Raw genomic sequence first — 72,089 nt, forward strand, 5'->3', positions numbered from 1 at the left:
CCAGTTCAGCAGTTTGTCAGCAAACTCATACTTGTGGTCACTGCCCAGAGCTCACGGCTGTGGGGGAGGGGCCGAATGTCGACTGAATGATAGACGTGAACGCCTTCGATCGTGTTAACGTGCAGGTTCACAGCAGTGAATCGAGTAATTTAACAACAATTCGTGATTGTTTCGAAGAGTGGATGAAAACAAACTGAAACAAAGAACAAGCAGAATCCACCCTCGATCTCCATCCTCCGTGTACAGTCTTTGCTGCTGCTGCACGCCAAACACCACCTTATCTCCGAGACGCAACAACGGACACGATGGCGGTATTTGACGCCCCTGCAGTGGAGATGGTTTGGCTGCAGGCAGTTAGTTACGGTTTTTCTTCAACGACACTTTGTTCTCAGTAAGATCACTGTCACATCACATGATCACGCGCTCTCATGACACCGTCATATGTTGAGCACTATTGTATTTCACTGGAGTCCTCTGAGTGTATGTATGAGTGTATCGTGTTAATGTTACGATCATATAAGGACAATAAAAGTAACTCTGCTGGTCATTTTTTGATGAAATGCCTTAAAATAACCATAAATTAGATTACATATCTGTCTTTTGCCTGTAACAGGAAGTCGGTTCATCTCCTTCACGTCCCAGCAGATGGTATTTATGTCTGCAGTCAGTTTTAAAGGCTCAGTGAGAAGCAGCTTCTGTAGTGCAACATATTCTTGGATAAATAAAAACATCAATCAAAAAGAACTCAAATATTTTCATCTCAAAGGATCTGATCGTTCATTGAAGCTCTTCTTAACTTGTTTCACATTTTAAGTTAAAAATCACAAAGCTGTGGAAACTTCACGACATCACGATGTTAGTGCGTTTGTGTGTGATGGTGAACGTTTGTCTTTGACTCTCCCACAGACACAAACACAGATGGTTTCTGAACTCCGTGCATCAGTGTTGGCATTGTGGCTGCAGGAGCCACCGTGATTGGACAGGGTGGTGCTAACCAGCGAGCTCTGCTAGCAAGCTTCATCCACATAGGTGTGTATGGCTCACGGGTGATGGACTGTTGGTGTAGTTATTCACACAGGATGCCATATTATTTATCAGAAATGTAAAACACGGTCTTTCTCAGGGACTCCATTTAGCTGAGGTGAAGCCTGTCAGACAGCTTGCAGCTACAACTGCCCGTGTTCCCATCCACCTGTCAGTCAAAGAAGCCACGCCCCTAATAATCCAAACTTTAAAACTGCAAATGAGTGCGTAACAAAAAGCAGAGCTGCAGTTAGGAGGCTCGACCGGGCATTAGAGGAGCTGTGGTGTTCGCTTTCATTTTCCAGCCCCGGAGGCTGCTGCTCGTTCGCTCGTGATCAGCTGCAGTGGAGACCGCCTCGGGGTTGGTGCACGCTCAGTCACTGAATCAGAGGCAACAGGGAAGCTGGTCACTCTCGTTGGAGGATTTGTCCTTTTGTATCTTAAGAGTCACTTGACCTTCGAAACACCCGGTTCTTTGGTGATTCTGCCTCGTTTCAGCATCACGGCCTCTCCGCCCTCACACCATCACACAGACAAACCGACACTCGGCCGGTGTCGATGCCAGAACCCTGATCTGCATCGCTGCGGCTCGGTCTAAGCCTCGTAGCACCTGGATGGTCTCCTAAATCCCATTCTTCAGACGGATTACAGCTTCCAATCCGAGCAAACCTCCTCCAGCCCAACAAATCCTCAAAGGAGACGTTCACTGAACGCCCATGTAACGGCGCCTCATACTGCTACACCCCTGCTGGAGCTGCACAACACCGCCAGGGGAACAAAAAGCAGCCAGATTTTGCTGAATACTGTGATTCTGACAAACCGAGACGCCTGCGGCTGCGTCTGCAGTATTTGTCTCTAAGCTCTGATAAAAGGCCTCAAAGATGAGCTGCAGTTTTGTTATGTAGAGAAGAATAAGAGATTATAGCTGACGGCCAATTTAATTTGCACACAACTGCTTTATGAAGAAGGATGCTTTCCACCCAGGAAACAAAGTGCGATCCTTTGTTATTCTGAAGATAGCAGACATTAATTTGGGCTTGTTTATATCTATATACAGCTGTGCCAAGCTAAGGCATGAATGTGTTTATGAGTCGTCGACCTGTGAGCTTTGGTCTGATGGTGGGAAACAATAAAAAGCATTCACAGGTCGCCAATCTGACGTTCTCACATCGTGGATCCTGTTAAATGACAACGAATCACTGAATAAATGACAGTGGGGTTAATATTTTCAATGCTCCACGTGGATTTAAGATTAGTGCGGTTCACTAAACGGCTGCGGTTCCTGGTTTTCATGGCTCCGACATTTCAAACAGACCAGGCTCAGGGAGGGGCGGGGCCATCTGCTGAGACCGGTTGGGGTTAGGGGAGGAAGCGAGTGAAGGAGAAACACCGAGTGCATTCTGTGTGTCCGTAGAGGAGTGGGCGTCTCCTTGAGGTGATCAGGCAGCTTCCATCACAGCCGTCTGCTTAAATCGCCTCATCGTCAGCATCATCATCCTCACCTCTCACCCCCATGCACAAGCGTGACTCATAATCCTCCGTCAGCCCTCATCTTCCACCATAGGCTGGAGAACTGAAACAAATCTGCCTCTAATGTGTTTCAGCTCTTAACATGTCTCCCTGCTCTCATTAGCGCTCCATGAAACAATCTGTAGCTGTGAGTTTGAGTTAAATGGTTTTGTTTTGGACAAGTTTAGCTGCTTGTTTAGATGACAGGGCTTGTAGCTGCACCGTGGCACTTAATGTTTCAGGCTGATGGGTAATTACAGAGTATTGACTGTATGGTTGCAGAGGGATTACCGGTATCATGTTATTCTTGTCTTATGTCTTTTTGAAGCCATAATAATGGTGAAAACACATCATCAGCTGCACAAGCACATCACTATCAGAACAATCCTTTCTACAACACCGAAGCAGCACACCATTAGCCCTGGCAAAGAAGACAGAAGACGTGACCATATTTAGAGAAGAGCTTTATAATAACCTCATAGGAGCCATATTATTGGTCACACCAGCACAAACGTGGTCCACAGGTCCAGTTCAGGGACTCCAGTCGGCTGAGGCTAGACCTGTTGGCCAAATTCAGTTTCATTCATATAGCACCAAATCACAACAGCAGTCACCTCCAGGTGCTTTATATTGTAAGGTAGAGGCCCTACAATAATGCAGAGAAACCCCAAATTAGACAACCCCCTACAGGCAAGCACTTGGTGACAGTGGGAAGGAAAAACTCCCTTTTAGCAGGAAGCAACCTCCTGCAGGATCAGGCTCAGGGAGGGGCGGGGCCATCTGCTGCGACCGGTTGGGGTTAGGGGAGGAAGTGAGTGAAGAAGAAACACCCGGTGCATCATGGGAATCGCCCAGCAGCCTACACCTATTGCTGCATAACTAAGGGAGGATTCAGGGTCACCTGACTGTATGTTTCATAAAAAAGTTTTAAGCCTAATCTGTAAAAGTCTTACTTGTAAATAACCAGGAAGCAGAAGTAAACCATCAGTCTGAGAGCTCATTAAGATCTTGTATATGATGAAAAAGATTTTCAGAGAAGCCACTGTGGGAGAAAAACGGCCGCAGCCGTCACATCCGTCACTCTGAGCCTCACAAGTCTGCAGATGTAAAAGCTCGAGCAGGATCTACATTAGAGAAAAAGAGGCTGTTGCTTCTAACACTCACACACATTTCAGAGAGCTCAGTCTGTGTGTTTCTGCTCATGTTCCTATCATGCAGCGGCCACAATAACAGACACACGTCTGTTTTTCTTCTCTTCTCGACCGCCTTTGCAATTTTCAGAGTATTCACTCGTGATCACCACGTAGCTTTTGACCACACGCAAAGACGGCGAGGGAGTCGTCTCCGTCTCATTCTGCAGCTTTGTCTCGCTTCTTTCAGCATCGTCTGTTCCACGTGAAGAGCCCCAAACTGTGGGAGTCATCCTGCTCTTTACTCTGCCTTTGTTTTATTCCCGTCTGCCTATCGCGAGCATGAATGCAGCTTGTCCTCTCTTAAACGAGAGGCTGCAGCTGCATCCATCCTCGTCTTACTCCTGAAAACACATCGACAGACTCGACCTGTGCCTCTGTGCAGTGCCTCCCTTCATTAATCTCTATATCTATTTATTACTGACGCTCCTTCTGTACATACTGTACATGCATCAGCACGCCCCCTCCCACCGCTCCTGCTGACCGAGCTCTCATATAAAGACTCCAGCAGGTAGTTGCGTAGTAACAGGGCGAAGCACCGTGGTTAGTCTGAGTGAGTGGGCTGAGCGGCTCACGGCCTCATCTCTGCCTCTTAGAGGAGAGCAGAGCTCGGCGACAGCACGTGCAGCCTCCTCTACGGCGGTCGATGAGATTCAGCTAAAAACAGACAGAACAGACGTGCGTGTTCATCAAATGGACACAATTAACCACAAATATAAAGATTTGTGTCAAAGGAACACCGATTCATGGCTTCTGTGTGTGCGGACTGATTTGGGTGTAGTTACCCATGAAAGCCTCCATCAGTGCTGTCATCATTTAAAAAACACACGGACTGACAGGAGCAGATGCTTCAGCTACGTGTTAGCATCCTGGCAGGTGTGCATCAGCTGTTCACATATAAGCAAAGAACAAACACCACCCAAGGAAAGTTGTTAATGAACTGCAGTTCCTTTAATGGCCACTAGAGGCTCCACTCCCACAGACTCCTGTGTAAAAATGCTCAGCTGCACAGCTGAAATAAGCTCGTATATCTGAAATAAGCTTGTATATATAAAAATTGCGAAGGCAGTCGCACTTTTTCTCCTCTCCTCTCCCTTATCTTCCCTGCTTATCTCCTCATGTCCTTGTCTTGTCTTGTGTTTTGTATTACTTTTCCCTGGAACACTCAGTCTGTTCCCTAAAACCTAAAAGACGAATTATGGATTGGATCAACTGGTCCCTGAATGCAATTGACACCACTTTCTCAACGAGAAGTCTGGGCTCGGGTGAGCCTGAGTGCTGAAGATATCTACCTATTCGGAACCATGGTAACAGGGTTCTGGCTTATCGGAGAATTAAGGAAGCGGAACCGGCTGTTCAAACCCCCTCAAGGCTGCCCGCTGGGATTGGAACGATGGGAGAGGCGTGAGTTTCTCAAAATGGGCTCATTGAGTCAGCACAGATAAGATCTTGGAGAGGCTACGGCTGCTGTGAATACTCAGAATAAGATCTCTGACTGCAGACTGGATACATCTCGGAAGGGCTAGCTCGGAATAACATCTCTGGGCGCAAATTGGATGACATCTCGGGGAGGCACACTGTCGTGAGTTCTCAGAAATCAGCTCCTTGAGCACAAGAAATGACAACATCACAGAACGCAAGTATGGCGAAGCTCGCGGCTCTCCAACGGGAGACTGAGAGACCAGTGTTGGACTGTAGAACTGCTTTGAAATTCATATGAGCTGTTCGCACTAAAGTAAAAAGCACCATCACTTCATGCGGAGACCCCCTTTGGCGCCAGCGGCGGTCTCGAGGCTGGAGCCGAAAAACAACACCCTGATAACGACTGTGTTGAGTCTGTTCCCCCATTCCATGCAAGGCCACCTGGGTTGGCTGGAAGACTGTTTACTTAGCCTGGCAGGGCGAAGGACACTGTCTCAGGTGAACTCTGGACACACACACACACACACATACACTGATATGCACACACTCATCCCCCCTCCCCTTCCAAACGCCTTCGATGCTTGTGCCCTCCCGGGGAAGATGGCAGTCGACTGGACCAGCGCAGACATGCTGCAGGACCGGATGCGCTGTCTACACCGGCTCTCTCTCACCTTTACCCGCCCTGTTGCTTGTCTTGTGTTTCTATGGTGTATTGATAGTCATGTGCTTTTTGTGCTGAGGTGTTTTTTCTGTTATCAAACTGTTCTCCCACTAGGAGCTCAGTCTGAGTGGAGTTTTTTTCTCCTCCTCTTACCTCATGTTATGTATTTTCGTTGTTTTTGTCCTATCAGCCTACCTCTCTGACATGTCTCCCCAATGTGATGTTTGTGTGAAGTTGGTCAGAAGGTTCCTTTGTAAGTGCGCATGCGCCATTAGCGTGCTGCCTGCTGTAACCCTGATTTCCTTCGGGATTAATAAAGGATTCTGATTCTGATATCTGCTATGAAATAAAAGCTGTGGGTCCTTTGAGCTGTACCACAGTAAAGCTGGCAGAGGTTGGAGTAATTTACATATTGGAAAACCGCACTGGGAACCCGAAAGCATCTGCCAATCTTTAGCTCCTCCCACGGCTGCTGATGTCAGTAGATCCAGCTTACGATGAGAACTGTGTGCCACAAAGGTTGGTGTGATATGGGAGTGACTCGTGGGGTCTGCTTTGTGGGTCAGCTCATGAGTTTGTTTTCTTTACAGGCTTTGAGGAACAGACTGCTCACCTGCTGTGCAGTATGTCCCACCCCCACAGGTCTACTGAGACACGACGTGGATCTCCTCACCTGTCAGCAACCATCACCTGTTTCACTTTAAGACCACAGGGAAACCTTTTGCGCGTCGGTTTCTAGTAATCAGACTGATTCAGCGTTCAGGGAACTTTGGGTTTCCGACTGCCTTCAGCAGTTTATCAGCCTGTGACGGTCGGAGCAGCACCAAGGTGTGGCCGACAGCTCACAGCACACCTGTTCTTCTCATTTCTGGCTCCATATGTAAAGTCAGACTCCACTCAGACAGCTGTGCACGTGTCACAGTTGAAAACAGTTTCCACAGGGCTCTCAGCTGTGGTCAAAGCAGTTGGTAAAATTAGCCACATGTAGCACAAATTGCTAAAACACATTTTACTATTGTTTGATGAAAGAATGAGCCTGTCGGGGAAATAATGACGACAAACTGCACGACTCTGAAGTAAGAGACTCGACTAAACTGGCTGCCTGCTGGTTACATTCTGTATAAAACACAGGTATGTGTAGTTTAGCAGTTACACGTCACTATTTGTATCTGTTTCACGACTCTGAATGTAAGTGATTAATATGAATTTCGGATTTCTGTGTGCATAGATGGAAAACAGATCTCTGTTTTTCACGGATTTATTACAGTTATTTGCCGTATAACCACAAACACATACACGTTAAGGTCGGGTGATTGGATGAATATATCGATGATCTGCTATAGGCTGAGCCTTTCGCTTTTACAAGAGTGATTATTTATTTATTGATTTGTCCATGAGTAAGTTAGCTAATAATGTTGGTTGAAGCTAAGAAAGGAGTCGACGTGAAAAATAACAGCACTGTTTTAATGGCAGGATGTTCCAGCTGTGAGCAAAAGCAGAGATTCGTTTACTCAAACTCATAACAGAAAGAAAGGCAGCAGCTTCTGTTCAGGAAAATAAAGAAATATTTTATTTAAATTAAAAACACAATGGTGGGAAACAGGGAAACTGGCTTTTTCCCCACTATATTTAGTATCATATATAGTATTAAGGTCGATTGATGTAGAGCAGCTGGATAGCGTAGTGGTAACACTACATGTCTTTGGAGCGGGAGTCGCAGGTTTGATTCCCGGCTGGGCCGTCTGTATCCAGTAAGGGAAGCTGCTCTCAAGAATGGGTGGAAAAACACAATGGTGGGAAACTGGCTTTTTTCCACTATATTTAGTATCATATATATAGTATTAAGGTCGATTGATGTAGAGCAGCTGGATAGCGTAGTGGTAAGACTACACGGCTGTCGAGCGGGAGTCGCAGGTTTGATTCCCCGCTGGGCCGTCTGTATCCAGTAAGGGAAGCTGCTATATGTTGAGGTACAACACACATGCTACGGCAAGGGGGAGCCAGGACGCCAGGTCAGGGGGGAGGCATCATCACCCCTCCCCCCTCTAAGATGTATGTAGTTGTTTAGGAGACAGTTAATCGTGGTAATGTCATGCTAATGTTAATCAATCAGCATAATCATGATGACAGGGTTACACTGTACTTCACACATGGACAGCATGATTTCAAAGAGACTAGTTGTGTACTCTGGTATTAGTGTATCACTTTGACAGCGACTTGTTGGGGTTAAACAAGAACAACAACTTGTTCTTCATCAGCAAAGTTGTTTAACCCCAACAAGTTGTTGTTAAAGTGATACACTAATAATGTTGTCATACACTAATAAAAGAGTACACACATCTCATCTTTGAAATGTGTGTGTCCAACAGTACCAACACACTGAGCCACAGTCAAACCCTGTCATCATGATTATACTGCTTTGCATCAACAAGTTGACTTGACGAACAACTTGTTCTTCAAGTCAACTACTTTGATGTCGAACTACTTTCATTCACAGTACACAAGGCCCTAGTCTCATCTTTGATGATCATGCTGTCTATGTGTGAAGTACCAACACACTGAACCACAGTGTAACCCTGTCATCATAATTATGCTGATTGATTAACTGTCTCCTAAACAACTACATACATCTATCTTAGAGGGGGGAGGGGTGATGATGCCTCCCCCCTGACCTGGCGTCCTGGCTCCCCCTTGCTGTAGCATGTGTGTTGTACCTCAACATATAGCAGCTTCCCTTACTGGGTACAGACGCCCCAGCGGGGAATCAAACCTGCGACTCCCGCTCCAAAGACATGTAGTGTTACCACTACGCTATCCAGCTGCTCTACATCACTCGACCTTAATACTATATATATGATACTAAATATAGTGGAAAAAAGGCAGTTTCTGTTTCCCACCAAGTTGTTGTTCGTCAAGTGCTGCTTTGTTTTGTCGCTTTGCGTCCTTGAAGTAAACATACACTACACACTACACGACACAAAATCTAGATCTGTATGATAAATCTGTATGATAAATTATACCACCATGTTTTAGGCCCAAAAGAACAACAACGAAAAGTAATAATAATTTAAAAAAAATTATCAGAGCTTCTCTAGAAAGCGGTTACAACTAATCCTGTCAGCAGGCTGGTGTCTTCAAACAAGATTGGTAGCACCTAGCTCCACCTATAGGTAACAGGAAGATCTGCCAGCACACAATGACACCACACTGACTTAACATTAGGGCTGCCACAAACTATTATTTTGATAGTCGACTAGTCACCGATTATTTTTGTGATTAGTCGACTAATCAGATCATCATCCATTGGACGTAAAACGTACAGCATATTGCACCAGCAGCATCTGCTCTTATATAACTATCATTAGCTTAAAGCTTTAAGTGTTTAAGGTCTGTGCTAACTAAAAATAAAGACAAGATGATAGTTTGTTAAATTTTAATGAAATTTGCAGATTGTTTCGGTGAAGTTTAATAAACTCCTTGCTATCTAAAATATAACAGGACACCGGAGTATATTCTCGAGCATCTCACACTTCTGATAATCAGCTGTCTGCTTGATGTTTATTCAGCTGTGTAAAAACTATAACTTTAATCTCAGCCAAACCGATTTACTCAGGAACAAATAAAATACTGAAAAAAGCCAAACAACAACATTTTTAAGTTATCTAAGTGACTCATATATCACGTTTAACCTGAGGAGCGAAAGACGGCGGTGGGTTTGAAAACGATTTGTCGGGAGTCCGGTGTTCTCACGGCTCTAGTTAGCCTAGCCCCCGGCTAGCTATCGAGCTAGTGGGTAACAGACATCTCCGAAAACGTCGGAGCGCTTTTGAAAGTATGTGGTGTCTTGATAAACTGAGCAGATATTTGAGGTTTACACAGCTACATTCTCGCCTGAAAATATGTTAAACGTTTATTTTGTGACCCAGAAAGAATAATAAGAATAATATTAAAACTAACCAGCTGCCACCATTGTTGGAAACTGAGCTGGGCTGCGCTATGAATTCTGGGACACAGCTTCTTCTTCTTCTTCGGGGTTTAACGGCAGCTGGCATCCTTGTACATGCAGTGCTGCCATCTTCTGTTTCAGTCCGTTATTACACTCTTAAATCCTGCTACTTATTCCTGCGTCTTTCAGGATCTTACAAAGCTTCAAACGACGCGTCGACTATTAAATCAGTCGTCGACGATTTTGATAGTCGACGTAATCGTGACTAGTCGACTAATTGTGGCAGCCCTACTTAACATTACACAAACATTTATTAAAACACAATTATATGACAATAAACCTTTTCTTTTAGTGTCCCAGCCCCCAAAACTTTTTGACGTCCTTTGGCCAAACGAACACGTGAGCTCAGTACTTTGTTGGGGCCTTCAATTTGTTGTTGGGGCCTTCAATTTGTTCCTTGGAACTGTGTAGTATCCAGTAACAGCATCTACACCTGCAGCAACAACCATCTCAGGATGGTTCAGCGGAGTCATCGGATGAGGATGGTTCATCCAGCAGGAACAGGATACTAAAGGAAAAACCAGCCCACACATGAGTGTGCAGAGGAATTAACCAAAACATATTCACAAAGGTGGAAAGTAACGAATTACATTTACTTGCGTTACTGTAATTGAGTAGTTTTGTGTTTTTCAAGTCGGTAATTTTACTTTTACTTAAGTATATTTTTTAAAAAGTATTGCACTTCGCTACATTTTCAATCACACCTGTTACTGAGTAAATTAAAAGAACAAACAAAAAAAAACCCCAACATTGCGCTTTGGAAATACTGCAGGGAATGATGGGTAGTAAATGGTAAATGGCCTGTATTTATATAGCGCTTTACTAGTCCCTAAGGACCCCAAAGCGCTTTACATATCCAGTCATCCACCCATTCACACACTGGTGATGGCAGCTACATTGTAGCCACAGCCACCCTGGGGCGCACTGACAGAGGCGAGGCTGCCGGACACTGGCGCCACCGGGCCCTCTGACCACCACCAGTAGGCAACGGGTGAAGTGTCTTGCCCAAGGACACAACAACCGAGACTGCCCAAGCCAGGGCTCGAACCGGCAACCTTCCAATTACAAGGCGAACTCCCAACTCTTGAGCCACGATCGCCCCGTAGTAGAACAAATTGGCGTTGGGTCACGATAAAGATGTAGTCTGACATCGGTGGTACGGATCCAGCGAAAAAAGAAACCCTGTCGAATTCTGCTGACCCTGAACTCGAAGAAACCGATGTGAACCCCTGGCCGTATTTAAGGGACCATTTCAGCTTCAAGTGCAAGAAAGGCAACAGCTTTATTATGCAGTGTAAGCTGTGTTTGCCCAGAGAGACCGAGTTAGCAGCTTTTAAAAATTCCACATCAAACCTGCGCAAGCATGTAGAGGTAAGTTAAATGAAACCTGTACATTTATTTTAGCAAAAAGGCTGTGCTCAAGTTAATCACATTAAGTTAAGACATAAGCTGTTATTGGGCACGTTGTTGTCCACGCAATTTACATTTTTTTTCCTGGATCGGTAAATTGCCAAAAGAAAATGTGTTTACTTACATTTTTCCTGTTTGTTAATAATAATAATTTATTTAAAAAAATAGTTAAATTAGACAGAAGACAGAAGCGGCTACTTTCTTACTTAACCCACATATGTTCACACGTGCTTTGTGCAGAGGTGTTTTTTTCTGTTCTCAAACTGATCTCCCTGTTGGAGCTCAGTCTGGGGGGAGTTGTTTTTTTTCTCCTTATCTTTCCTCGTGTTGTGCATTTTCCATTGTTATACCTCTCTGACCTGTCTTCCCCATGTGATGTTTGTGTAATGTATGTATGGTCAGAAGGGTAAGTCGGCGCTGGCAAAGGTCAGCAGCCTTAACCTCAACCTTCAGGATCAATAAAGTTTTATTGAATTGCTCCTCAAAATTAACAGAGCAGGGCCAAGTTTAAAGAATTAAAACACATTATTATAGCAGCTACCGTACAGCTCAATTCAGTACTTGTTCTCTTATTTGACAGTTTAGAACACATTCTCATGTAAAAGAATTATATGGTTTTGACAGTTTGGTTGGTTTGGTGACCATTATAAATTTTGATGTATAGACTTGCAGTTTAACTGCCACTGCACTTTACTTTGTAAAGTTTTTCTTTTAATTAAAAAACAACTACTTTGAGATTTATCCCATCGTCTTTTTTGCACTACTCAGAAGAGGCTGTCCTCCTGCTGACAAAAAAGTAACTATGTAACTTTTACTCTGAGTACATTTTAAATGAGCTACTTTTTACTTTTACTTGAGTAATTTTTTAGACAGGTAATTTTACTTGTACTTGAGTAAAATTTCAACAAAGTAATAGTACTTTTACTTGAGTAAAATATTTTAGTACTCTTTCCACCTCTGCATATTCATGACTCCCAGTATCACACTAACAGTTTTACCATCATAAAAACATAAACAGATAAACATAAATACTGTTAAACAAAATCTCTTAGACATCAACACATCAGTACTGACCTTGCATCAGCCGCCACATTAGGACGTAGCCGCTAGCTTGCTTAGCCGCTAGCTTGCTTAGCCGCTAGCTTGCTTAGCCGCTAGCTTGCTTAGCCGCTAGCTTGCTAACAATCAGCTGTCCAGCCTAATAACCTCATTCACACATTATATAACATTTAGCTTCTTTTTGTAACAAACACCATCGCAGCAGCTGAGCTGACACCTCGCTGCAGCGTAACAAGACGCAGAACATTCAATATGAACATGTGCTGCGAGCCAACTCACCAGGAGATCATTCGTAGTGCTACATGACCTCTCTCTCTAACAACACATTAAACATCAGCTTCAACTGCAAATGTTTCGTAAACTTATCGACAGCGACTCGTGTTAAATGTATCCAAGTTTCCAGCTCGCAGAGGGCACGAGAACAGCACGTGCCTCCTCAGATCCACGGAAATCCTGGAGCTGGACTAGCCGCACTGTGGTGCGTTCAATGACTGCCAAATGATCAGAAATCTCAAACTTTGGAAAATAACCTGGTTACATGTACACACGAGAACATAGACGTGTTGGCACATTTACAGAAAACTACTCAGTTCCCAGCCGTCCTGCTGTCTTCTGTAGTATAAACCATAAATCGTGTAATTCCACCATAAAAGCTGTAACTTCTCTCAGACTTGGCAGTGCAGCCACTGCCTGTTAAAAGTTCACAGAAATTGGCCCTCTGCAGCAGTGATGGTCATTATGGAGATAAAAAGCCGTCTATTGTCCTTGACCACACTGAGACTTATTATGGTCTCTATTCTTGGAGGAGAAAGTGCCACTTGCAGAGTGTGAGTGCCCGGATTCAATGGTGTCAGTCATTTGCAAGTGAAAAGGTGATATATCAAGGAGGATAATGGCCGGGCTTAAAGGAGAGGAGGGAGAGCAGCGAGACTGAGCATGATGAACCGTATAATTAGCCTCTCGCCCGTATGTGTGTGTGTCTGTGTGGGTCTGTGCAATTCCTTTACTTTTGCACTGTGTGAACAAGACCAACGTGGAATGACACATTCTGCTGCCAACACAACGCTGAGAAATAACTGCAAACACAAAGTATCCAAAGAGCCTGTACACAGGAAACATGCAGCTCAGTATCACACACACAGACTTTGTGCATACAATAGGAAACAACGTGCTCCGCTCAGGAGAGAGGACACCGCCAGACTGAATGGTCTGTTGTGGTGAAGACAGCGCCACCATCAGCAGTCTGAACAATACATGCAAGCAGGGACTGAGCACCACGTGTTGACTCTACTGTCTGAACGTCACAGCAGAAATCATGTTTCCATCCTGTTGTTCAGTTTCAGTGAGCCTGTGTGAATTTTAGCTCTTAGCTGACAGGAGAGGCGCCCGGTGCAGTCTTCAGCTGCTGGAGCCCTTCTGTTCAAAACCTCATGCATCCCTCGTTTGTAAGAAGTTACTGTTGGCAGTCTGGCTATTCTCCTCTGACCTTTGGCATCACCGACAAGGCATTTTCTCCCCGCTGGATATTTTCTCTTTTCCGACCATTCTCAATAAATCTACACGGCAACAAACCAACAAACACGGGACATTCAGAGCTGCTTAAATGTCAGCAGATCTCAACTATGTCTGCCTAAAGGGACGAGGTCCACCTGTCCACAGAAAAGTCTGATCAAAACCAAGTGAAGCTGGCTGACTTATAATGTTGAAGCGTACGTAACAGCAGTGTGTGCAGGTCAGAGAGCCGTACCTGATCTGGGAAGTTCTTTGTTTGCACATTTCCAGGTTGTCTGCAAACTAAAACAGACACAAGAAGTGAATCATGTTGACATAAACTGAAGATTAAAATACATTTTGGGGGCGATTCCAATCATCAGCTCAAGTTCAGAGGCAGTAAAGTAAATCGGTTGCAGAACTAGTTCAAGACGTGACTCTGATCCTGGGACTGGTTCTGTATCAGTTAACGTCTCGTCTAAATCCACGCTGAATTTTATTTAAAGTGTCGTGTTTATAATTTAATGCAGCAAAAAACTAAGTATAACAAATTACAGTTTACATACACGGTAAATACGAGTTCTTTTATCAGTTAGCAAAAGAATAATAAAAGTCCCACACTCATCCATCACGAGTTGTTGCCCCCTGCTGGCCACTGAAAAGAATGCAGTTTAAAGCGCTTCTTCAGAGCCAGTTATATCTATTTTTGTGGCATCTACACTCCAGACACAGACTTTCAAAGTGACCACACTTCTGATTGGGTCCTTGAGCTCCAACATGGGAGTGAACAGAAGATACCATCATTTCACTGGAGCATGTTTTGCTTGCACAGATGCGAGCGATTCTAAATCTGCCCTGGCTTCAATCCCTCCCTTTCACTTCGTATTTATCCTAATTATGGTTCTGATTTTGCACGAGAGGCTTTAACATCAAGCCGCTTGATGGTTTTTGATGACCCAACAATTAATCAAGGAGATAATGTGCAATCAGTCAGAATTAAAATAATCAGCAAGTTCCAGGCCTTTGTTTAGACACTAAAACACAAATATTCCCACCCCCAGATCATCCTCATTGCTATATATTTTATGTGCTTATGTATTTATGCCCTGCGTGTCCTCTGTTGTATTTTTAATGGGTGCCTGAGGCAGATACCGAACAATAAAGCGCAGTGAAATCCAGCGGGACACCTGGGTGTTTGTGGCCGTGTTTAACAGCTCTATAAAATGTCGATGAAAACACGAGCGACGCCTCGGAGCTCGTTTAATAGACGTGTGCGGGCCGGAGACTTTTTCCTGGTGTGAGACAACACGCGAGTCACGCCAGACTTAAGTACAGACCCAGGATCTGCCCCTCGATAGATGCCCTCCCACCACCTGTGGCGCTACCCTTTCCTTTTGACACTTGACATTTGTATCGACGGCGAAGACTTTGGCATTCACCCCGGGAGCCGTCAGCCTGCGACGCCAGCCGACAGCCGCGGGCTTATCGTGACGCTGTGCCACTCACCACTGAGCCACTGACGACCTTGAGAAGTAATTTAGTGGATCAATATTTACCTGGAGGAGAAGAATGAGGCCCGGGGACGTGAGAGGGAGGAGACGGCCTGAGGAGAGGGTGCAGGAATGTGGCTCGACACACATTTACAGGGACGAGAGTGAAAAAGAGAGAGAGAGAGAGAGAGAGAGAGAGAGAGAGAGAGAGAGAGGGTGAGTGTGTGAGTGTGTGTGTGTGTGTGTGCGTGCGTGCGCAGGTGGACGGATAGCACAGGACATGGAGGTGGAGGAGGCTCAGAGTGCGGCGACAGGAGGGAAGAAAACTAAAGACTGAGATTAAGAGTCTCTTCGTCATGATGTTCCATTCTTGGTTAATTTAAGGTGAATAAAAATCAAAGTCAAGATTAATTTTATCAACTGAAATCAGATATTTTGTGACATCAATGCTTCTGTTTTTACACAAACCGAGCTTTCGTGACTTTTCCTCATAATTGAAAAACCTGCAAATCAGCTTTTTCGTATTTTCCCATCAAGCGTGCACATTACAGAAATCCCCGTCCTTTCACAACGTTTTACCAAAACAAGGCCAGATTAGCGCCGACCTCTTAATTAAAGTGGTCGTTTAATTAACGAGCTTGGCGTATCCTGCAGGGCAGCACGCAGAGACGGGGCTTTTTGGCGGCGACCCGGGGTCGACCGACTTACAAGAGATCCTTTGAATTAATCAGCGTGTTTTCCCCCAGCTGCACGTATGGGACTGACTGGGTCCACGTCAGGAGGCCGCCCACAGGGACGCAGCATGAGGAGGGAGTGCTGCTGCTTCATGTTTCATCTCTTTTCTCTTAATAATAACATCCCAGTCCTTACAGTTTCTTCTTCTTCCATCTCCAGTATTTTCTCCATCCATTACCAATGATGCCATTACCTTCACTGGACCCATTAGAGAGCTCCTCCTCTTCCTCCTGTCAGGACTTTATGAAGGATGTTCTGCATCCTTTAACGGCGCTAACCTGATGAGATCTTCTTCCAGGGCGGTCAACTGTTTCTCTCAGTGTTGCATTTTCATAAGAGGGTTTCATCGGCGTCTGTTTGACCAGTTTAACAAAAGCAAAACTGCTGAGGTCAGGAGTGCACGACACAGTAAGATCTGCAGAAACCCAGCAGAACGTGGGCATCGTGCCGCCACCACTTCAGGGTAAACGGTCTCTGTCGTCCGTGTGGTGTAACGAGAGCGCGCTGTAACACGCCACCTGCGTTCACTGCTCCATGGTCCAGTGCTAATGCTAATCTGCCCTCTGTAGAGTTGCTATTAGATTTAATGCATCCATCTTTCCTGCTTCCATCATAACAGCTGTAATAACACACACACACACACTAACACGTCCCACTCACCGATGAGCGTTTGAAACGTCACCTGTCAGCAGTTTTTAAAGGTGACTTATTGGGGAAGCTTACAGGTGGATAATGGACTCCTGTGACTACGTGTGGTTTCCAGGCTGGGCTGTGCGGACTGTGTTAAGATTACAGTCGCACACTGCAGGGCTGAAGCCTGATATGCTCACTGGAACTAGCAGAGCTGTTTAAAGTGCCGGCAGGACTGTGGACGTGGTGTGCTCGCCACTTTTCTTAATCCCCACCCATTCGAGAGAACACAGCGTGCACCTGGAAATGCACACGAACCAGAATGCAGCCGTCTAAGAAACTATAATTACATGAATATGTTTGCATATATATCTGATGGAGTTGCACTCATGGGTCATGTTGCTGACTCACAGATTTGGGTTTGCATTTCTGCTTTGAGCATAAAAACCTCAGCAGCTCAGACAGACATGTCAGAGAGGCCGGCCGGCTGAAAGAAATGATTCAGCGTTGGGAATGTGTGCCATGTAATTTCTGTTTATGTCTAAAGCCTTAAGACTCACCAGCGTGCTGCTCGTTCTGGATCTGCACCTGAAGCAAAGCACGTTCAACCTGAACGCCCAGAAAGGACGAGGAGACATGATCCAAACTGAGGAGACAGGAACCGTTTAGTCAGACTCCTCAGGAGGTGATCTGTATATCAGAGGAGGACGAGAGGAAGAGGTTCTATCTGATTAATCTGCTGCTCGGGGGCAACTGGATGAGAGCAGCAGCTGGATGAGTGAGGAGAGGAGGAAGCAAACCAGAGGAGGATATATAAAGTTACCTGAGTGAAAGCATCTCACATTCTCAGAGGGCACATTTTCTCCTCTTTGATGTGATTTACTGGATTGACTTCGAGTATGGAAGCGTTTGAAAGAGACAGACAGAGCAAATGAGAGCAGACACGTCGTGCTTTCTGTGGTTTCCTCTCATTTACACACAGTAATGATGTCAGGAGCCAGTGTTACGCATCCTGCACCTGTACAAATGTTGTGTTGCTCACAGGTTTGATGTGCTGGTCTCCCGTCAGCTCCCTCCAGAGATCAATTATTGGGCCACTTTTCCACAACCAAATGTTGTAGCTTTAAATATGTGTTGAATCAGGACAACTGTAGCGACTCCAACCAGAGGCCACAGTCATCTGAAATCCAGGGATCAATAAAACCATCTGAGCCACACCAACATGTAACCTGATGCCTGTTTTTTCCTTGTTTGGTGCTTTGATTTAGTTATTTGAGATTTTATTCTATTTATGTTTCCATGTAACCTGCGAAGAGACTCAAAGAAATAATAAGGACTTCTTCAGTTTCCCTTCAGAGTTTCTGATCAGATACGACTGATAAAGAAGCTTCGAACAGCAAATGTTTTCCTTTCAGTTGCAGGACAAACCCAGGCAGCAGTCAGAGGCTTCACTTTGATATCCTGGACGGTGTTTTCACCGCAGCTTCATCTGCCAGCTTTCAGTGTCGCGTCTTCCATTTTCCTCCTGACGCCGCTTCTCCTCCTCTTTCTGTCACATCGGCTCACCTCACAGCCAACCTGATAACTTCTCCCCTCCCTCAAAATCTCACTTCCTTTTCCTCTTTTTACTTTGAGCAGCACATCGACCCGACAGCGTTGCCTCCTCCTCCTCTCTCCTGCTCGTCGCGCCTCGTCCAGCTCCATCCATCATCCTCTTCCTCCTCTCGCTCGTCTGAGAGCGATGACCTTCTTGCAGTGAGTCATCTCCACCCTGACAGCTCCTCCATGTACCTCCTGCTTTCTGCTGCCTCTCTGTTGCCCCTGTTTACCTCAATTCCCTGTCACTCCTCATCCCACCTCAGCAGGCTAACCTAATACTGTCACCTCCTCGTCCTGCTCCATTTGTCTCTCATCGTTTCACTTTTTCTCTCCTCCTGCACACTCCTGCTACCTTCACTGTTTTTACTGCCACTATTTAGATGTTGGGACATTTCACCATTTCCTCTTTGCTCTCAAAATGCCCCATGAGGTGCATAATGCCTCATGGGAACACAATATAAACCTAACATGTGTCTGTGGGTGATGTTTCCCTTTGGTGTAAATTTTGTGACATATTTGTACAAATTAATATTTTTCATCCTTCTTTAAAAGACCTTTAATCCTGGTGTTTATTAGTACAACTAATTCAGAGACACAGCTTTAAATGCACGAGTTTGTGGCGTTGCTGTATTCACTCCAGGATTTATTTGCAAACACGAGGTCTAAACTCGACCCACAGCTGTGCCCGAACTGCTGCAGAGCCAGTTTGTGTTTCAGCACGTTCACCACCCAATCCTCATGCAGGGTTAACGCAGGAGTCCGAACAGAATCATGGTGGGAAGAATCTGAGGGCCAACCCGGTCTTTAAGGGCGATCGTGGCTCAAGAGTTGGGAGTTCGCCTTGTAATCGGAAGGTTGCCGGTTCGAGCCCCGGCTTGGACAGTCTCGGTTGTTGTGTCCTTGGGCAAGACGCTTCACCCGTTGCCTACTGGTGGTGGTCAGAGGGCCCGGTGGCGCCAGTGTCCGGCAGCCTCGCCTCTGTCAGTGCGCCCCAGGGTGGCTGTGGCTACAATGTAGCTGCCATCACCAGTGTGACACACTCAAACCAACAGGGTGCAGTTAAGCCAGGATGAAAAAGCAGAGAAACACTGCAGCTTGTGTGACAATCAGAGAAGCACAACCTCCTTCCTACCGAGCACTGACTTTCACCTTCTTGCTGCAGGCTAACGGGATAGTGGCACCTCCTCCCCCATCCTCACCCCTGCTCCCTCACAGTCACCCCTCTACTCTGACCTCCATGCTGCAAGCTAATTAGAGTTCATCCTGTTCCCATCTTCCATCTTCTTTCTGTTCCACTTTCTGCCCCTTCACCGCCGCCTCCTTTCTCCTCCAAGTGGCCCGACAAGAACTCCTCGCCACAGGCTAAAGTGGGTGCTGTCACCTCGTGTCCTTTTCCTTTGTGGCAGGCTGAGGAGTCACGGGGGCGCAACGTTTTAAAGGAAAAACACAGGAGTTTTATTTTCTCCATGGAAGTCAAACAGATATGACTTCTGCTGGACTAAGAAGTTTTTAAAGGTCCTCTATCTCAGCCGACACCACGAGATGACCCAGGGTTAGCTTGTCAATGCCAAAGCCGAGCGTACTCCTGTGGTAAAGGCTGAACACAGCTGGCAGCTTGTGCTGCTTGTTGTTCCTAAAGTCCAAGGAACTACGTGCAGACCTGATGAATCAACACCATGAAACTCGACTAAGGTTTGTCGCCGACCACGCAGACAGAGAAAAATCCTTAAAAGTCAGGCCTCTGCAAAGAAGATGACCATCTAATAAATTCTGGATAGAAGAAGGTTCAAAGATCCAGCGATGACAGAAGGCGTCTGATTAAAGTCCGGGTTGCTGAGGGTCAGTCAGAGAATATTACATCTGCAGTATGTATAACTTTGACCCTGTATGAAGGCTTTTTACTCTGATGGATGGACGTTGTCCACAGTTCATGTCCATAACAAGTGTAACATCCACATAATATACTCAAATATTTTAAACTTTGAAAGTTTCTCTGCTGAAAAACTTTTAGAGCATGGAGCTCTTTGTTGAACCTGCTCACCTTTCAGCTGTGTTTGCCCCAAGAGGTGAAAACAAGCAGAGCTGCTGCAGAGAGGAAAAGAGGAGCTGAACCTCCCGTGTCTCCCGTTCACCTCTGTAATCTTTCCTTTCTCCTGAAACGACCTGCTGTGACCTCTCCCAGCTGTTCGCATCTCTCTGTGACCTCTCCTCGTGCCTCCACTCCTGAATCGACCGCTGCGATCAAAATAAACCTTCGACGCCCTCAGAACAAAGCGTGAAGCGCTATTTTGTGCCTCATGAACTCCTGAAATATGAGCTAAACACCAATCGCCTGCTCCTCTTTGCTACTTTTTTCTTCTGAGTTGTCTCTAACGACAACGCCACTTAAAGAAAATCTGCCTCCCTGCTTCTTTACAGTCAACATTAAAGTATGTGCATCATAATTACCCAAAATATCCAAAGACTACTAAATGTTTGAGGTGTGAAATAAACCGCAATGGAGCAAAATATGGGCGTGTGCGGTTGGAGGATGTGTGCGTGCGCGCGTGGGGGGGGAGCAACATTTTTCTTGTAAAACAAAGGGGGGCCCAGCAAAAAAAGTTTGGGAACCACTGGACTAAACAAAGAAACAGACTTAGTGAGGGAGGCCTGAGGGCCCGATGTCATCTATGCTCACTGCCCGGGACCGTGGAGCCTGACTGGCATTCGCCATAGAATACCAAAGTTAGCAGGTCCACGGCTGCTGCGCTGTTCAGCCTGATTGGTTTGGCGTTGGGTCAGTGATGGCGAGGCACAGAGCCGACAGCACCTGACTGCCATTAGGTGTTGGGTTGAAATCCTTGGACCTATTTCCAGGCCCTGAGGCAAAGGTATGCAGGTTCCCGGAGGATGAAGGATTTGATAACAGTGACCGGCCCCCACACTCGCCTGACCTCTGAAACATTTTGTTTCAGTCCATCCGACGCCACCCGGTTGGCTCTTAGACTGTCCAGGAGCTCAGCGACGGCCTGGTGCAGATCTGGAAGGAGATCCTGCAGGACGCCATCGGTCGTCTCATTAGGAGCGTGCCCCTAATGAGATCTCCAGGCATGGATACAAGCACATGGGCCCCACATATACTACTGAGTACCCTTTTGAGTTGGCAAAATGGACTAACCTGAATCTGTGATCAGTTGTTGACTCATTTAAGCCAATCAGGAGCTCAGATTCTGAAGTGTTTTATTCAGCTGAGCCATGTTGTGGTTTGTTTTTGAAATCCTGGTACACTGCCGACTACAAACAATCTATTATTTTACCATCACAGCTGCATTTATTGCCCGTCGACCCTTCGTCATTTCCCTCACGCTCCCGTCTCCTCGACCTCGTCAGCAGCGACTCACCGCTCTGATCCTCCAATGGTGCTAACCAGATAAATGCCGATGTCAGCAGTGATGAATGGGGAGCCTCGCCGCCTACCCAGCATGCAGTGCTGCAGCACTGGAACGCAGCTCCATTAATTATCATTCACAGCAGAGGCCTAAAGGCAGAGATCCGTCTCCACCCGTCGCGCTCCGATGCAGTTTTGGGAGAAGACGTCTCTCTCGCTCTTTCTCTTTGTGTGGATAATTTCTACATCTCTGGAAATGTGAACGAGCTGCTGAAGAGCCGAGTGGTAAACGGAGGACATTCATGAACGCCTTTTCAAGTCCTCTCAATGGCCACATTCAGCCGTCCACATACACAGCCGCACAGCACTTTATCTGTCACACACAAACACACAGATGGATAAATTAGTGGCAGTTTTTGGTTCAGTCTTTTGCCCAAGGACACGTGGACTCAACCGTCCATGCCCTCTGCCACAGAGGCCCTCAGCGAAGTCCACGAAGACACGAATGAGCAGAGAAATAATCATAAGCAAAGCAGGACAGAAAAGACAACCTTGAAGAACAACAAAATGACCCAAAGCAAGCACAAAACAGACAAAAGCACCACAAATATAAAATTAAACACACTAAAGGATCACAAGATAACTCCAAATGTGCAAAGGACGACGAAGTATTAAAGCGCCACACAACCCTCTATTTATGTAATAATACTCAGAATGATGATCCAGAGATGTGAAATCATCAAAATCACCATGAAAACACCACAAATGAAAATAAGAAAACATATTAAAGAAGCACAAAATTATCACAGAATCGTTTCAAATGTCCAAAAACATCCATAAAGACACAGAGCTCAACATTAACTATGCAAAAAGTACCACAACAACCCACAAAGTGATCTTTGGGAGATGGAAAATAATCACAAAGAGATATTAAATGAGGAAGGACACGGTGAATAAAAACAACCTCCGAGAACAAACAGTGATCAAGGAGACATAAAAAAAGCACAAAATCACAAAAACCTGGTGTAAGACGACAAAACGAAACAAAATCAGACACAAACGATCATCAGGACACGATGCTCAGCATCACGTCGCTCCTTCGTTCTCCTTCCACTGATGAGGAGGCTCGAAATGTCACACCAGCGGTGAAGATGGCGTCTAACACACATCCATCACGACGAGCTCCAAACGAGCTCGCAGGCACAGATGTTGTTTGGTCGACTCTGATACAAACTGCAATGAATGATCATTAGGCCACTCGTGTCGCCGTGTGCTCAGAGACGCCGAATCTCAGCGGGGAAGCCTCTCAGTGTCAAAACGCCCAGGAGGAGAATCTCCCTGCACATTTGCCCGCACCATTACCCGCACAATCACCTCCAAATTAAACACAGCACGGGCGGCGCCCTGTTCCCCTTCCTGCTATCCAGACTTCTCGTGACCTCCCCGCCGCTCTGACGCTGATTAAACTCCCATTCGCTCTCGTTAATTAGTTCACACCCTCTTTGAATCCAAACTCTGCAGCGTCGGGGTCGATCAGCGGGACTCCTCTAAGATCCACGGAAGCCAATAAACACCACGGGACGCTGGAGAGGAAGGACCGCGGTGGAGGAGCTGCCATAAATCAGAGCTACGGTCTCAAGTATGTGCAGGTATCCACGCACAACGGCAGCTGCTCCCACAAATCAGCAAACCAATCAGAGCGGGTTAGCAGCAGGCCCAAAGCAAACACGCCTCACAAAATGTTTGGCTTCATTAAGGACGCGCTATCAGAGCTCATCCTTTCCCCCGATTACGCTACTGTAATCACATTACAATTTTCAGTAATGCAGTCATGTAACGAGTCACCGGACCAAATTCACATCGCTGTCAAAATGACGTCCTCACTTCTGCTACAGAAGGTTTCCATGTCAAATGGACAGAAAGCTGCACTCAGCTGATTTCCCTTCATGCACCGCACAGCACAGAGCAAACTGCATCCAGCACAAACAGCTGCAGCACAACTGCTAACACAACTGCTGCTCTTTACAAGCATCAGCACAGACAGCGAGCTAACACAATGCTAACAAGGTCACAAAAGCAGCGATGGCAGCGTTCATGCTTCACACTAAAAGATGATCACATCGTTAGGATAAGAATCTGTGCTGGTGTGTGGGACTGTAGCTTCAGGATTATATTGTACTAACTGGTAACATGTCATGTTACAGATTAATGCAAAGTAATGTAATGTTTTCAGGCAGTAACATCCCCTATTACTTTTAAGAAAAGTAATGCAAGTGTAATATATTACTTTTTTAGTAACAATCCCAGCACAAACGGACCTGAGACTGTGGTCAAATATAATTAGAATATCAAAACACATGACTGTAAAGAGACGACCATCAAAAATGATGTAAAATGACCAAAGTACCAAAATCAACAACCTCAAGATAGAGACAAGAGAAGTCCACCTTAAAAAGTGATCCCAGACTGACTGCAGTAACCTCACAGTGGTGGGAGACCACAGCATGAGTAACATCATCGCCACCGTTACGTTAAAAATAGAGACTGGGCCACCGCTCGCCTTCAGTTAGCGTTCTCAAAGTGGCTCTGGTGCTTCAGGGCTGCCACAAACAATTATTTTTGCGATTAGTCGACTAATCAGATCATCATCCATTGGACGTAAAACGTACAGCTTATTGCTCCAGCAGCATCTGCTCTTATATAACTATAGCTGAAGTGTTTCAGGTATGTGCTAATTAAAAATAAAGACAAGATGATAGTTTATGAAATTTTAATGAAATTTGCAGATTGTTTCGGTGGAGTTGCTACCCTCCTTGCTATCTAAAATATAACAGGACACCGGAGTAAATTCTCGACCATCTCACATTTGTTTAATCAGCTGTCTGCTTGACGTTTATTCAGCTGTGTAAAAACTATAACTTTAATCTCAGCCAAACCGATTTACTCAGGAACAAATAAAACACTGAAAAAAGCCAAACAATAACATGTTTAAGTTATCTAAATGACTCATATATCATGTTTAACCTGAGTAGGGAAAGACGGCGGTGGGTTTGAAAACGATCTGCCGGGAGTCCGGTGTTCTCACGGCGCTAGTGACCTTGCCCCCGGCTAGCTATCGAGCTAGTGGGTAACAGACGTCTCTGAAAACGTCGGAGCGCTTTTGAAAATATGCGGTGTGTTCACACCCTGGAGGACGGGGCTGTGGCCCCCGCACTCCCTATCAGATCGTTACATGGAGAAACCTTTGGAATACAAGCGCGCTAATCCACACAGGTATACACACAGGTGTTCACTGCTCGTAGACCCAAATTACACCTTTCTTGGCTGCTACTTCGAAGCACATCTGTCCTGCGTGCTGCACAACAACATTGAATATTTAGTATTTACTGCTGTTTACACTTAGCTAGATTAATGCGATGGTGTTGTGTTTAGTATGTTGCTTTGTTTTGTTTTGTTTTTGTCTTTTTTTGCTTGTTTTTTATTCTTCTCTCAACAGGTGATCCAGGAGATTTTTATTTTTTTTCTCCCCCGCTTTCTCACTGTCCCTCTCCCCTTCTGTTTTTCCTTTCCTTCCTCTTTCTTTCTCCCTTTCCTATCTCTCACTCATGTCTGTCCCGTCTGTAACATCTGAAAATAAAATATAATAAATAATAAAAACAAAGATCGACCAAATGGACCAATACGGCAATGCCACGATGATCCATTTGGCAAAGTAAATCCATTGGGTATCCTTGTTGGTCTTCAGACAACAATTCTGATGGCTAAAGAACCAAATGGGACAGGCAAAAAAAAAAAGAACAAAAAAAAAAAAAAGAAAAAAAAGAAAATATGCGGTGTGTTGATAAACTGAGCAGATATTTGAAGTTTACACAGCTACATAATAATAAGAGTAATATTAAAACTAACTAGCTGCCGCCATTGTTGGAAACTGAGCTGGGCTGCGCTATGAATTCTGGGACACAGCTTCTTCTTCTTCGGGGTTTTACTTGTACATGCAGTGCTGCCATCTTCTGTTTCAGTCCGTTATTACACTCTCAAATCCTGCTACTTATTCCTGCGTCTTTTGGGATCTTACAGAGCTTCTAATTACGCGTCGACTATTAAATTAGTCGTCGACGATTTTGATAGTCGACTAATCGTGGCAGCCCTATACAACAGCAATTACATGCAGCCTGTTGGAGACAATAGCTGATTAACTGTGATAACAGGTGAACAGGTGAGCACACTTGTTAGGCATAAGATAAAAAGCATGTGTTTGTATGAATGGGTGAATGAGGCAAGTTGTATGAAGCACCTTGAGTGCTCAGGGAGAGCAGAAAAACAAATAAGAACTGGCCCATTAATGGTTTTTTGCCCGTCTGATTGCAGTCGAGACAGCAACTGTTTGGAGGCTGGTTGCCTCCCATCAGGCAAACCGTGCAATCAACCTGCATTCGAAAGTGGTCGCCCAAAGATGGAGGGTGTTGACCGACTGGAAGACTAGTTGGCTAGAAGCATCAAATGACCACAAGATTTAAAAGATTACTTTGAAAAACTGCCATAAAGCTCCATAAACAGACGCAAGGAGACAAAACAAGCCTGAAGAGGCAAAAACAACACAAAGAGACACAAAATAACTCAAAAAGAACCCGAGAGTCACAAAACACCAAAAACACAGGCTACAGAAGACAAAGGCAGCAGTGCTGTAGAAACACGGTGAGCGGTGCTCAGTGCATCATGGGAAATCCTCCAGCGCACAGCAGCATAGCTCAGGGATGTTCAGGGTCACCTGATCCAGCCTGAACTGTGAGACCAATCATATTTGTGTGCACGCCACTGATGCATGCAATCACATCTTTACTCTAAAGTGATGAAAAGAGTCCTCCACAGTCACTGCAGGCTTTATGTATTTCCTGCCAGCTGTGGACTCGAGACTTTCTGCGTTTCTATTGATTTCTCCATTTTCCAGCAGCAGCGATGTGGCTGAAATGAAAACCTGCTGACACACAGGTCTCACAAGTCAGACGCTGTTGGAGAAAACCATAAATATTAGGACCCCTCGATGGTTCCTTCAAGTTTAGGAGTGCCTCTGTCACGCCCGATGCTCTCCGCCACCTCGTGAACTTAATGGCATTTTCTTAATGAAGTGGTGCTGTGATGCTGAGGGAGGTTTCTGTGTACCCACGAGTGCCCCTCTGCCAGCAGCGTCTTTATCGCTAATCTGCTGGAAACTGTGAGAGGTGGGTGAAAGCCGAGGAGGGCAATGAACAGATTTATGGCAACAGTTAAACACTTTGGCTCCAGTCGAGTTTGTCATTAGGTCACACATTAGCACACGCACTTTACAACGTGAACATCCATGCTGGGAAGATGGCTGGCATGAATCATCGCCACACAATTAATTACTGATGAATTCATTCCTTATTGCCAGTTTCAGGGTTGGTTATTGCAGAGACATTTGAGGAGTTGGTAGAAAACTGATGCTGGATGCTAGATCCAAATCCATGGATCGAAGTGCAGGAACCTTTGTGTTGACACATGGCTGCGTAACACAACACATGGCTGCGTAACACAACAGTTAACTGCTGCTATACATTTATGATTGTACAATTTAACAAACTTGCCAGGGTTTAGTTAATCACACCCACACCTTCCACAGACAAATCTCGATTCCCCACATTCCTGCATGACGTCTAGTTTCCTAAACCGAACTCGAACAAAGCTGAAGTCTTTGTTATTGATCCTGATCGTATTATATTCTTATCACTTCAGCTCAGCTTGGACAACTTAAACCTGACCCAAAGCAATCTGCTACAAACACAAACTCAATCCACAACTCAAAATTAGCGCCTCAAAGGCCGAGTCCAGTTGGGTCAATTGTCCCGTCAATGTTTTGCACAGATTGGAAATACTGCAAAGGTTAGGCCAACACTGAATAATTTACAGCAGCGTGTCTTGAGCCAGCACTCAAAGAAGTCTGGAGACGTATTCCTGAAGAAATTAAGGAACGCTGCATCAGTGAGCTCATGCTGCGTGGTAGAATTGGACCTTTGTGCCTTATATCATGTATTTGTATCTATGTTTCACATATTGCAATAAATGACTGCATTGGTTTCTTGTTTGGTGATCCAAGACTTTTGCACATTGCTGTAACTGAGCAGCTTACCTGTGCCCTCATTTCCTCTTGATTAGATTATTGGGATTCACTTCATACTGAATGATGGAGAGGTGTGTCGTCTGCAGCTGTAGCAGCTGAAATGATCCCTAAAAAGTTGCTTTTGAACTAAAGGGATGTGACATCATAAACGTGATGTATCCCACGGTTACGGTGTGATGCACACTAACGCTGAGGCGTACTTCGACCTGCTCAAATTCCTGATTTTAAGTCCAATGAATCAGAAGAAAGACAAAGACAGGACGACTCCTCCCTCCGGGTTTCCTCAGATCAGACAGCATTTCCGATCTCACCGGAGACTTTTTACGGATGAACCTGGACATAAAGGCGACCCCCCAGCGGGCAACGCTTTCCTCTGATCTCCAGATTAGGATGCAGGGCGTTGGCCCGTCTGTGCTCGTGTGTGATGAAAGGTCTTGTTCCAACACTCGGGCTGTCGCAGGAGAGCAGAGAAGGGCGAGCAACAAACAAGGAAACGGTGATCAATAACCTACAGGGAGAGGAAGCTCGGACAACACGCTCAGACGGAAAACATTAAACTTTCATGTTTGAGTCTCTCGGGCTTCAGTCTGGAGGTGAAATATCAACATCCGCACAAACGCCTCAGCGTCCCAAACTCCTCCAGACGTCTTCGCTTCTCAGACTCATTTTTTAAACTCGCGCCGCCGACACACTTGAGGCCTGTTCACTGCACAGGTGTGTCTGAGACAAAGCTGTAACGATGTGAGGACACTTGAAGATGCGAGCATGGAAAACTTCACTGCTAATTTTCACAGATCACTTCATTAATCAGGGATAAAAATAACGGCGAGCGGAGCCTCGTCTACAAATAAAATATGAATTTCCTTTCTACAGTATAGAAGCACTTTACAGCCCGAACGTTCAGCTCACCACCGCTTAAATTATCAACCGCCTCCCTCGACAGTCGGGGACAGCGGCCTGATATTTTTAGCTGGTCAGGCCCGGTGAACAAACCAACAGGTTTTCATTCTTAATGACGAACCAGGACTCGCACAGTTTTAATGACACAATCTCTCAACGTGGATTTGAAAATGAAAATACAAATGAAAAGTAGGAAAAAACCTAAAAGCATTTGGACATGATGATTTTTGTAGCTCTGCGTCTGTCACACCACCACAGCGGATTTTAAATCAAACTATCAGGATGTCAGTGAAGTGCTGACTTCAGCAACTGTTGAGGATTTAAAGCCATTTTTAGAAGAGCCTGATTTTCAGACACCTAAACATAATCAGACAAACATGATTATAAATATTAAACTGCTTGGATGAAAATGCTTTGACAGCTCAAGGCTTGGACCCACTGTCACAGGACCGGCTGCTCAGCGCTGTCTGTCTTAAATTAAAGAAAGAACGTAAAGTGAGCACGCTGTGTGCAGGCAGTATGATCAGTGGTGTGAGTGCATGAGTGAAGAAATGGTGCATGTTGTGTTGTTTAGTGCAAGAAACCAAACTGAAGGTGTGTCTCACACAGCAGCTACTCTAATAGCTTTTGCAGAGCAGCAGCACGCTGGGCTCAGGCGTTCCCAGTGTTGCTGACTGGAAATGTGTCCATTCCCAACGTCTGCAGAAAGAACTACCACAGCAATGGGCTCCAGTGTGGGTGGAGTGGGTTGTCACACCGTGGACATCACCAAATGAGGTGTTTCTTCTGAGATGCACTGCTGGGTGTGTAGACACCTTCAGCTGCTTGTTGTGGGTCTCTCTCTGTTTACGTTTCATCTTCAATAACTGAAAATCTGCTTCGCTGGGTCGAGATCAGGTGACTGACCACTGAATTCAATTCAATTTGATTTATATAGCCCCAAATCACAACAACAGTCAATGTGTTTTTATTATAAGTTAAAACCCCAAAATAATACAAGGAAAAGCACAATAATACATATGACCCCCTATGAGCAGCACTTTGGTGACAGTGGGAAGGAAAAACTCCCTTCTAACAGGAAGAAACGACTGTTGGACGTGAGGAAGAGAGGACAAAGACACGCTGTGGAAGAGCCAGAGATTAATAACAACTAATAATTAAACGCCATGTGTACAAAAACATTGAAGAATATCCCATTTCTCTGGCTCTGAGCAGTTTTGCAGTACTGGTCTGAATGTGAGCAGACTGCAGTTCTGAACACAGTTTGTCCTGATGCGGTTATCAGCAGTCACATCATCAATAATCATCACTGAGAACTTACTGGGCATGTATGGCAGATACCATACCGCTGCCTCCACTTCAACCTGCTCAGATTCCTGATTTTAAATCCAATGAATTAGTGCAGAAAGACGGGACGGCTCCTCCCGCCGGGTGTCCACAGGTCAGACAGGATTTCTGGAGATTTTTTATGGATGAACCTGGACATAAAGGACATAAAGGACATAAAGGAGATAAGAGGAGATGTGATGAGAGGAAAGATACATTGGCAAGTATGGCAGCCATACATGCCCACACCATAACACTGCGTCCACCATGTCAGACAGATGATGGGACATGTGTCTGTCCACATTTTGTGTCCACCAGAGATGGGCCGTTACTGTAATCCGATTACTTTTTTCAAGTAACGAGTAAAGTAAGGGATTACTATTGCAAAAACGGTAATTAGATTACCGTTACTTTCCCGTAGGAACGCTGCGTTACTGCGTTACTAAAACTGTGATTTTTTTTGCCAGAATGTCTCATGACAGTGACGTAATGTTCGTGACAACAGCTGTGTGCAGATCAACAATGGATCACATATCGAGTGCAGAGAGAGTATGAGCGTGCAGCGTCTAAAGCGTGGAAGTACTGACCTTACTTTGAGTTTGATTCCATAAAAAGTGACAAAAACATTAGTGTCCGCTGTGCGTGGGAAGAAAACTTTTTACAGCGAAAAAACCCCTAAACTTCCAAACAAGCACCGAGTAGCTACGACGTAATGGGAAACTCACAGAGAAACTCACGGATTCTTCAACTGACCGCTGCACACCTGCACCAGGGTAACCCTCCGCCTACCCCACTCCTGCTTTACAGGTGAAAATAGAGCAACAGGACCGCTGAGTCTTTGACTTTATTTATTTTCTGCTGTGTTTTACTTGCATCTATTTGAAAGACTGAGTGTAAACACAAATAATATATATATATATATATATATATATATATATATATATATATATATATTAGGGGTGCAACGATACACAAAATTCCCGGTTCGGTTCGATACTTTGGTGTCACGGTTCGATATTTTTTCGATACAAAAAAAATGTTCATGCCTTTTTAATTTGTCATTTATTAAAATTATAAATAGATATTTTAACTCAAAAGTACAGTTTTTAAATTTAACCCTAACCCTTGTGCGCGTTTTTTATTTTGACAGCGAATGCGCACCTGCGGACCACTTATGTGCAGCCCTGGTTATTTAGCTCGTCATATTGCAGCCACAGAAATTCTTTTGTCCATGAAACCATAAAGCTGCACTTTCTTTTTGCCTTATAGTCTGATTTGTCATAACTTCTCCGTTTTGTGGTAAGCTTTTCTTTGGCTGTCACTTCTTCACCCTGACCTGTCTGATTTGGCTCAGCAGAACTGAAATGCTTTTACACACTCACTCACATAAGCTCAGCGATTCTCTGCGCGATCAACCTCTCACATGTTTAAGCTGCGGGAGATTTCACTTGTCATGTTTGCGTAGTAAGCTAACGATTAATAAGACGATGTCAGAGGAATTGGTGCACAAATTATCATCACTCACAGATCAGTGCTGTCGCTCTCTATACACAGTTCACGTGATTGCAAAGTGAAAGCAAAAAAACAAGCGCAAATTCAAACGCGATTTCAATATGTCACATATTGACAGTGGCTCACCGATGCCAATGACATAATTACCCAGCTACATTTCCGAAAGAATGCAAAAGCATTGACATATATTTTTCCTACAATAGCCCGACGGGCAGGGCAGAGATAGATTTTGGTAGCCCGACTGAAAAAATCGCTAGCTCCAGGACGTCGGGCTAGCGATATTGCAAGCCCTGTATCTGATTGAGGAATCACTCATCTTTGGAAAAGAGAGTTTATTACAGAGAAATGGCTCTTTCCAAAATAAAAGCTATACTATCCGCTTCTTCTGGGCTATATTCTCAGCAGCATAAGGAGAATCATGTGCTAACAGCTGTCTAAATGACTCGGCTAAAGTTAGTAGCATGCTTGTTGTTTTTGTCTTTGCACTAGGATGATGTCGGCGTAAATGTGCAGTCATATTCGTTGTGTTCCCACTAGTGCTTTCAGGTTAATCTCGTTGAAATGACCTTAACGCCACAACACGGCAAATCTCCGTTAACGAGCTACCGCCGATCGCCCCGTGCATGGGGCTAGACGGCCAACACGTTAACGAGCTAACTGCGCTAGCACACTAGTTCACACCAATGTAATTGAGCATTGCATGGCACATCCAACATACTGTTTTACTTTAGTCCATGACTCGCTTACCTTCAGGGTCATACGTCACATGAAAACCAAAATAATTCCAAACGCCAGATCTGAATGAGGGTGGGGGAGGTCCATGTTGCAAGGAGAGCTTAACTTCTGTCTCGCTAGCTTGCCCTGCGCTCTTCCTTCTGACGATGCTGTCTGTGTTGAGCGCTCAGTGGATCTGCGCTCGACAGTGCAGCCTAGGCGGAGTAGTCGAACGCAGATTCACTGAGCGCTCAACACAGACAGCATCGTCAGAAGGAAAGTTGATAAAAGATACATATGTGTACCGAACCGAAAGCACTGTATCGAACGGTTCAATATCGATACGAATATCGTTGCACCCCTAATATATATATATATATATATATATATATATATATATATATATATATATATTTATTTATTTATTTATTTATTTATTATGTGCTGGAATGTGTAGAAAATCCAGTCCAGTCAGAGAATGTTGCATATAATTACATTTTTGCTTGATACATAAAGTTAAAAAATTTAAACTAATAAAACAAGTTTTAAAAAGAGACTTTTCCATTTGATTACATTTTGTATGATGGATTATGCAGAAAAAGTAGAATTGGGCTGAAAGATCTATCGATTTATCACCTCTTCAGGTTGTAAATCGTGTTTTTAAAGAGTAACTAAGTAACTAAGTAATTAATTACTTTTGAAAATAAGCAATCAGTAAAGTAACTGGATTACTTTTTTGGGGAAGTAATCAGTAATTAGTTACTGATTACTTTTTTCAAGTAACTTGACCAACACTGGTGTCCACAACAGTAAAGCTTCTTTAGTTGTGTTAATACTTTTATACTTTTATTTAAACTTGTTGGACTAAAGCTGGAAGGCTGCACTGTAAAAGTTCACAAAATAAAAGCAGAGATTTCTGGTAATTACATTTTGTTGTTCTTCTTGTTTTTTTTTAACTTTATTTAAGCAGGAAGTGAAAACACTGAGATTAAGAATCTCGTTTAAAAGACTGCACTGGGCTGAGAGAGGCAGCATTAACCTAGCATGTTTTTTTAAACCCAGAGCAGCCAATCTGCCTTAATTAACTAATTAGGAGGGAAAATCAGTGGTGTTATTCAAAAAGTAAGAAAACTCTCAGTAAACAGTCCAATTTGAGCTCAGTTAAATGAACGTGTCGCAATGATGAAGCATGCACGCTTTCTTAAGACCGTTATTCAGATTCTTGCAAATATCTTTTTTGTTAAGTTATTTTTGACAGATAAATAGCAGAGACGTAATCAGGAGCACACCAACCAGCTCAGGCTAAACTTCCTCCAGAGCAGAACAGGGAGCACCTGAACAGGTGCAGTCATCGAGGAACACCACAGCCTCCACCTGGACAGATTTATCTGGGGGGGCGGCAGGAAAGGAAGGCCCAAGGCTCGATGCTTCTTTCAAAATAAATCTGAGTGCTGTATGAAATAAATACTACTCAATAAACAAAGATGAGAATTTGTCAGGAGGACCGCAGAGACCAGTTTAAACAGGGATCGGTCTCTGATGTGATCCCCGCTCTGATGATAAAACCTTCAGATTAAACTGAACTTTATCCTTAAAAACAGCTGTTTTCTTTGTGTCTGCAGAGAGTCCCACTCTCACTGAATCTGCACACTGTGGATGTTTTGTGCCGCTTCCCTCTTACATGCTTGTCGACAGGCACAGTTACACAGATCCAACGCGATCTTTGCTCTTCCTCCACGGCATTTGTTTTCTGTCGTCTTTCTGCTGTTTTGCTGGAAACAAAAGCATCGCTGGCTGTTTCTCCGCCTCCGTCTTATTTTTCTGACAGCGCTGTCCACAGTGGGAAGGCTTAACGGCCTCTGCAGCTCTCACAGTCTTCAGGACAAATGCCATCAAATACTTCTGGAGCGCCCGGTGGACGGCCGAGCAGCCGCTCACATAAATGTCCCGCGAGTGTGAAATGTTTTGATGCTTACAAACTTTTTTTGTACTCTTTTCGTATACAAAACCAACAAGGGCAGGAAAACAGCTGCTGCTCGGTGAGGAGACAGCAAACACAACCTGAGATCCTGCAGGCAGAAACCGACAACATACTGTATATTTAAGCATAACTGGAATCATTTTACACATTATGGACGGTTCAATGTTTATTACACTTAATGAACACATGTAATGCATTAGAATCTCATTCCCATCTGTCTCTTTATGGTTTTATAGCTTTCTAAAGTGAATGTTTTCAGCTTGGAACAATTACTCAGACAAAACAAAGCATGACTGTGGACTGCAGACATATCAGGGAGAGGTTAGAGTCCCGTCTCTTTGTTCGAGGACTCAGAGACACAAGAAACTGGGACTCACTGTTCAGTTGCTCGTGCACGTTCTCCTGAGCTTAGTGCAGTTTAGGAATAAATAAGCCAGACGTGGGCTTCAACACGATGTTTCCTGCTGAGGAGGGACTTTGCCGGCGTTGCCAGGTTTGGGTTTTCCCCTCCTCCTTGGACAGAGGACTCTCTCCAAAAGACATCAACACCTCATTCTGCACTAAGGACCTTGGAAAGAAAAGCGACTGGACTTTAAGTTTCTTGAGGCTGTTTCATCCGAGATGCTTCTTCGGTTCTGACAGTTGTCTAACAGCTGTAACTGTATACACTGCACTTCCTTTAATTCTACTGCTGCTGATATTTTATTCTTTATTTTCTATTTTTAATTATTTGTACCTGCTTAGTGTTTTTTTCTTCCATTATTTGTATTTAAGCTGCACTGGTGTTGTGCTGCTGGAGTCATAATTTGAGGGGTTAATAAACTCTATTCTATTCTACTCCGTAAAGATCACTGTGCGTGAAACAGTGAGGATGAGCCGCAGTGTCAGGGTCGGACTGTCACTGTCCAATCAGAATCATGTCGTGTCTGCCTTTCTTATGCACAGCAGCAGTTTCTCATCATGTCTGTGTTCATTCACGTCTTCAGGACACAGCGGCTCATTCACAGTGGGATTATTCCTGAACATCACTTTGCTGACGCTTGCTGACCATAGTTTGAAGCTGTCTGAAGAATGGGGATGTGATGTTATGTTAGAGTGATGGACATCCTCACAAACAGCACGGTGAGGGGAACGGCTGCGGCACCAACAAGTTTTAGGTATTGGAAGATCCATCGTCTGGTTTCACACATATCAAATGGACTGACTGGCATGTTCATGAGTTTAATGCTGTGGGGAGCCGAGACGTCAGAAAGAGAGAGGATTCGTTAATGCTGGTGAGGATCTGGATCAAAGACGGCACGCTGGAGTCAGCGGATGGCTGCTCTCTCCATGTTCCCTTCTTGGTACGACAGAAACATTCGCTCAGGTTGTAATTTGTGCAGTTTTCCTGCTTCTCTTACTCGAGCAGTTAGAAAATCCAGGATGTTTGGATGATAAAGAGGCACTGCAGGTGTGATGTTTGCTTTGAGAGTGTTGATGGAGATGTTTAGAGAAGGTCAGAGGACAGAGAGTGTGGCAGGAGTCTCTGTGGACTATGATGTTTGCAGATGGACTGATCTGTAGTGAGAGCAGGGAGCGGGTGGAGGAGAGGTGGAGGTGTGTTCTGGAGAGAAGAGGGGTGATAGTCAGCGGAAGCAAAACAGAATCCAAGTGTGTGAATGAGAGGGAGGAAGGCATCACTGTGCAGGAGCAGAGGTAGTGAAGGTGGATGAGTTTAAAGAATGCACAGGACGGGTGGTGTCGGGTGGTTTGTGACAGAAGGAGAGCACCAACTGAGACCTGGAACGGTTAGAAACTAGTAGCTCTGACGAGAAGAGGCCGAGCTGGAAATGTTTGCAGATATGAACGGGACAGAGATGATGGAGCTGCCAGGCCAACACGCTCTCACTCCCGAGGCGTCACAGGCGACATTCCCGGGCACCCAACACGTTCCTAAATGACGAGATCGGAACGTCTTTCACCGCGGGGCCGTAATTCTACTGTATTTCACCCGTAACCCGGCGTGTACCTTAAGAACGCCGAAGGTTGGCTTTCGCGTTCCTCAGGAACGTGAGGAATCGTCAGGATGTTACGCCTCGGGAGTGAGAACGGTCTGGCCAGGCAGGATGAAAAGAGGAAGTCGTCAGAGGACGCCGTGAAGGAGGACATGCAGAGGGTGGGTGTGACAGAGGAGGATGCTGGGAGGAGGTGGAGGCAGATAATCCTCTGTGGAGACCCCTAAAAGAAGAAGATGATGATGAAATGTCTTCACCCCTTCAACTTTGAGGATTGTTGAACTCTTCCTCTCAGTTTGTTTCTTTCATGCGAGTGAGGAACTCGTCCCATCTTTCTCTTTTTGTTACTTAAGCAAAGGATGTGAATTATTCTTCTGCTGGATTTCAGCAGCGTGACCTCACCGCGCCTCAAGCAAGCTCGATAAATCCTTCCACACCTGACCTGCTCCAGAGACAAAGAAGAGCGGCTGTAAAACAAACTCACCTCGCTGTGAACCGCCACTGAAAAATTAAAAATGAGATATCTCCAATTCCAATTTAATCTGGAGCCTGGGGGGAATAAATATTAATCACTTCACCTCCTCCAACATCACATTCACATCGCAGTCACTTCACAGACAGGATGGAGGACCGCGTTCAAAACACAAGCTAAAATTTGTATTGTCCCTTAATCAAAGCCTGGAGGCAGGAATCCTGCTGGCCGTCGAGGTATTGACTAAAAAACAACTTCTCCACCTTTGTGACAGAGAGGGAAGTCCTGGAAAAACTGACCCACAAATGAGAGCCTGAGGAGATTTAAAACAACACAGCCGGTATGCAATTATGCAAGAAGCAGCTCTTTTACCTTTGTTGCCAATTAACAGTTCCTATAAACCTCCTGGGTGGGGGGTGGGGGGGCTGTACAGCTACCGGCCATGTTTAAATTCATATTAGCCACATTAGCTAATGTGCATCCATTTTTCATGGGCGGGACCTCGGGCCGTTTCCCCTCGCTGAGGCTTCGACTGCTTTCCATAAAGTGCAGAATAATGTTCCCTGTGTGCGCGTCGTCAATATTTCAGTTTAGGGGAGGCACAGAGCAGCACGCGGGTCATGTTGGTGACAGAGCTCATGACTGTGTTCAGACATTTCACCGGAGCTCTTCTGCAGAGCGCCGCGTAATCGCAGCAAGAGCCGAGCGAAGCCCTCGAACACACGTGGAACAAAAAAGTATGAAAAATGAATGAAAAGCTTTCGTCGGACAAACGCAGTCACGTGACGGTCATGTGACGTTCGCTGCGTGAAGTCTGACAGACCTCAGAGTCCAGCAGCATGAAAGTTAAAAACATTTATTTTATAGCATGGTCTTCAGATAAGGAGACCAGGCTCTGCTCATGGGAATACTGTGCACCCATTCAAAGCCTGAAAACTCCCACAAACTGCCAGGAATCAGGTAAGTCGAGGGCAGCAGATGAGCACCGTGACCTGGTGAGGGTCCTGGGTTCTAATCCATCACCATCTTTCTGTGTGGAGCACAGCTATGGCAGCTGGGATAGGCCCCAGCCCCCGCGACCCTGATGGTGGAAGAGGATGGATGGATGTACGGACGGACACATTTATAGAAGGTTAAACCTGTGATTGTTCACAGAGCCACTGAAAATGAGCATGTGACGAGAAAACCATCATGAGCTGTCCCTGAATGTTTGTGAGGACCAACAGCTTTTAGTCAGTGTTCAGCCCACACCATCACCAGGCGCCAGTGCTATTCAATTCAACTTTATTTACACAGCACCAAATCACAACAACAGTCAGTAGACCCTACAACAATACATACAGAGAAAAAAACCCTCCCTTTTAACAGGAAGAAACCTCCAGCAGAACCAGGCTCAGGGAGGGGCGGGGCCATCTGCTGTGATTGGTTGGGGTGAGAGAAGGAAGACAGGATAAAGACATGCTGTGGAAGACTAAACTCAACCTGCCATCACAGATGTTTAGCAGGTACATGATGGTTAATAACTTGACAAGTCGACCAGATTCATGTGAAAGGAGTCGAGTTTGCATCACGGAAAAGATTCAGTGAAAAACACAAAGAAATGTGTGTTTCTGCAGAGACGTCCGAGGGGTCTCGCAGGAGCAGCGATGCTATTTGGTTAACAGTGAATTCAGTGACCGTCAGAGCCAATGAGCGGCTCAGCTCCACTGTGGACGCCTGCCATGAAACTTTTGGATCTACATCCAGAAGATCTAAATTTTTCTCAAACAGAAAAATAAAATCAGTGAAAGTGCTGAATAAGAATCAACTGTGGGTTCTGGGGGAGTCTGCACTTAGATTTGATTTTCTTCAAACACACTATCAGCGCAGGCACTGCTACTGATTTTTCCTCCGTTTCTCTTCTGATTATGTTTAGAGAGTCAGATTGTGCAGAACTCACTGCACCATAAAAACATGCAGCACTCAAGGTTCAGGGTAGAAAGCACACGCTCCGTCGATAAGCAGGGTTTTTAAGTCCTGTTTAAAATCGACACCATGAATAATCCATATCTGCAGCTGAGCTCTGACATTGCTGGTGGTTACTAACCTTGGCAGTTAAAGAAAAGATGCCCGAGCTGCAAGCATGTGGATGGAAGCTGCCTTCATGACAGAAGCTGCGTGGCAGCGATGCCTCCAGGAGCTGCGAGGAGAAGAAAAGTCCCGTCAGCCTCACTTGACTTTCTATCAGGACTCAGAGTTTGTGATTAGGAGGTGACACGTGAGAAGACTTGAAACATTTTTGACCTTTGTGACAGCTTCTAACGCAGGACTCCTGGAGCTGAAATCAAAATACTTTCATGGCTTTTAAAAAGCTTTTCAAAATATTTAAGGACCTCGGCGCCACGCTGGGCTGTAGCACTCACGTCGTCAACAAACCTTTGAGTCTACATTGATTTTGAGAAACTAAGCAGCCTCAGTTTAAGATGACTTTCACAGCTCACTGCATCAACACAGCAGAATTGATCTTAATGGAAAACGCTCCAAAGGACAGACTGACTCTGGTTAATCCATCAGTGAGTACGAAGGATTCATCCTGGTCAGACGCTGACTTCATCAGTGTAACTTTAGCAAATGTTTGGCCAACAAATACTCCAAACTCACTCAGTCAGTCTGATTTCATACAAACCCTGGAAACATGTGAACACCAGGAATAATTACACCTTCTTACCAGAACAGAGCAAAGCTCAGTCAACAGGATGCTGCAGGGTCTTCAAACTGAGCATCAGAAAGAAGAAGGTGACAGAAGTGAGAAACGGGAGTGTTTCTGAAACTGTTGATCTGCTGGGATTTTCCCGCACGGCCATCTGTCGGGTTTATGCAGCAGCTGGTCTACAGCAGCAGAGACCACGCTGGGGGCCACTCCTGTCAGCTGAGAACAGGAACCTGATGCTGCAGTTCACACAGGTTCACAACACTGGACAACAGAAGATGCAAAAATGTTTCCTGGTCCCATGTTTCTCAAGTTCTGCTGCAACGTTCAGACACTGGGGTCTAAGGAGCTCGGAAAGAAAGCGACAGGACGTCTTTAAGCTTCATTCGAGAAGCTTCTTCAGTCCTAAGACTAAACGGTGGAGAGTCGCACATTTGATTTGGTGCAAACAGCATAAAGTCATGGATCCATGCTGCCTGTGTCAGTGGTTCAGGTGCTGGTGTGTGGTATTATGGACTTAGATCATCGAGGCAGTACTGAAGTGTTTGACCTATTAAATCAATGCTGATTTCTACTCTGTGAGATGAGCAGAGAGGAGATTTACTGACTGTCCTGCAGGCCAAGCAGACAGAATTCATTGATTGCATTGATTGTCCTCACGCTCTGGGACACGAGCGTCGCCGGGATCCTGATCATTGATTACAGATGCTGATACGTAGCTGTGAGGTTTAAACAGCTGCTGGTGCTGATGATGGTTCCTGAAACACAGACGAACGCTCCTGCAGACAGCTTCTCTGTGGTGTTTGATTTCTAAGCCTCCGTATATCAGAAAGACAAAGAAAAACTGAAACTCACAACACTGGACAAACATGTCGGGTGGAGGTGCGCTCATCTTCTCTGCAACAGTTTGATGTCAAACTGATGGTGCACTTCCTGTCTGCTGCAAACGCGACCTGCTGCACAGAATGATGTCAGCCTTTAACCGGGAAGATGTTTCACACGACCTGCTGAACTTCATTCAAACCTCGAACTGAACAACTTTTCTTCTATCAGAGTAAAATAAATCGTACAACTCCGGACGAGAGATCAGACTTCACGCTAACATCGCTTTCATCACAGCATCTCCAAATTAACTGGTTCCTCCAACTTACATATGAAGACCTCTGTGTGTGTGTGTGTGTGTGTGTGTGGGGGGGGGGGGGGGGGGGGGGGGGGGGGGGGGACTGGAGCTCCTTCCTCTATCCAGGAAGTGGAATTCATCATGGTGAGGAGTGCTGACTGGGCATTAGGGCAGCCTGCGGGGGGTTTCCCCTCCTGCACCGACGAGCTGATGGAGCCCATTTGTCATGCAGGAGAGCCGCTCGCTCCGCCAAACGCTGAGCGGATGCTGGAAAGCTCTGACGAGGAAACTCAGGGGACTCTCCGTGGCATCAGCGGGAATTCAGAGTGGGATGAGGTGCGTTTTGGAGGGAGGAGTGGGAGTTTTTATTCTTCTAACCAACATCACCACATTTAAGTCACAAAAACTGCAAAAACGACTCCGCTGGCTCGGCGCGTGCCATTAAACACTTTGTATGAAGCTAGCATGATCAGTCAACACGTGGAAGCTTCTGGGTTTGATTTTGTAGTCTGTGGATGTCTGGGTCAGTCTGAGGACTGTTGGTTCTCAAACAACGAGAAACAGGAAAGAAATCAAATGAAAACAGAATTCTCAGGATCGTTTTCAAACTGCAGGAGCCACACGTAAGCCCACAGTCTGACAGCCAGCAGCACTAATGAGATGAGGTTATACTGTGAGCTCTTTAAGTCTAATTTAACAGGGTGTCAGTGAAGTGACGCTAATGTGGGCCATGTATCAGCTGAACAGGTAAAACTGCATAAACAGTTTTACCTGTTCAGCTCCTTTTAAAGAAACATTTAACAGGAGCAGTTGGATACTGAGCAAAGTGAGCAGCTGTCACTGAAATGAGATATTCAGTGTGCTGTTCATGGACGTCGTGTTAAAGCGGTTTATCTGGTGTTCATTTCTTACGCTGGAAAAACAAATGTAGTTACATCCACTGAGCCGAACGCTCCTTTTCTTTGAATCAGCAGCCACTCAGGCTCTGCAGAGCAGCCAGCATGTCTTCACTCTGTCAGCTATCACACATATTCTAATGTAGTGTTCCTCTCATGTTCAGTCTCCACAATTTAAAATACTTTTGCATGAACCGGGTCCATCCTCTGGGAGCTGTATCAGTGGAAACATCAGCTCGCCATTAATCAGCCTCTAATTAGACAGCCGGACCCTGTCCCTGTACTGGTTTGATTTTGCCAAAGTGAAATGTGCAGATTAACCTGAAAACTGCAATCGCCTGCCTGCAGGACAGAGGTGGAAACCTGCTAATAAAGACAGACAAAGATGAGCAGACAGCAGAGGTTTAAAGAGTTAACATGGCTCCAATCACAAATCTGCTGGTTTACACGATTACTGTATCGTGGACAGGCATCTTGATCACCTGCGCTCTTTCTTTCACTGTTCGGATGAGATGGAACCTGAGCGATCCCCGTAGGGAAATTAGGCTGTTGCAGTAGCAGGAGTAATGGGATTCAGCAGGGCACAACAACAAATAGAATACACGCTCACAAACAGGGCATTAAAAAAGCAATAAGAGGAAGAGACAGTGCATTTAAAAACAATTTGGCCTCTGGAAAAACTGGAAATGCAGCTGAAAAAAGCAGCTGCTGCTGGTGGCGTCTCAGAGATACTGGGCAGCTCAGAGGGGCGCTCTGCTGCGGCGGGAGTGACGCGGCGTGGTGAGGTCGCAGCGTTGGCTCAGCCACAAAATCGGTTTCTTTAGCATCGAGAAACTTTCAGTCACCCGCCCTGTACTTCACACAGAAACATAGAAACTAAAAGCTCAGCTCAGATTTATGAAAGGAAACACCTGAGGCGTCTATTCATATCCAATCACACGCCTGGTACTGTGACAGACTGTATATCAAAGATGGACACAGCGCCTGCCGATTTGGTGTGAAGGCCAGTTTGACAGACTGGGTCACTGCGTCACTAAAGCACAGCGTTGCTTTTTTCTGAGCTGTGGATGCACAAAGTACCTCAGCAGCTCCACCTACAGCTCCGTCTCACAGTGATGCTCCTTCCACCTGGACCAGAGGCTTAATAACTTAACTTACCTACATATCTAACCCTTTAAGACCGACCATAGAACCAAGTCCGCCAGAGCTTATATTATATGTTTACATGCTGTGGAACCATTTTTGGGAGCATTTCAAGTTGCTATACATCAATACAACCATTATAGCCTAAATTTTAATAATATGTCTGCATTAAGTGCATAGTAATTACATAAATTGCAAAAAAGAGCAATAAACTACAAAATAATTGAAAATTGTTTTTGTTTTTTTAACATATATTTCTAGTTAGAGAAATTTAAGAGGCTTATCCCTCAAAACTGTAAATACAAAAAAGTTGCACAAAATAGTTTCCCACCACAGGAAATTTATTTTGAGTGTCTTCATAGTTTTATTTTTGAAATACACCAATTTTTATACACTGCAGGAAAAACGAAAATAAATATTATAGTGCAAATTTGCAAAAACCAGCATGTGCATGAAAATTAACTATTTCCAGCAGAGCAATATGAGTCCTCAGCATCCCAGAAACGACACAGGAAGTCATAAAGTCAAAGATAACTTTTAAAAACACCAGTATAGGCTCATGAGGCCCTGATGGTAAAAAACTATATTTCCGCAAAATGACGTCACTTCCGGTTTCGGACAGGTCATGGCGGATATGCGATAGTTCACGCTGATGGACGTAGGAAGTGTTACGAACAGCTGATCGGATCGGCAAAGTGTGTTTCTGGAATATTATGTTTTTGTTGCTGCAAGTGCTTTTTATGCAATGTTTGCAAAGCTTTTTGTGGAAGGAAACTGTGACCGAGGACAAGCTGATGGCATAAGATGTAAATACAACTCCTCCGGTTTCATATGCAAAAAAAATTATTGCGCTAGCTTACGTGGTTGCAGAGCTACCGGGATTTAAAAATAGTTGCGCAAAACGGAGCGTGCCCACTCTGACCGGCTTTAAAGGGTTAATAAGATAACCAGACATCGCCTCATCCTAGATGAATAACTTGATTGGCTTGTGTCTCTCGGTTCAGCCTTTTGATTGGCTCTTTGGGCGCATGGGTGGGGCCAACCATCGTCTTAGCTGATCAGAATTCTGTCATTAATTTGATTTTGCTTTTTAGCATCCCAAAGCATGCTGGGATGGGAGTAAGAGCCACATCCAGGACATGACATACGAGAAACACGTCACGTTGCACGTACTATTTAATCAGTTTTTTGCATATTGGACTGATTGATAAATGAAGTCATCCTTTTAGTTTGGATAAATGTGCATAGTAATACCTCGAGGACAGGATCTTTGGCAATCAGTTTGATTCCAGTTCTTGGTGCTTTGATGTGCAACAGTGCAGATCCATCAAACCGTTGGATATGTTTGGTCATGCAGCCACAAATACAGAGGTTTTATCGTTCGCTCTTCAGGCGGCGAGGCTTAAACACCAGCGTGACACCATCCAAACAAACAAGACAAGCTTTAATGTTCAGCACCAGATCTCAAACCTCTGCCCCCTGCAGGCAGTTTGAAGGACCATCAAATAGGAAAAAAACAAAGCAGTAAAATCTTTTATAAGATTTAAGATCTAATGAATGCTCATCACAGAACAAGCCTTCCTCCCCGAGGATGCTCGTTCCGAAGCAAACAAACACATAAATCCAGAGTTTTACGAGCCGGAACAGAAAAGGTCATTTAACAAACAGTCCAAGAAACGATGACTGCTCCCAGCCAGCGCAGCTGTAGGTAAGACAGCACCATCATCTCTGACACTTCACCAACAGTCCTGAACTCATAATTGGACCGGAGCTAAACTGCTGTCTGGTGTTTGCATCGTGTGGGGCTCGTTCATCATCCGCTGCTCTGTTTGATGAAGTCGAGTAATGAGATATGAACAGAGGGAAGGAGAGGAGCGGCCGCAGAGGCCAGAATTACTTTCCCATTAATAAACATCATTTCCTAGTAGAGGATAAACAACGGATTAGCTTTGTTTGCTCTGTAGAGACGTTGATTATACCGCTGCTGATTAAAGTAAGCGGCCGGCTGCTGTATGTTAACAAAGAGCCGCGCGGAGGTGAAAGAAAGCCCAGAGGGATGTGGAACATGTTAAAGAGATAATTAAAGTGGAAGCACTTCCTTTTTCTTCCAACTTTATTTCCTGCTTTTATGCCTTCTGCATTCTTTCCACCCAGCAGCACAGCAGGCGTGTCCAGCAGAAGCTCTGAAGTGCAGGCTGGGTGGAGTAAATGCGACTAAAAAGGTTCCTGCATGGATGCTTCTACTCATTTAAACAGTAGAATCAAAGAAATAAAGAAGACTAACTTTGGAGGATAAAATTAGGAAAGGAGTCCAAACTGAGCTCAATGTAAAGGCGAGTTGGTGTGATCGTCGTGGTCACCTCACAGCAAAAACAGCACAAGAGACTCGAAGAAATCCTTCTCTGTCACATGAGGCAGCCCGTCACATTGTTCATCACCAGAGAGTTAAGATAAATCAGCATCTGCAACAGCTGCACCTTCAGTACACGTTTCCGTCATAGCCGACACCGTGGTAGCGACATTAGCACATTAGCAGAAGCAGCATGTCAAATAAACCATCTTTAAAATCAGTATTAAAGCAGCCTTTCGTGAAGTAATGATTCATATATCATATATTGGAGTAGCATGAATGGCCACATGGCCAAAGTAAAGATATGTTTTAGCTAGCAGTGTGTCGCTAACATCTGCAGCTCTGGTAACAGCAGCCATCTTTATTTTCAGGCTCACGTGTAGTTGCCCTTTGCTCCAACCATGTGGTTATTTAGCAGAACCAGTTAGAGGTGGGTGGCTGCGTTACTCTTTGAACTAACTGGTGCTGTATATGAACGTTTATGTATTTCTGCCAAACAGTATTTGAGCAGCAGCGTTGAAATGCCTGGCTGATTAGTCTGGCACATCCTAATTGCTGTCGCAGCCGAGAGGAAAAGCTGGAGGAGCGGGATTCACTAATGACTGAAGTTAATGTAAAAGAAAGCCTGTGCTGTGCCGTCTGCCTCCAGCCTTTGGTGGGATTAATATCATCAGTCAATTCAACAGTCAGATCATTGACAGCCTTAAATATACAACAAACATGGAGACGGGAGTCGAAGCTCTTCTCAGACTCAAGTAACACAGTGTAGCCTGGCCCGGAGCTGTTTACAGCTGCTGTCTTTAAGTTAGAGTGTTACAGTTATTTTAGATTTTATTAATAATATGAATAAAAATGAAACAAACAAAAACTGTTGAGCAGTTTTTCCCCAAAAAGGTGCAAAAACACCACCGACTGTGGCCATTTATGATATTCAAAGTAAACAACAATAAGCTCATGAGTCAAACATGCAGTCTGTGCTTGTGTTTACAAATGGTGTTTCCATTCAACTCAATGGAGTTATATTTATAAAGCACCAAATCACAGCAGCAGTCACCTCTTTGCATCTACAATCATGCAGAGGAAACACTTTTCATTACTCATGAACTGCCGTCACCTTGAGGCCATGATGTCTGAGGAGTACCTGAAAGAGCAAAGCTGTGGCTCAGACCAGCTTCTCTATGGTGTCCGGGCTCCGCCTTAGAGATGAGGAGGACAATGCTGGACAGACTTTATATGTCATCTGGCCTGAAGCTGTCTCAGGATAAACCCAAAGAGAGGTTGTCTGGAGAGTAAGAATAGAGTAAGAATGGGTCCATCTTCAGCACCAACATTTTTCTTGTTTCAGAGAATAAATAGGACACGTGTGGATAAAGACCAACGACAGTGACTTGGTGTGACATTTCTGTCCTAAATTAAAGACACCTGGGTGAAAGTGGGGTTGAAATGAAGCCTGAGGTTGGGATGCATCCTTGTGTATAACCTCCAGCTGTGCTGTGTTAACGTGACTGAAATTGATTTAGCATGTCTGCGTAATCTTCACGCTGCTCCTCATTGATTGGTCAGATGTCTCCATCTCCTCTGTACCTTTAAGTCTCTGCAAAGTAACCGAGAGGGAAAATACACAGCTTCATGATTTCAGTAACAATGTTTCACCAGAGGATTCTTCAGCAAACAAATCCCACCTGGGGGCACGTTCAGATATCATTAAGGTGTTATCACAAAGGAAGGCCTTCAGTCTAATAATCTCTCTGTTAACTCACGGCCTTATTTGACCAAAGGCTCAGCTTCCAGCCAGCAAACTCCCTGTCCTGATGTTTGAGGATGTGATTGTTGGCTGTCTGTGTCTTTGTGTTAGCCCTGCGACAGACTGCCTGTGTGTCAGTGAGACCTGTCTCTCAGCGTATGGCAGCTGGGATCTACAGCAACCCTGAACTGGATAACCTGAAGAAAATGAATGGATGATGGATGTTCAGAGGCTCCTCCTCACACCCATTTTGTTAGCTCCCCTTTTCTTTTCACATTTTTTAACATCTACAGGCTTCAAACGTTTTCTTCAATCTTCGTGCTTCTGCTCCGAGTTATTCCTGCAAGTTTTTGTCACCATTCAGCGAACGACTCAGTGAGGTCTGGCTCATCGCTGCTGTTCCAGTTGATGCCAAAGCTGCGGGGATGAGGCAGACCTCACTGGATCAAGATCTTCAACACCAACGTAAAACCAAACGTCATGCACTGATTGCCTCTCCACCTGCCTCACTGCATAGTTTGCTTAACTGTAAATGCTATTGTACTTTTTCTTTCTTACCTACTTTCCATGCAGCTCAGTGCAAACACACCACATCAGTTAGAAAGTTCCCCAATCAGAGTTCCTGAAGTCTTTGGACAGGAGACCCTCCTGAGACAGAGCGGACAGATAAAGTTGGGTGAAAAGACCAGATCAGCATCCATCAGGGGCTAGAAGGCAATAAAATCTTTGAATATTAAAGATCCCGTTTCACACAAAAAAGTGTTTCCCTTTAGGATTTGCCTTTCATTATCCAGGCTAGTGTATGTCCTCAGACTGACGAGGAGAGACTCCACATTTCTCTGCTCAGCGGATCAAAACTGAATTACTGCATTTAGAGAGAAGTTGACTCAGATTATGATCAGCTGTTATCTTCACTGAAAAAGGATAAACGTGTTTCAGAAATGATTAAAAAGCACATGTTGTGTTTCCCAGAGCCTGGAGGTGCAAATTTACACATTCTGCCTGAACAACAGTCCAGAAACCAAATAGATGAAATTAAATTGGCTTGTCATATAAATAATGTGACCAATCAATTTGCAAACCAATTGTGAAGCAGTTCATTTTATATAGAGTCGCTGCACGAGGTGATCTCTCATTTTTCACAGGTGAAAGCAAAGGAAGCGTCCCGTTTTTCCACCTGCATGTGCCCACAGTCGATGGTCGCCACCCTCACAGTGACCAGACCTCTGTGGATTACACAAACACAGGCAGCTTTGGCTTCAGCTGCAAACACGTGCTGCCAAACGCTTCAGGAGTCGGCACATCGCTCTGTTTGCTAATGGTCCAGAAAGTTCCTGGACCTGCATGCGAGGAGCGACGTGCGCCAGGCAGGGTCCTAATCTGCTGAGGAACTCACCGCGATGCATTTTTATCTTCTTTTCCCTCCTCCTCAATCCCTCCATCCTTCATCTGAGCCCCAGCACAACGATGGCTCGCAACGTGCCAGCGCCTCATCATTAACTTCCACCAACACCGCGAGAGCAAAATGGATAGCCTCGCATCCTGCGTCGTCACTCTGGAAATGGGTGTTAATGGGCCGGCACAGGAGGAGACGGACTGTGTGTGTGTGTGTGTGTGTGTGTGTGTGAGGCACAGTAAGAGCATGTGTGTGTTTATGTATGTCTAATAATCTACTAACAAAATTACACGTTACATGTTTGTGGGAGACCTATGAGTAGCAGCTCAGGGATCGCTAAATGTAAGAGTTCAGGACGAGCGCAGGATGCCTGATTATAAAAACCTGAATCTGTGTGGAACAGCTGACGTCTCATGATGTAAACAAGAAGAACTCACATATTTTACATCAGATCCAGACCCATCTCATATTTCCACACTTTGGCGACAGTGGGAAGGAAAAACTCCCTTTTAACAGGAAGAAACCTGCAGAACCAGGCTCAGGGAGGGGCGGGGGTGAGTAAAGAAGAAACACCCAGTGCATCATGGGAATCCCCGGCAGCCTATTGCAGCATAACTAAGGGAGGATTCAGGGTCACCTGGTCCAGCCCTAACTATATGCTTTAGCAAAAAGGAAAGTTTGAAGCCTAATCTTGAAAGTAGAGATAGTGTCTGTCTCCTGAATCCAAACTGGAAGCTGGTTCCACAGAAGAGGGGCCTGAAAACTGAAGGCTCTGCCTCCCATTCTACTTTTAAATACTCTAGGAACAACAAGTAGGCCTGCAGAGCGAGAGTGAAGTGCTCTAATAGGGTGATATAGTACTACAAGGTCATTGAGATAAGATGGGGCCTGATTATTTAAGACCTTGTATGTGAGGAGCAGGATTTGAATTCTGGATTTAACAGGAAGCCAATGAAGGGAAGCAGACTCCCCAAACAGCTGCACTAAGACTGATGTCAGCATTGGTAACATGGGAATCTGGAGCAGTTCATTAACAGTTATTATGAAGTCATATAATGGTGTAGTGATAAAATAATGTTTTAAAGAGGTCAAACAGTGACAGTGCCTGTGTTTGGAGATGAAACAGAAACAGCCCCCCCCCACAACACGACAGCATCCTGCCTTATAAAGCTGAGCGTTATGGCCGAAAGGTCAAGGTACCAACCAGAGGTCACCTTGTGCATAGCAGGGGGACGCAGGTGTTATTTTACTGCCCAGGATGAGACAGTACTTCTGGTCCCCACAAAGTGATGAATGCTCATATCTGTGTGTGAGCTCACTGTCACCCATCTTTATCTGAGGGTGCATCCTTCATTACTCGCTCTCATCAGGCAGGTAAGGAGCCACGGCAAGAGTGTGTGTGTGCATAAGATTGATGAGAGCTCATCAGGCCTGGCAATCACTAAACTTTCTTTTCATTTCTCGCTGTCTTAGACTCCCTCCATCGATCATCACGCTGTCGTTCTTCCCGTTCTATTTTTACACCTGCAGATAATCAGACAGGTGAGGCGCTTCACATCCACGCTGTGAACTCCTGATTAACAAAGCAAAGAGATTCCTGCAGCACAAGCTCAAATCCAGACTTTAAAGAACCGTTTCAAACTATAAATACACAAAAAGACAACATAATCTTTCCATGTGAAACTCCAACATATTCAAAGAGACCAAACCTGTGACCAATCGAACCTGTGACCTCACATCCACAGGTTGGCGTTTCAGCGCAGCGTTACACGAGCTCTCAGGGTGCTTTTGTTGGTTCTCCATCAGCAGACAGGATGATGAAGCAGTTCGAGGCATCGCTTCGAGAGCGGCGCAGAGGGACGGAGCGCAGGGCGGTGGCCGAGTCGATTTATTCAACCTGTAGGACGCAAAGAAGCCAGGGGCCATGTTTTATCAGAGTGAGGAGGAGGAGGAGGAGACTCTTGGGCGCAGAGAGGAAGAGCGGGGCTCACCGTTTTAAATTAGAGACTGGAGGGGAGACAGAGTGAGGACGGCTGGGCAGGTAATGAAGTGAGGAGGAGGAGGGGAGTGGAGAGGAGGGGATGTTTGCCCACTTGTTTCTTGTTAACCTCCAACAGCCCATAATTCAGGCCTCGGGGGGAGCCGGGGCTCTCTCATCGACAGGGACGACGCCGGCTTACATTAACTGGTTGGCTGCGGCAGCTGATTAGCTCGCCGCCTGCAGGCCGGCTGGAGGACGGGCGGCGAGTCAGGTTGTTGGGTATACTTGCTAATTAGCTGGCTTGGCGAGCGGCTGATACAGCTGGCAGCTGGGAGGGCTGAGCGATTAGACGGTTTGCTCTGTGGGCCTCGGGCTGAGTGACTGATGAGCCGAGTGACACGCTGGCAGTCGGACACTCGGCCTGGATGGATGTGATGTGGAGGGCGAGTGGCTGAGAGAAACCTTTTATATTTGATATTTTCAGCCTAAACTCTGCGTTCTGTGCGGCGACTCGAACCGATCGTTTCCTACACGACTCTCCAAGGATGGAAAAAAAGAAAATCTTTCAGCCTCAGCGGCGTTTCTCACCGAGACGCCGCCGAGCTCTGCGGCCAGCAGTCCTCAGACTCCCTCGGGACTCGGCAGCGCACCGTGTGAAGCTCGGCCCGGCCCTGGAATAGAAAGCACCGGGGAGCCACACTTTAACAGCATCCGCTGACCTGCTGCCACCTCCTCGCAGCCTGGATTATGGTGCTTATACACACACACACACGCTTCAGAGTTACAGTGGAGTCGCAGAATACCTGTCATCAGCATGGTGTCAGATAAAAGGGTTAGATGCAGCTTTATTTGGCCTTCCCGGGGTTTTTATTACAGCTCAGTGAGGAAAGGATGTCTTAAAAATGACACAAATGGGAATGTTATACAACACCGTTCCCAACAAGCCTCCGATGTGAAACGCAGACACAGTCTGAATGATCTGCAAATCATTGAAACCCCAAATCTGATTGAAATTTCTATAAAAACATGAAATACTGAAGCCGAGAAATGAAAAAGAACAAAAACGAAACGGCTCATTTTGCATTAATGTGATGCCAGAAACGCATCTCGAGCTTGGACGGGTCAACAAAAGACTTCTGTCTGCAGGTAATAAAAAATACATCTGAAACAAGCTCAGCAGTGACGGTGCCGGGCACAAAAACAGCATCCCGGAAAGGCTCTCAGTCGCACCCACAGGGGGCTTTTCTTCCCAGTGTCGGATGCTTGATGTGTGAGCCGTCTGCTCTTGAATATCAAACCAGGAATAAACAACACAGCGGCTCGCTTTTCTCATATGTCACAAAACAGCTGACAGAAATATGAAACGTGTCTCTGGAAGCATTTGTGAAGAATCAGCTGCTTGTATTTACAGCGACGCGTTTCCACGTTTCCCCACAGACGGTTTATGCATAGGAGGAGTTTATGTAAGGATTAGGTTAATGGTCGAGTCGACATCACATTGAGGAATCTGTCGCACATCCTGTGAACTCGAACCCCAGACTCAGCACTCTGTGACAGAACATTCAAAAATTAAAGGTTGTTCGGTTCAAATTTCAACATCGGAGGTTATTGTCAGTCTTAGAAATATGGTATCTAACCAGATTCTTACTCTGGATGGCATTACCTTGGCCTCCAGTATCGCTGTGAGGAACCTTGGAGTCATGTTTGACCAGGACATGTCCTTCAACGCACATGTTAAACAAATATGTCAGACTGCTTTCTTCCATTTGTGCAACATCTCTAAAGTTAGAAATATCCTGTCTCAGAGTGACGCTGAAAAACTAGTTCATGCATTTATTACTTCCAGGCTGGACGACTGTAATTCATTATTATCAGGATGTCCTAAAAACTCCCTGAAAAGCCTTCAGCTGATCCAAAATGCTGCAGCAAGAGTCCTAACAGGGACTAGAAAGAGGCGTGGCTTCCTTTCATTGGCTCCCTGTTAAGTCCAGAATCTAAAATCCTGCTCCTCACATCTGATTGTTGGTGTTTTCTTCCAATATAAATCACCTGGAGGTGACTGTTTCACCTCTGTCGTTGGCACTATAAAAATAGGATCTATTTTCCATTAAAACAGCTGCAAAGAGCTTTTCGGTCCAGCACTGTCAACATCTTTGCAGCCAATTTCACCTAGCAACAGCAAGCAACCTCCAGCAACCACTTGCCAACCAGTCAGGTGACAGACTCTGGTTGCTAACCGGTCTTGTGTGACTGCAGCAGCTGGGACTGTAAATCAAGCTGGGAAACACTTTACTGAGCTCAAATCCAAAATGAGCACACAGAAGCGATATGGCAGCCTCGCTTCTGTCAGTCTGCCCCAGGGCAGCTGTGGCTACAACTGTAGCTGCCTCCACCAGTGTGTGAATGTGAGAGTGACTGAATAGTGGCATTGTAAAGCGCTTTGGGTGCCTTGAAAAGCGCTATATAAATCCAATCCATTATTATTATTATTATTATTAAACTTCAGCCTGAGTCGCTTTGACATGTTAACAAACAGAATACTGATGCTGATAAGATGATGCAATAAGGATGAAGAGAAAAATACTCATCAGTGCTTTCACATTTTTTAAGATCAGGGACCCAAAAGGTGTTTGAGACGTGGAGAAGAGCACACTGCCTCTGTTTCCATTTGATGTACCAGGAATGGAAATGTTAAAACAAGTGAAGTAAAAGCAGGAAACATGAAAGGAAAACTGAGGAAGAAGTCAGCCTGGTATAAATGAAAGGTTTTTTATGTTCAGCAGTCTGAGGGCTGGTGGCTCCAAATAGCCCAAAGTGTGAGTCGACAAACAACAGAGCCGCAGAGCTGTTTGTCAGGTGTCAGAGCAAAATAACCTGCAAACACAGGGGATTATGGGTAGAGGTGTTTATGTCTCACAGCCAGCAGCAGCTCCTCACGCTTGAAAAGCTGAGCAGGACAAAATATCACACACAACGATCCTCACAAAACTCTGGGAGTAAACAGCACCACACTGGGTCACGTGATCACTGACGGCGTGATGCTCACCGCCTCGGCCTCCTCTCGCTCAGCTCTGGTTCCGAGCTGTACTGTAAGCAGTTCGGTCTTTGAACTCTGTCTCGGTTTCCTCTTGAGAATCGCGAACATTTTTTACTCCAGCAGAGTGAAGAAATGCCCAGAGGTTCAAACACAGTGGAGTGTGTGCAGCTGTGCTACACACGGTTACTGTCAGACGAACATACTGCTGTTAGCTCACCTGTAAGAGCATCGCTCTTTTCCTCAAAGGGCTCCTGAAACTCTCGAGTTGTGTTTCAGTCTCAGACGGAGTAATCTAATCACAGCAAACGAGCGCGCTTTAAAGCAGCAGAGAATCTGAAGATGCATTCAGGCACAGTCGGTGATGTCGGTGTCACTATTCAGCATCCGAAATGTGTCCGAACGAGCCGTGAACACACCTCACAGCTCATCCCAAACCCAACACGGTGCTGCTGAACCTGCTGCAGCATCTTGAAAGCTGTCTGTGTTAAAGTAGAAAGTTAGGCGCAGAGTTGATTTCACTGATCCATCGTATTCGTCGATGCACGAGGACAAAAACTATGATTAAAAGTACCAATCAGATCCAGTGACGTGCAGCTGGGAAGCGATCTCCTTCTGCAGTAAGGCTAGACGCACACGTTTAACCTGCCCCCGGGAAACGGTACAGCCAGCTCGCCGTTTCTCGTGAAAACGCGAGGAAACAGAGCAGAGATATGGACACATTTCACACCTGCACCGTGTGGACGATGCAGGAGCGTGATTGGTTGAGAGGGAAATTGTAAGAAAACAAACATCATGGCAGACAAACGACTGCAATCAGTGGGTGGAGATTCTGAAAGAAACAAATCCTTGGACACCAAAATCACCACTTTCTGTTAAAACTTCCAGAATAAGATGACAGTAACAGGAAGTAGACCTGCATGTATGGGTCTGTCTGACAGTCGTTATTCAGCACTGATGACGGAGGCCTACCAGAGGCCGGCATTTCGGGCTGTTGCTAACATTACAAAATAAAATAGCAGCTCGTATGTTTGACTTACTGAAACCTGCATGTCCTCTCACGGCTCTGCGCTGGTCGATGGCGCCTGGGGGTGAAGCGATGTCACGGCACCGTGCACGTTTACATCATCGTGGCAAACACGACCCAGCGCTGTGCGATGAAAGCAGCTCAGCCACGGCTCATTGATGCTCACTGGTGATTTTTGAAATTGATGACATCACTGTATCTACTAAAAGACAAAAAAATGAGTGATGATGACGATTGACCTCAACCTCAAGGTCAGAGGTCAAGTTTTCTGAAAGTCTTTCGAGTGTGAGCTGTGACCATGTAAGAGACATGTGCTTCGTCCAAATAACGTCTGGGCTCTCGCATAGAGACAGCATGAGGAGCTCGATCCTGTGGGAGGGGCTTAGAGTAGAGCCACTGCCCCTCCACATTGAAAGGAGGCAGCTTCAACCTTTGATGCCTCCTGGAGTCCAACACGTCTTACTGGGAGGAGACTGGGACAGACTGGGAGCATGCTGGAGAAAGAGCGTCCCGTATCGAGGGTAGAAGCAGCTGATGACGGATGGATAATGAACATAAACTGAAAAGAAAAAACTGAAATCAAAGTTCATCGATTGGAGCCTGAATACGGCTGAAAATCTCAGCACGAACCTGCCAGTGCAGCAAGTTTCCTCATCACCAAATCCTAGATGAAATCTGAAGCTTTAAATAAATTAATAAAAAAATTAATTATTGTCAGATCAGCTGTTTACTGCATACAAACAAAGCCTGCTGAAACGTCTCAAGATTACGGGAAGAGCACTAATGATGCTTTGCTAATGCTCGCCATTCACCCCATCGGACGGTGCTGCGCGACACAACAGAGAAAGAGGAAGATGTGATGAGTGTGAGGAGAGCGCTAACGACACGGCAGACCACGACAGTGGATGAAGCTCTCGTTTCAGTCCCAAACATGTCAGTACGATGGGCTTCTTCTACTGCCCTCCAAGGTGCTCAGGAACTTTTACTCGTGCACCATAGAGAGCATCCTGGCGGGAAACATCTTAACCTGGTTCGGGAACAGCACCATGCAGGACAGACGAGCTCTACAGAGGGTTGTGCGGTCAGCTGAGCGCACCATCCGCTCCGAGCTCCCTGACCTGCACTCAATCTACAGCAGGCGGTGCTGGACCAAGGCCAGGAAGATCGTGAAGGACCTCAGCCATCCCAACAACAGACTGTTCTCTCTGTTGAGGTCAGGAAAGCGATTCCGCTCCCTGAAGACCAACACAGAGAGACTGAGGAGGAGCTTCTTCCCGCAGGCGATACGGTCTCTCAATCACACCACCACACAGTACTGACCCACACATATGGTTCTTACACACACACTGGACTTTCTGGACTTTGGTTTTGCACAACACTGGTCACTATATTCTTCATTTCCGGTTAATACTTGTACAGCTGCTGTTATTGTGTATATATTTATTTAGATTTATATTTCTTCATACATTCTTATATAGTTCTATATTGTGTATTTTGTTGTACAGTTATTTTATTTTCAACTTTAATTTATATATTTTATCTTATTCTTCCCAGTTAAATTTACCCTTCATTCTAATTTGTGTTGTACAGTTATTTCATTTTTAACCTTAATTTATATTTTATTCCTTCCTAGTTAAATTTACCCTTTTTAATTTTTCATATTTATTTCCTATCTTATTCATAGCCTTTTCCTTTTTTGTTTTCTTTAGGTCACGAGCAGTTGTCCAAGCATTTCACTACATATCGTACTGTGTATGACTGTGTACGTGACAAATAAAATTTGAATTTGAATTTGAATTTGAATTCTTCGGGCTGTCATTTATTTTCCTCACAAAAGTCAAATCCCTCAGTGAGCTAGAAAAATGTAGCAGAAGGAAAAAATACCTTAGAATACAAGATTCACATTACAGGAGGCAGCATGACACACACACACACACACACACACACACACACACACACACACACACACACACACTTCTTGTAATGGCAGAAACAATGAGAGGTGGTGGATTGGCCAGATGCTGGCAGATGTGTAAAAACAACTCAGGTCTTTGGTGGTGGCTGTGGCAGAGCTTCCACAGAGGCCAACAGGTGGAGGAGGGAAGGGGAGGCAGGAGGAGGAGAGACCCGAGGCGGCTGCTGGTCCAAGAATCAGGTGAACTGAACTCCAGGTAAGAAGTTATGAGCTGCAGTCTATCTGGGTCAGATATGAACCAAGTTTAGTTTATTTTCGTTGTGCTGACTTTTTACAGTCAGTTACAATAACTCGTACTGCTACTAGCTAGCATGACGGAGTTTCTATTAGAGATGGACCGATCCGATATTACGTATCGGTATCGGTCCGATACTGACCTAAATTACTGGATCAGATATCTGAGGAAAAAAAAAAAAGTAATCCGATCCATTAAATATCACGAAAGCACCTCACAAAATTTGCAACACGCCGTAACTCACCTCAGAACGTTAGCACGTCGGAGCAGTATGCATCACGTGATAGAGCGGCTGTGGCATGCCGGACCTGTGGTGGTCTGGATAGCATGTGGAGCTTCGCTAGCAACCCGGCATTTCATCTCCGACAAAGTTATCCCGAGAGAAGTAAAGCAAGTGTGTAAGTCCATCTCTGAATGTTTGTAAAGCATTCCTGCGTTAAGCTTAACGAGCGACTGCCTCTCGCTCTCCGGCTGCTACTTCAATCATGAAACTGATCAATGATCAGCTGATCGGCTCTCTTGTTTGTTTTTGGCCCACTTTGCAGCAGAAAGAGGAAACCAGCGGCCGAACAACAGCAGCACGTTTAAGCTTGATCAGCTGTTGTTAGAATTTATTTAATATTACTTTCTACTCGAGGATCTTTTTCTATGTAGCTGACGGCTGGTAACTGTGCAGGGGCGGATCTAGCAAAGTTTAGCCAGGGGGGCCGATAGGGCATGAACAGGGAAAAGGGGGCACAAAGACATACTTTTCTTTCTTATTCTCATTTAAAATGTCGAGCTTTTAATAAATAATTATCTGACACCCAAAGTTTTAATTTGATGTAAAATGAATATAAGTCCATTACTGTATATAGTAACTATTAAGTCTAATATACCCTAGTAAGCTATAGTACTTTTTACTTTGGGAAGGTACCATCTGTGCAGTCTGCAATTTTGTTGAAGAAAGATGTTGAATCTATTTAATATTTCTTGAAAAATAATTGATTTCTGTGCATTTTTTTTCACACTGCATCAAATTAAGGTTGATTATGTCGATTAAGCATCATGAGGTGGCGCGTGAGGGGTGGTTCCCTATTTTTTATTTATTTATTTTTGTTGTTGCTGGGAGTTGGAACCCTATTAGTTAGGTTGCTTAATATTTACGCTAAGTACTCTTTAAAATACCAGAATAGGGAGGATGGTGTAGGTTTAAGTTTATTAGATTGATCAGTATTGCTGAACTATGAAATATTTTTTTTGTATACAGGTATAACAGAATAGCTTTAGTGTAGTTGTTGTTTTAAACTTGAGTATGAACTTATACAAAATGCAGCAAGATATTTAAAAAACAGTTTTGTTGATTAAAAAACACTATATCGGATTCATATCGGTATCAGCAGATATCCAAATTTATGATATCGGTATCGGACATAAAAAAGTGGTATCGTGCCATCTCTAGTTTCTATACAGCTGTTCGGTTGCTATGATGTTACTGATAGTGAACTTTATTTTATTCATAAGGTTAATTATTAGAGTTTCCAACCGTCCCGTACAAACGGAGTCGTTCCGCATTCAGAGAAAATATTACGAGTTTCATTTGAAGAGAAAAGGAGCACAGTTTGTCCCGGACTTCAGCTAGAATGAAACAAAGACACAATGCTGGAGTTATTCTGTCTTTGCTGCACAGCTGCCTCTTCTTCTCTCATCCTCCCCCCTCTCTCTCCTGTTTCTACTTCAATCATGAAACTGATCAATGATCAGCTGATCGGCTTCTCTCTCTTGTTTATCTCCCACTTTGTGCCAGAAAGAAGAAACCAGCAGATGTCGCGCTAAACAACAGCAGCACGTTTAAGCTTGATCAGCTGTTGTTAGAATTTATTTCATATTAATTTCTAGTATCAGCTGATGTTGGCTGGAGCCACAGCTGTAAAAGCTGCTGGTCATGATGTCGGTTTGGATATGTGGTGAGAGGGAAACATGAAGATGAAACCAGGAGATGTCCTTACTGAACCATCAGAGCTGTGATGGAGAAACAGGTTTACCTTTTAGGTGACATGAATGAGTTGAAGTTATGAACTGTTTCTGAGAGACAAATAACACCAGGATCCTTTTCTAAGCAGCTGACAGCTGGTAACTGTGCAGGGGCGGGTCTAGCAAAGTGTTGCCAGGGGCCCAGGTAGGGCATTAACAGGGAGAGGGGGGCACAAAGAAATACTTCTCTTTCTTATTCTCATTTAAAATATTTAGCTTTTATTAAATAATTATCTGAATCTTACAACCAAAGTTTTTATCTGATGTAAAATGTATAATAAATATTCATATACCAACAAGATGGCATGCATCACTGTCACCACAGCGTCTGTTTTCATTCAAAGGCTTTATGGCTTCTCCTTTAATACCTGGTTGGCCGGTTTCTAGTCAAAATGATTTCTTGTCCCAGTCCAGCCCTGAACTTAGGTAATATTTGCTCGCAGCAGGAATAAAAGCATACAGAATAAATGTGTTGTTCTTGCTTTGGACTTGTGAGTCTGCACACTGAGGCTCGAGTGATTTTTCAGGTACGTTGCTTTATTTTCCAGAGAGCTGATTGGTCGGTAGGTGGTCATTTCACGCCTGTTGATCTCTCATCTCGAACAAAAGCAGGTTGGGTCTGCAGCACGTTGCCATGGTGATGTACCTTGGTAACGAGTGAACCAATTTCTTACGAGCGAACACTTAACACGTGCTTAAAAGTTAAACTACAGCAGGAAAGCCCGAAGGCCTCTGGAGCACACTCGTGTCCGGTAAATGTCTGTTTCTGCTGCCGTGTTAACCTCTGCTTCAATCAGAAACCTCTCAGAGCCGTCTGCCCGCCTTCGCCTCTCCATCACTCAGGTCTCATCTTATCCTCTCATCCTGCCGGTCGATTTCGGCTTGTTAGCAGTCAGAGCTTTCGGACGCCACCGCCTCACCTCTCGAGTGGCTGCAAAGACCCGAGGGAAGGCATGAAGCTGAAATGAGGCCAGTCGGTGAAGTACCGAGATCTGAAAACCTGCAATGTTTTGTCTCGAGGCCGAACAGCGAGGAATTGTGTGTTTCTTCTTCCTTTCAGCTGCAAACACACAAATACTTCACACGGCCGGCGACGAGCGTGAATGGCTCTTTCCCCCCCAAATGGTGTCGAAACGAGGCGAGCAGCAGCTCGGTGTGGCGCTGCGGAGTGTTAGAGGAGAGATGCAAAGAGCTAAAATAACAGCGCTATTGACAGAGAAAAGCTGCTCACCGCTTTGTCGCATTGTTCTGGGCTGAATCAATCTCAGCACCATTGATGTGAAGTTATATGAAAGGAGGCGAAATGGAGAACAACGCGTGAAAAGGGAGGAAACAAAGAGGAGAAAGAATGGGTTCGATGACAAGTGGAGTTGTGCTGCAGGGGAGAAAAACACTTTTCTTCTGCAGCTGTTTGCTGAAGCCAGAAGTTGAGCGATAAAAACAGCTCGGCGTGATTCGCCAGGAACGATGAGAAGCTTTGTTTCGCTGCTGCCGATGGAACTTCGGGGAGTTTGGTATTCGAGTTTGGTATCAATAAAACATCTGATGTGTCAGTGTGTTTGCACCTTCACTAACTCTGCAGAAAAAGCCTCAGCACTGCTTCATGCATCTGTTTCTGCCAGCAGCACAGGAGCAGCTGTCCAGCTGTGACCATGGTCACAGTCAGATTAGCACAACGCCAAAAATCTGGGTTTTTAAGGCACGCACTCAACAGGCCTAACACTGCGCCACTTTGTCTCTTTGTTAGTGTGAATGATGTGATGTCATGTGTAGCGCTGATGTTTTCAGCATTCTGTTTCTGATCGCTGCACGCACATGTCGGCGGGCGGAGGCAACCTGTCGCGGGCTGACTGCAGTCAGTCTCACTCAGGTTGGCAAATAATCACAGTTTATAAACTCAAATGTCCAACGTGCCGTTAATCTGAGGAACTCCGTGTGGATGACGACTCAAAGCTAAGTCCTGTGTTACCACAAACATCCACAACACAGTTGCACAGACTCCAACTCATTCACATTTCATTGGTGTGCTGATGCACTAAAGACGGCAGCTGACTGTGAGCATTTTTGTTGTGCCTCAGTCTGTTTCTCTACTCTGACTGTTGCATCGTTAAACTGTGGATCTGCCAGCAGCCAATCAGACTACATCATAAAAATATCCCCACTCTGTCATTTGCCAATGAAGGTGAAGCCAGTGAGCCTTATGTCAGGTTGTCAAACATGAGACTCCAATCCAGCCCACAGATATCTTTGGAAGATGTGAAGGAGGGCACAACGTTTTAGACTTTCAGATGTATTTTAAGTATTTTGTAGTATTTAAGCTTTCATAGAAAGATAAAGACCACCCCCATGGTCATTCATACTGCACCAAACTGATGCAGCTAATCAACATGCGATCTTTTTTTGTTATCATGTGGAAAAACTGAGACACGCCACTGTGGGACATCTCAGGGATTACAGGTGAAGGTGATTGGTTGCTGCTATGACAACCCCACCACACATCAGGTACGCCCACCCTCCCGTTATTGTCGAGGGTTTCAGCCCTGCAGCCTGTGAGGCCCAAACTAATCCTCTGTGGGGTCTCAGGAGTAAAACCTTTGTTTTCATCTTTGCAAATAAATACAAACGTTAAAAGAGGCCCATGTGTTCTCTTCACATCAGCACCAAACTAAACAAAAACTGTTTTAGGGACACAATAAGATCAGAAGAAGACTTAAAATAATGAAACTGTAGCCACTTCCTGGCTCTGTTCATGTTGTGACGATGTGTTACAGATAAACGACTCTATTGGCTGTATGGCTAAAAGGAAGCAGTTTTCTGATTGGCTGTTAGGAGGGATTATGTGTGGGATGTAAACAAGGATGTCAGCACCAAGTTTTATCCTCAGACAAGCTGCCATCACCTGTTGTGAGCTTAACCAGGATAGATGTAGCCCACATTACTTTCTCTCCATGGTGGAAGTGAAACAGTAACAGCAGATTCGACACACACCTGCATCTACATCATATCTAGTAAAGTCCTGCACATCTGTATGACTGCAGCTGGCTGCCCCTCCCTGCACGGCTCCACCTTTTATTCACCGCTTTTTTATTTTAATGACAGAACGGCTGAAACAATCCTCAGTCAGCTGGTGTAGCTTCTGAGGACAACAACCAAATGTTTGCATGTATGCTGCAGATATGAGGATGAGGACTCTTTATTCCAGGTGAGAGTCATGCTCTTCAAAACAAGGTTCATTTCAAAAACCTGACAAAAGCAGAAATTTTCCTCCATTCACTGCATTTAGGCAAATGTGTTCCCTCTTTAGTTCCCACAAGGAGGGTTTATGAGCCGACACGTGGGAACTCGACAGCCTGATGTGCCCAGAGACTCGATATCCACACATCATCATTCATGTCCCTGCAAACTAAATATTAGTCGGGTCTTTCTTGGACTGAGGCTGAAAGTTTTAATCTGTTAAGTTGCTGTCGAGTCGGTGTATTTCTCTGAAATTCAGGCTCTTTGGAAAGTTTTCTAATTATAAATAAAGTTTTATGGTCAAGAAAAACTGTTGCTTTGTTGACGTGCGTGTACGTGCCGAGGTTGAGGACTTACAGGGGAAATGTAAGGAGAAAACAAAGGCTAAAGGGGTTAATAAAGACCCACGCTGATGGAGCATTCTGCCTCTGGATCACACCGTCTCCCTGCAGACGGGCGGCGGAGGAGGAGGCGGTGTTAGTATTCCAGCTCGGTTCTCCGGTTCCTCAGGGGTCAGCGAAGCCTCAACAACAACAACAACAAAATCACAACTGCACTGAGCCCGTCTCTCACCTTCACAGCGATTAATGTTCACATCACAGCAGGGGGAAGAAAATCCCCGCCGCCGCCTGTCGTCTCTGGACGCGTTCCTGTGCCTTCTCTTCTTAAACGGCGCTGAACACCCTGAGCTCTCCTCCTGTCTGAATCGCTGCGTTCTGAATTCAGATGGTTTCCCATCGCTGCCACAGGTTCAGACCAACAAGGCTTTAATATCTTCCTCCCCATCACGCTGAAGCGCCTCGTCTCGAGTCTCCTTCTGTCTGACAGTGTGAGTCTCGGCGCTGACCCCGGGGGGTCGGCATCGCCTGTCAGCACTGATGCTGCAGAGCTTACAGGTGGGTTAAGAATCTGCATTCAGAGTGGAGGTGGACGTCCTTCTGTGAGAGCGACTCGTGGCCTCCTGATGAGAAGTCGAGAGCAGCGAGTAAAGTAAACACGAAGCATTTCAGTGGTGTGGGATTGTGTCGAGGTGTGCGTTTGTTCACACAGTTTATGTCAGCTCATCAAAAAAACTCAAATGTAGAGTCTATAACAGGGAAATATATCCATGTGCTTCATATCGACCAGGACAGCCGACGTCATGTCTCCGTCCAACAGAGCACCTTTGGGATGTGCAGCCAACCAATCAGCAGCTGCGTGATGTTGTCAGGTCATATGGACCAAACTAGGGCTGTTGGATATCACGATATATTTAGGATGACGATATGAAAACATGTATCGTTTCATTGTACGCTGTCGTTTGTTTCGTGGTATCGCAAAATAAACTGTTTACAGCAGCGGTCTCCAACCTTTTTTGCGCCACGGACGGTTTATGCCCGACAATATTTTCACGGACCGGCCTTTAAGGTGTCGCGGATAAATACAACAAAATAAAAGTAGTACCGGTACCGAAAAAAAGAGGATTTATTCATGACACACGTGGAAAGACCCAGGAAAACCGAGTAAACGATAAAAACGATAACAAAACAACGCTGAAAACCGATAAAGACCCTGAAAACTATACATTTCATACCTGAGCCTCAACTCCCGCGGCCCGGCACCAAACGACTCACGGACCGGTACCGGTCCGAGGCCCGGGGGTTGGGGACCGCTGGTTTACAGCAATATTTTTTCATCATTTTGACTGTTGTTGTAGCAACAACGACGGCAAAACCATCGTGTGGCTCCGCCGTCCGCTTGTTTATTTTCCACATAAACCTTTCACAATAAAGCTGAAGATCCTGTTGAGAGTTTTCAAAATAAACTGAATCACGTGAAATAGTCTGTAGAGTGTTTCCGGACGAGAAGATAAAAAGTGCCTCAGGTGCTCCAAATAAACCTTAGACACCAACGTTAGAACAGGCTTTCCCCGCAGCACGACGTGTAATAAATACAAAGAAAATTGCGACTGTTTCAACTTATGTCTACAAATGTATAGCTTCATGCATCGCTCAAAACACTCGACGTCCAGCTGAAAAAACTTCACGCAACTCGAGCTGCCCGAGAGCCACAGAATTTACAGAAAATGTAACATTTGTGTGATAAATGTCGTTGTCGGGACGATCGGGATATGAGATTTTGGTCATGTCGCACAGCACCTCGTTGAATCTGTGCCACAAAGATCCAGGGAGGTCCATACGCACCCACTGGTGACAGAAACACTAAACAAGCTGACACACACACACACACACACACACACACACACACACACACACACACACAGCCAAAAACAAAAACAGAGGTCAGAAGAGTTTGAAGTTGCGTCTCAGGTTGGACGCGACTCAGATGGCTTTTTAATGCACTGCTGTCAATTAGAGGGAGTCAGAGAGGAACTATGGGCTCCTGGGGAGGGAGGGGGGAGGGAATGGATGATGCAATGCAGGGACGGTGGGGTGAGGAGGAGAGGAGGCAGAGGAAGGCATGAAGAAGAAAGTCAAAGAGAGAAACGAGTGAAACTGAGGCTGACTGAGTTATTTTCATGACACTGATGGACTCTGATCTACATCTGAGCTTTCAGACACATCTCATAGTCCCACCATGTTTTTACGGTGAAGTCGTGCAGAACATGGTGCCAGCACTCCAAGCTTTGCTGAACTGCTTTTATTATTTTATTTTTATTGGTTTAAGGAGATACCAGCTGCAGCGATGGCTGCTTTCTCTCGAATATATGGAAATGATGCTCCTGCCCTCGTGGTGCTCAAACTGCCTGAGAGGATTGGAGCACTTCGGACTTGACGTCATCGATGCCGATGACAGAAATCGGCCGAGTTCTGCAAACAGAAGCTCTCAGTCAGCGTCTGCTCCACTAAAACAACAGCCAGAGTCATTTCTTTGAACGACTCAGTTAATTGTGAAACATCAGGGAGCCTCCCACTTTGCAGAAAAGGAGCTCCGGCTTTAACGAGGCCGGCTGCTGCTGCTTTGTTCGTGACTCGGCGGCCGTCTGAATCCCCAAACAGCAGCTGCAGCCACACACTCAGAGCAATTACAGACCCTGCCTGTGGAAACATTTCACTCTCAATTAGCAGAGCCAATTATGAGGTTTATTGGCATGCGGTCAGTGTTCCCACGAGGAGCTGCCTCCTGCCCTCCGACCCGATCGATGCGGTACGGAGGTTTCTCAGTCGCCATCGCAGAGAGCGCCGAAGAGGAAAAGCTTCTGTTGTTGTTATTTGGAGAAATTCTTGTCCCTTAAAATCTCAGAGCAGCTTCCTGCAGGGCCGTCTCCTTGTGATAACAAAACCCACAACTTTTAAGGACGGTGTTGGACTCCGTTTAAGATTCACAGAAACAGGAAACAGGTGAAGATTTAACCACACACAGCAGGTCAAAGGTCATGTTGTGAGGCTTTGATCGGGGAACGATTTCATGACACGCACGCCATTAAATAAACGACAGCATTAATAAATCGTAACTCTGGTTTGAGGATGGTGGAGGCTGCGCTGCTCCACCTGTAGACAGGTGCAAAACAGGTCAGGTGACAACATCCTGATCATCTTCAGCTTTGCATGATTCACAGTTCAAAATAATCCTCATCCATCTCATACCGGTGTGAAACAAGCCATTTTAGCTCCTCCCCTTTTTAATGCCTCACTCTGATTGGCCTCTTCTGACACACAGAAGGTTTCAGCAGCAGCTGGCTGTAGTTTCTTTGCTCACGAGCTTTGTGGTCAGATGACCACGTCGATATCTTCTCTCTGTGACATCACACATGTCTGTGCTGCCCTGGAGATCTGCCGTACATGATGATGGGAGCCGCCGAGAAACCACTCGTGACTGCGACCAAATGAACCTCCAAAACTTCATGTTGCGACTTTTGAATTTGAATGTATTTATTTAAAAAGCACCTTTCAACCGAGCGACCGCAGGCAGTGAGGGTCGACCATAATCAGGATCTCATAAATCCAAACGATTTTCTCGCTGACGTGAACATTCATGAGCAGAGTCAGCGAGTAAACTCTGGCTATTAGTGACGAGCACACGCTTCATTCAAAAATATGTCTTTTAAATCTTCTCAGAATCCAGAATCTTAACGTAATAACGGCGCCCTAACCTGACGATATGATGGAGTAAATGTTGCTTGCTGCACCTTTAGCCCCGACTCGCCCCCCACCCTCCCTTCCTGCTGAGAGTCGGGCCGACACATTATCCTCCTCTCAGTCTCACACAACTTCTCAGTGTGATAGATGAACTCTGCCAGCTGAGGCCGGGAATAAAGAGCCGGCCTGAAAACCCAATTATCCCCCCACTCTGTGTGTGTGTGTGTGTGTGTGTGTGTGTGTCACAGCTTGTCAGATATAATTACCCGTACTGAGGACCGTTGGCTGGATCACTCAGAACAAAGTTACATGATTATAAATCACACTAGTAATTTTCAGTCTATTTTAATAAGTGCTCTTTGTGACGGCCCCATTTCTCTCTCTCGTCCCTCCTTCATGTCTGACTCTTTTTCCCGTCTTCCCGTCTTCTAGCCTCTCCACCTCACAGCCCGCAGGAGGTCGCGGCCTGCTGCACCTCACACAAAACACCGACAGAACAAATAATCAGGTCGGTTGTCCAGCAGCTCCAATCCAAAGCTTCTGTATTTCACTTTGCAGTATAACTCAGACACTGCCGTTTAACAGGAAGTACAGGTCTCCACAAATGAAGAGTGGCGATGAAGGTGTAGTTCAGGTAGCAGGTACGCAGCGCGACTGTCACCTGTGCCGGAGCGCGGCTCTTCCATGTAAGAGAAAGCACTGAATTAAAGGCAGTTATGATGAACGTGAGGGTGGTGGTGAAGAGCTGGAGCAGCTTTTTCTCTCTTTGTTCGGAAACACATCTAAATATTTATTCCATTAAAAAGCAGACAGATTAAAATACGTGAAAGAGTCAATAGAGGGCTGCCGTGCGAGCTTCACGGTGAAGGCTGATTTGTGTGGAAATGATGGAGAGGAAAAGAAAAGAGGAGGTTGTAAAAGAGGGAAGAACGAGCAGGAGGGAAGCTGTGATGGAGCACAGGACAGCCACAGGAAGAGAGCAAAAGGGAAGGCAGAGAAGAGGCGGAGAGGATTTTCATTTACTTCACCAGGAATGTGATTAAGGTCACTGTGGTGATGCTTGCTGTAACCATGGCAACAGAGGATAGAGGCGCTGCGGTCCATTCTGAGAACCAACAATGAGATTTTCTCTGTGTGAACACGAACCCGACCTGTGAGTAAGAGTCTGTTCTTCCCGCTCGCTCATGTCCGCAGGTTTCCTGAACCTGAGCCAACCTTAAACACTTCTGTGTGGCCTCCGTCTTTAAGAACATCCCACGCGCAGGAGCGTTCTCTGCAGGAGTAAGAGCTCCCCAGAGGAGCTACTAACTCAACTCATCCCAGCACGAGGCTGAAGGCTGGACTTCAGCTCAGCATTCAATCATATCATCCCGGAGATCCTGGTCCAGAAACTGTCTCACCTGGGACTCTCCACCCCCATCTGCCTCTGGATCAAGGACTTCCTGACAAATAGACCACAGTCTGTCAGACTCGGCCCCCACCGGTCCAGCACCATTACACTCAGCACCGGGTCTCCACAAGGATGTGTTTTGAGTCCCCTCCTGTTTACGCTCTACACATCCGACTGCTCCCCTACCCATCTCTCAAACACCATCATAAAGTTCGCGGATGACACCAGTGGTTGGACTCATCTCAAGGGGGGATGAGTCGGACTACAGAGATGAGGTCAACAGACTGACTGAGTGGTGTTCAGTTAACAACCTCCAACTGAACACCACGAAAACTAAAGAACTTATCTTGGACTTCAGGAAGGGCAGAGCAGACCCGGCCCCACTCTACATCCACGGGAACTGTGTGGAGAGGGTACACTCCATGAGGTTTCTGGGCGTGCAGATCTCCGATGACCTCTCCTGGACTGCAAATACTACGGCGGTGGTTAAAAAGGCCCAGCAGCGTCTCCACTTTCTGAGAGTGCTCAGGAGGAACAACCTGGAGGAGAGGCTGCTGGTGACATTTTACAGAGCCACCATAGAGAGCATCCTAACGTACGGCATAACAACATGGTATGCAGGGTGCTCAGCTGCAGACAGGAAAGTACTGCAGAGGGTCATCAACACAGCCCAGAAGATCACTGGCTGCTCTCTGCCCAGCCTGGAGGTCACTGCAAACTCTCGGTACCTCAGCAGAGCTGGCAATATCATCAAGGACCACTCTCACCCCAGCAACCAACTGTTTGAACTATTACCGTCAGGCCGACGGTACAGGTCACATAAAACCAGGACAAACAGATTCAGGGACAGCTTCTTTCCCAGAGCTATCACCGTAGTAAATAAGCACAAAAACAATTGAACCTATTCCATACCGTCACTGTCATTATATTAATGCTGCTATTCATACTGTCATTATATTAATGCTGCTATCCTGTATATATTGTACATACTATTGTTTGAGTACTTACGATTGTTTTTTTTGTCCTTTTATATTTATATTTATTATTGAAACTTGCACCAAGGGAGCGGCACTCCAATGTCGTTGTACTCTGTACAATGACAATAAAGGCTATTCTATTCTATTCTATTCTATTCTATTCTATTCTATTCTAACTGCAACGTCTCAACTGGCTTCCAGGAGTCTGCTACACTTGGAACATGTGCAGTCGAGTCGAGTTCAGACCTACTCTAACTGAACTGAACTCTTAGGATCTGATTTATCACAGGATTAAAGTCTTCTAGTCTCTGCATTATGCACTGGACAGGTGCCCTCCTGAAGAAGTCACTGAAGCCACAAGAGGCTGTTTCAATGGTCATAAAAGTAGAACCGCGAGCTCAAGTAAGTGAGACACAATCGATCGCCGTGATGACTTGAAACAAATCACCAGAACCAAACATGTAATTAACGCGTGCAACGGAGGGCGTGCATACAGATAGCTGGCACTCGAGCGGGACTCCGAGTCAGCGACGGGTCGTTTTCACGTCCACTACATCCCAGAGGGAAAGAGTGCTGCGAGAGAGCTATTCTGAAATCAACATGGAGGCAATTTCCAGCAGAGAATAACAACAAATGATTGCATGCCTCCTCTACTGACTGGCAGAGGAGGCATGCAATTTAGAGAGCTGGAAGGAAGGTGCCCAGAGAGAAAAGAGAGGAGCAGAAACAAGCTCCATGTTCAGACTTTGTGTTCACCTGAGAGCTGCGTGTTCTTTGTTCCCGGTGAGAAAATAAAGACAAAGGTGTGAGGGAAGCTGCGGAGCCCTGAAAACCACAGGACACCGTAGAGAGCGCAGCCCAGCAAGATCCCCTCTGGGCTGAAGCTGATGGTTTGAACACAGAGAGGAGGAAAGAGCTGCAGTCGAAGTAACGGGAACTTGAATCACGGACGTTTCTAACCAATAGCAGCGCACCAAGCTAGAACCATGACAAAGACTGATTTACATTTAATCCTGAACTTCAAATTAAAAGCTTCCCTCTGGAGTTTTCTCCTAAACGAGAAGCAGCAGGTGTACTGTTAAACCACCAAAGCACACAGGTGTTCCTTTAATTGACCTACAGGAGCTTTTATCATTGCATTCCCGCGGGCACTAATATGCACTTGGAGCTGTGACTGTCTTCCGGGAAGGCTTCCTACATGCTTTTGGAGTCTGTGGGAAATGTTGTTCATCCAGAGGAGCATTTGTGGTCAGACACTGATGCTTCTGGTTCATCTCAGAGATGTTTGATTCCACGACACCAAACCTATCCAACAACATGTTCATGGAGCTCGGCTTGTGCAGCGATCACACCAGAACCCCAAAGTGTTTCCACAGCACTGGATGAACAGGATAGTCCGATGAGCCGCAGCTACAGATAACCAGCTGCGGTATTTACATGCATTCATATTTTTAGCTCATTGGTAGAAATTTAGCACAGAAAATGAATCTTCCACAGATTCTTGATGTCACCGAGAACACAGACCTGTGTGTCCAGTTTCAATTATACGTATTGTAACTTTTAAAAAGCAGGTGCTTCATATTCAAAATAGCTCAAGTTGATCAAAAGGAATGAGCTGAACTCAAATGGAAGAAAATGTTAGGTTGGAGTTAAAGTTAAGTTAACATTACAGTACAGCAGTGACTGGTCCAAAATAAACTAATACCATCAGCACTTGTAAATAACCAATTACGAGCCAGTGCGGGGACACCACCCGAGCTTCTGCCTCCTAATTATTTGATCTTAAAGTCAGCGCAGATAAAATGAATGAACACATGCATGATGAATGTGGATCAGCAGCTCTCGCTCTGACCACTCAAGAAGAAAGCGGCTCCACCTTCTGGTGCTTTGTAGCAGTTCGTTATCTGCAGGGTTCATTTCTATGATTTCAAATTGGCCAGATTTAAAAAAAAAATCTAAATTAGCAAAAGAAAACGGCAAAAAAAGGCTGAAAATACCTTTTGATATAAATGTCTCGACAGCCGCTGATATATCCATCCAACCACCTCAGCACATTCCAGATTAACACGTCGCTCACACACGGCGTCACACCTTCAGTCAGTCTGAATACAGGCAGAAAACTCGCAGCGTCCGACTCTGAAGTCAGATACGGGCATCGGCACCGATAATAATATCAGATAATTGAATCGTTCGCTCCGTGACATCAAGTCTGCACACCCTGCAGCCTCGCCGGCGGAGCTGCTGGGAGCCGGAGCTTTACTGCAGGTTTCAATTTCCAGTTTCAACACTCCGGCCTGATGGTATCAGACGGGGAGGAGGGCCGAGTGATATCAAGGATATTTAATGTCATTTCAAAGAGCAGACAGAAAGGTCAGCATAAAACCTCGGCCAGGAAGTAGACTCACCCCCCCGACACTCTCTTCAATCTGCGACCGGTGAGGTGTGCAAAGGACAGAGCTCAACTCTTCGTGTGAACAACGCTATGACTAGAGAGTGTCTGAAAATCACCTTTGAACAATATCACGGCTCCCCGCTCGCAATGACGGACGGATTTCCACTCCATCTTCAAGTGAGGCTGTTCGTAACAACTTTAAACCCTTTTGATTTCCTGCGTGGTCGGACACGTCTCACAGACGAGTTCTGACGGGCCATAAACCGACTTATAGATTGATTTTTAAGGATTTCGGAGGGAGCTGACAGAGTGTATTGCTCTAGAGTTTTGGGGAAGTCTGCCTGAAAGAAAAACTGTTGAGGACAGTGCACATCAGCAGTTTTAATAAATGATCTGCAGGTTTAATCAATCACTGCGATTCTTAGAAGAATTACTGAGGAGACATTTAATTTTGAGAAATATGTCAGGCGCGTAAGAAAGTAACCCCTGAAAGAGTCGAGGCACAGAGAGTGAAAATGGGAAGCACTTAAAAAAAATTACAGCGCAGAGTGCTCTATCGATCCGGACAGTACCGGACCTGACAAAGGAAGAGGCCGCCAGCTCAAGAGTCGATTTCTTGGTCCAGTAACTACTATCGCTCCCACACAGATGCAATGCTGTAATAATCACAAAGAGGATACTTTGCAAGGAATCAATTCAATAAAGTGCAGCAGTGAAAACGACATTACCGGAGCCCCCGCAGTTCAAAACAATGCTGCCTGTTTGTGTAAATCTTTCTATAAGGAGCTGGATATGACTCTTGGTGGGAAAGATTTAGTGAATCTTTGCCGACGTCGGTTCTGCGTCAGCGATCGTCTGCTGCGCTGCAACACTCGCGGAGCAAGGAGCGTGTTGACCAATGAAAAAGTGTGTGACGGCTGCATTCATCGGTTTGCCCCTACGTCCCGTCAGAGCACCTGGCACACCCTGAACAGTCACTCTGCTCCGTGTTCTCTTGACACACGTGTCAGCATAAATGCAGTCGGGCAGAAGTGCTAGGATTTGTTAATTTATTTATTTATTTCAAACATGTAAACAACATGCAGGTACATTTAGAAAATAACAGAGAGAAAAAAAAATATAGAAAAGTCAATACATTTCAATATCGCTACCGTACTGATTCATTTACAAGTTGAAAGGAAGTGGGAGGAAGTACATCTTATTTAATCCCACCCCTTTGCCATAAGTTAATGTTTAGTCAGCTTCCTTACTGATATAACCTGTAATAAAAACAGTGAACAGATTTCTGATATACTATAATATCACATCATGAAATTTTGTAAATAGTGACATTCACTTAATTTCAGTATTTTCTTTTTCTTTATAGTTTGAGAAGATCATATTTTTATAACTCTTTTTGAACTGTTTTATGTTTGGACGTTGCTTCAAACTGTTCCAGTTTCACTCCACGCACAGAAACAAAAGCTTTTTCTTGCAGTACAAAGTTACAAAAACCCCTTAAATAGCATCTTTATTTATAACGCACTTTACATCCAACAATGTTGACCAAAGTGCTACAAATATAAAACAGAGAGGAAACAGTTTAAAATATCTTAAAATTGAAAACAATATAATTAATAAGAAAACATATTAAGAGACATGAACAAGTCCTGCTGTGCTAAAAGCCAAGGTTAATAAATATGTTTTAAGACGTGATTTAAAAACAGATAAGGAAGCTGCCTCTCTAACATGTAAAGGCAACTCATTGCACAATTTTGGTGCTGCCACCGCAAACGCCCGATCCCCTC

The 72,089-nt window shown here is 45.2% G+C and overlaps 1 long non-coding RNA gene across 2 annotated transcripts; it reads right to left on the bottom strand.

Annotated features, from left to right (window-relative positions):
• Positions 1-8,679: 8,679 nt before the first annotated feature.
• LOC147324094 (uncharacterized) lies at positions 8,680-32,379 on the bottom strand. Of its 2 annotated transcripts, none has more exons than XR_015130800.1 (3): positions 32,214-32,379; positions 29,950-30,106; positions 8,680-10,319 (listed from the first exon to the last, which is right to left on the bottom strand). It is a non-coding gene; the product is annotated as an uncharacterized LOC147324094 (long non-coding RNA). The 2 variants fall into 2 exon arrangements; XR_015130801.1 differs by lacking the exon at positions 8,680-10,319 and adding an exon at positions 14,028-14,074.
• Positions 32,380-72,089: the final 39,710 nt, after the last annotated feature.

Source organism: Aulonocara sp. 'chitande type north' Nkhata Bay, linkage group LG8 (assembly GCF_057382095.1).
Source record: "Aulonocara sp. 'chitande type north' Nkhata Bay isolate Kocher_YH1m ecotype deep benthic linkage group LG8, A_spYH_male_GT1.1, whole genome shotgun sequence".
NCBI classification, from domain to species: domain Eukaryota; kingdom Metazoa; phylum Chordata; class Actinopteri; order Cichliformes; family Cichlidae; genus Aulonocara; species Aulonocara sp. 'chitande type north' Nkhata Bay.